This window comes from Euprymna scolopes, chromosome 20 (genome assembly GCF_053919585.1).
Source record: "Euprymna scolopes isolate OS-2025 chromosome 20, ASM5391958v1, whole genome shotgun sequence".
In the NCBI taxonomy this organism is placed as follows: Eukaryota; Metazoa; Mollusca; class Cephalopoda; order Sepiida; family Sepiolidae; genus Euprymna; species Euprymna scolopes.
Window position 1 is genome coordinate 21,057,582 of NC_136501.1, and position 72,089 is coordinate 21,129,670.

The following is a 72,089-nucleotide window of genomic DNA, read 5'->3' on the forward strand; positions in this document are numbered from 1 at the left end:
CACGAAAAGGGATCAACTGGAATGCTTCAAAGGAGGAAGTGTCAAGGAAATATTAAATTTACAAGTGGTCCCCAGTATATTCCGTTCAGTGGAGGTGACGATGTTAGCGTTTTGCAGTCTTTGCAGACAGGTGTCGACATCCTCTTTCATATGACGCCTAGTATTCGCAAATGGTCACCAATCTAGTACTCTGTGTTAACGTGATTATCCCGTATAATCTCATCTTATAAAACACACATGCACACACCCGCGCGCGCACACACACACACGCACATACACACGCGCGCACGCACACACACACACACACACACGCACACACACAATTCATTAATGTTTGAATATTCCGTTCTTCTACGAGTAAAATGCAACATTTTTGCAATATCTTTTTTGTTAATAAACGAAACTAAAGCAAGAATGACAAATCATAAATGATAGAGATTAAATGAAATCCAATAAACCTTGACAAAAGGCAATTTGAGAAAAAGGCATTTAATATTCCAAATAGTTTTTAAGTTAAAAAAAGAACCGAAAAAACAAAACAAAAAAAAAAACAATATTTTGTTTAAAAAATAAGCATTTTTTTTCATTTTATTTATTTTTTATTCCCAAACCAGAAGACTTATTTCCATGTGTGAGGTTTTATGTTTAAAGAAAAAAAATAAATTAATGCGAGGTCAAATGAGTGCATGACTAATGGGAAAACATTTATTGCTATCTTCCAAATCAATTCTACTGGATTCCACTCGACTTCGAACACTGCCAAATTTTTTTCTGGTTCCAAAGAAGGTAATATCTTCATACTTGAACCATTCCAACAAAAACTGTCCCAAAGATTACCACGAGTTAAAAGGAATGAAATATTGCCTTAACATTTCTAATGAAAGAGCGAAAAAGTAAAAGTTTACTTTTTTGGGGGGAAAAAAATCAGAATTCTGAATCATTTAAATGATTACGAACATTATTTTGTCTTGTTCTTCTGAATATTTTTTTTTATTTGGATTATCAACGCCAGATTGGCCAAAACCAGATTCGACAAAAATAATATCAAAATGAATCAAATTCTTGCCTTTGGTTAAAGTTACTGCTTCATTCCGAACAAAAAAAAAAGGCATTTTTTATGAATATTATGCAACAATGATCCAGTTTCAAAATTGAGATATACTTATTCTGCAATCGTAATTGACCGACAGACTGTTTACAATATTCTGCAGACAATAAAGAATTCTTAATAAAAGAAAACGAGAGAGACATTCAATGTTGTTCAAAATTGAACTGTTCACATCAAGCGATTTCATTTGAGCCAAGTTCAAAGCTTTGTTTCTATTACCTTATTAAAACTTGTTCAATTATCTGGATCAGTTAGGCTTCAAGAATTCCAGAAAAATCAATCTTTACCTATATTAATCTTCTGATAAAAGAGCATACAGCTCGGGTTTACTATCTGTTCGTATTCAAATACCATGTTCGTCTAAATCAACTTGTGTAGATCCAAAGTTGTCTATTTCATTTTTTCTTATTTTCTGGTGTCTTTGAAACCTAATTGATCCAATGATCTTTCGTATTATTTGGATTCATCGGACTACTGTTCTCATCTTGAGTGTCATTTTCACAAACGTTTCGGTCGATGTAACCTCCGACCTTCTTCAGATGTATCTTGTCGAACTTGGGAATGTTTCTGTCGAACTCGGGAATTTGGACAGAATTCCGACCGGAGCCCTATATTTATTTCACGAGAGTAGTATGTTCTTGTTCTGTCAGCCATGGCTGGATAGAGGTCATAAGTTTGCATTTTTCAATCGCCCACATTGAGAACCTTCAGGAGAATATCACCTTTACAATTATTTTTCTCCACTGCGCAACCTTACAATTGTTTCTCTAACCACTGCGCCACCTTGCGGCACGCGACACTTGAATTAAACCAATGATCTTTATATACTTATATATGTAATTCTCTTCCATTGCACTAACATTGACACAAAATTTACCCTAATCTTAAACATTGGAAACATTTTGCAAAGATGAGTTTAAAGATGCAGCGCTTTAAAAATATTAATGGTGCGTTTTTGAATACATGGCGAATTCATGTGAATTTTTCCGCTCAAGAGGTAACAAGATTACAATTAGGCTGAACAGCGGTTCTTAGTGTTTTACAATTTTTGTTGATTTTGGAGTTTTGAAACAATAGGGCAGTTTTACACGTTGAAATAATCATCGTTTACCATATTCAAGAGGCCATATGATTCTTCTGGCTTCGATGCAAAGAATTCAATTTTTATCAACTGGCGTAACTCATCTTAAAGGATTTTTTTTAATACATTGCATTTTTCTTTGGAGGAAACGCGTGATAGAATGTAGAGGTGGGATTGAGCAGAACCTCTTAACCAAAGTTCAGCATATTACATGTTTTTATCGGACTATTGTTCTCATCTTGAGTGTTATTTGTGCAACGTTTCGTCAGGCGTGTCGGTCATTATCTTGGAAAAGAAAGGAGAAAAGTTATTGGCTCATTAACCCTTATCCTCGAGTGGCCTGCGGGCCTTGATAAGTGGTGACTCCTTTGTAAAAAAATCATTAACTGAAAGATGCGTATCGGGTAAATGAATCTGATAATATATTGGTCATAACTATTCTAACTAAATGTTCGTCCGTTGGAGCGAAGAAGACCCTCTGATTACCCAAGAGATTATGGATTACACGCGTTGGAAGTTTATTTAAAGTGAAGTTGGTTTGTGCAGGGTAAGCCTTACTCTCTCGTTCCAACCAGTCTGATTAAGCGGCAGGGAAGGATCGGGACAGCTGAAGGTCAGATGGAATGCTGCAGCTGCTGAAATTGTCGACGTCCTCTATATACAGTGTCTGGTATTCTCAAATGGTTACCCAACTTGTACTGACCAGATTCAACGATGTTTAATTAGTGATCTAATGAGAACCAGTTTGCCGACGTTATTATGTCGTATATAAAGATTGGACATGTTTAGTATAAGAACGTGTTCAGAACTCAGAATCGGAAATGATCAAATTTAAACCATTTAAACAGACATGATAACCGAAGCAAAATTAGACACATTTCGAAGAGAGCAAACAACTATCAACAATGAAGATCAGTATTTAACAAGGGAATGATTAATTACTTCCATAAGCTACGGAAGAATGCAAAGTATGGATAATTCTTTAAAATAATATTGACTGAATTCCGTGTTTATGGTATTAAAAGTTGAGACTTAAAAAAATCAAAACTTACCGAACGGTGTGTTGAGAAAGAAAAACCGTAGGAAAAAAAAAAGAATCAAATGTAACGAAAAAATTAACAAAAAACAAAAATTTGAAGTACTTTAACAATTAAAAAATATATATATGTTGAAATAGGACTATGGAATTTTGTTCCCGTATTGTTTTGCACGTTATTTTTTATCGAGATAGCTATAAAGGCATAAAAATGTAAATCCATAAAAACGAAGAAAAATGACTTTGTCAAAAAAAAAAAAAAAAAAAAGGAAAGAAAGAAAGAAAAAAAGAGACGAGAATTTTATGGGTTTTTTTTTACGTTGTTTGAGCCGGAGTTTTGTCATCTCAGCACTAAATAATTAAACAAAAATCTACACGATTTTATTGTCTCCCAAAGTTTTATTTTTCATTTCTTCCGGACTTGTCTGATGAACAAAGGTCTCTTATGAGGCGGATATTTTGATTGCAAGGCACATTAAACACATTTTGGAAATACGTTTGGTTTTCTTTTTTTTTTCAGATGATGAACATTATTTGAAAGTGTGGTGTAGCCTGTTTATTCTCATGTGCTATTGTAATAGTTCATAACGATATCAATTAATACAATCGATTTATGAACAGAAATGTGTCGCATTTGAGTCAGAGTTTTCATTAATATTTTGCTATTAACAAATACACTTGATAATCAGAAAAAAATGAAACAATTAAAGTTCTGAATGTTTATATTATTTGCATTGATCGGATTATTCTTCTCATCTTGAATGTTATTTTTGCAATGTTTCTGTCGGATTGTCCTTCGGTCGTCTTAATAGATGTTGGTTGTTGTTTGGAAAAGAAACAAAATTACTGCCCGCGTAGATATTTTTGTATTCTGTGAGTTAGTATCTATTTTATGGTTTTAGTTTAGAATTTGTGAAAAAACTGGTTGACAAAGGGGATCTTTATTAGAGTTTCCTCCTCTTTGTCAACCAATTTTTTCACAAATTCGAAACTAAAACGATAAAATAGATACTAACTCACAGAATATGAAAATATTTACGGGGCCAGTAACTTTTCTCATTTTTTTTCCAAACAACAACAACCAACGTGCCTGAAGACGGCCGAAGGACAATCCGACCGAAACTTTGCAAGAATAATACTCAAGATGAGAAGAATAATTCGATCAATGCAAGTAATATATGAGAAATAATTATATATTATTTTTTAATTTTTATTTTATGTATTTATATTTTATTTTTGAATCCTTTGAGATACGGCTTCATAAGTTGTGTAGTCATTGTTTTGTGGATTGATATGATCATCTTTATAGTTGTTGTTGTTGTTTCACTACGTTTAGGCCAACTCATCCTCGGGCCTTCTTCAGGTAAAAAAGTAAATAAATAAATAATACTATTTGGTACAGGCCCGACAATGGAAGACCAGATAAGAATACAAAATTGGATTTATAAAACAAAAAATCCAACCTTGATCGCCCTTCGTGCCCGTGAATAGAGCTGTTGATTCTCTACAGTTCCAGGTGAGCATTGTCTGGCGATAGCGCTTTCAATCCTATACAAGCACGCCAGAGGATTAGTTGGTCAAAACGGGATGAGACAACAACAACTATGGAAGGCAGTAATTGCTGAGGATACAGTTATAAGACTCCAGTGGTTCTCAACCTTTTTTTTACTCAGTGAACCTCTTTTCACTTCTTTTTATCTTGATGGACCCCTTCATAACTATTGGTCATAAGACAAGCTTCTATTTTTCACTCATATAAATTTGGAGGTTTTAATAATCAAAGAAATATTATATAATTAAGCTTTATTTTTAAATGAAAACTGATTTAATGCAAATAAAGTATTCTACAACAACTATAATAATAATAATAATAATAATAATAATAATAATAATAATAATAATAATAATAATAATCTAAATTAAAGTGATAATAATTCTTTACCAATATCTTGTATTGTATTTTGTTATGTTTTGCCTGTGGACCCCCATAAATATGCTATGGACCCCTAGGATCCATGTGGACCTCAGTTGAGAACCCCTGAGTTAGACAAACTAACTAACTATCTATCTATCTATCTATCTATCTATCTATCTATCTATCTAACAATTTCGCTATGTTCCAAATTTAAAGGTTTTCTTTATCTTAACAATCATTCTTTCAACGCATCAAATTTTGGTACATTTTTTTGCAGGTCTGTTTCGTTTACGCGGAACAATCAATATATGTATTTAAACATCGAATTTTCCTTACGTATACTTATTAGAAAAATCAGAAATTTTCTTAGAAAGAAGGAAGCATGGACAAGTACTATTGAAAATGAAGCATATAGAACTCACATCGTGTGTTTATTTTAGGTCGCAATCTTTGTAAAATAAACAGACATAAACACATGTAATAGCATCCGGACGAACACTCATATCAGATAAATATAAAATAGGTAAACTGATTATACAAATGGCCATCCCATTACCCGACTACTACACACACAAAACACACACAGGCACGCAGTTACAGACACACAAACACACACACACACACACAAACACACACACATGCACGCACACACACTCTGATGTATATATGTGTATATAGATAAATAAAATTTACATTAGTCATGTTCTAAATCCGGATGTGCAATAGAACACCTTTTAAATAGCCTGGAATATGCCTCTAACTTTACTGTGGGTTATTTCTCTGCTTTGCATAATCCGACTCGAGTTATCACTTAAAATGTGGGAACAATATATCGATTTCCGTTGTGTAGACACAAGGAAATTCTTTAATATATATATATATATATATATATATATATATATATATATATATATATATATATATAAATAAGGGGGGTAGTCACCAACAATGTGTATTTTTTAGCATTATTTTATTATTCCGTGTCTTGGCTTTTCATTGAGAATTATGTTTGGATCATTGTAATAATGTTTTTAAATCATTGAAATCGTTTTTACGCGTTTCAGACGTTCTGTGAAGCGTCCTCGTCAGAAATTATTTTCAAATATGTTGAAGATGTAAAAATGGCATTTTCATAGTTAATTTGAAGTGTTTCCAAGGGGTGGAGGCGTGGAAGTGTCTATTATTCATTGGCATGTTCAATGTTTATTACTCTTTTATTGGGCTTGTCGGGTGGGGGCACCCGCTGACCTCGGCTGTAGTCACTCTCGTGTGGTGTTTCTCTCTCTCTCTCACTCTCTCTTTCTGCTTGTGTTTTTCCCCTTTTCCTTTAGGGTAGGGTGTGTGTGTGTGTTTTCTTTTATAGGTTTGAGAATGTGTGTAATGTTTTATAGTATTATGAGATTATTTTCTACCCACATGGGGAGACAAATAAATAGAAATATTAAAAATTCCCCTATACATATTTTTAAATACACCCCTCAATCTAAACAAACATAATATAAAGAACACCCGAAAAGACTGAAACGAAAAATCACAATACTAAAATCCAAGAATCCAAAAAATAAATATCAAAATAGAATGAAAGCACCCCTACCCTTATTTCAGAAGAGCTGGTCCCCCTTCCTCACACATACACATTAGTAACGACCTTGTATCACAGTCACCTTCCTAGGGAAGCAAATAATCTCATAATACTATAAAAAAGTACACACATTCTAAAACCAATAAAAGAAAACACACACACACACACACCCTACCCTAAAGGAAAAGGGGGAAAACACAAGCAGAAAGAGAGAGTGAGAGAGAGAGAAACACCACACGAAAGTGACTACAGCCGAGGTCAGCTGGGGGGGGGGCGACAAGCCCAATAAAAGGGTAATAAAAATTGAACATGTCAATGAATAATAGACACTTTCACGCCTCCACCCCTTGGAAACACTTCAAATTAACTATGAAAATGCCATTTTTACATCTCCAACACATTTGAAAATAATTTCTGGCGAGGACGCTTCACAGAACGTCTGAAACGCGTAAAAACGATTTCAATGATTTAAAAACATTATTACAATGATCCAAACATAATTCTCAATGAAAAACCAAGACACGGAATAATAAAATAATGTTAAAAAATACACATTGTTGGTGACTACCCCCTTATTTAAATATACACCTTTCTTTCGTTGGAATTTCTTAACCCATTTTATATATATACTAGCAAAGATACCTGTGCTTCGCACGGAGCTTTGTTGCGCACTCGGGTACCAAAATCTGTGGGCACCTTTCCAGTAAGTTGATGTTGTAAGAGCAACGATTGCATAAGGTGATTAACATTTTAACTACCTCTTGTAGTGACTGAAATTCAATCAGGAACTTTACAAAACATTTTCATCAAAAAGGAAGGTTACTTGATGTTACATAGTAAATTTTTCATTGAAGTAATTTTCAACTCTTGCTTAAATTTTATCTTGCACATTCAATACTAAAAACTTACCACAATCAGATCATGTCAGTTTTTCCTCATATCCATTTCTCGAACTTTTCACTGAAGAGCCTCAGGGTAAACTACATTTCTGCTGCTTTGATTTGGAGCCAGAATGTAGAGTTTTTCTGAACTTCCTGTCCGGCTGATGGAGACGTAGAACATACCGTGACTGAAGCAGTCTGATGTCAAGTCTACGCCAATGGTGTTAAATGTTTGACCTTGACTTTTGTTTATGCTCATTGCAAAACACACCTTCACAGGAAATTGGAGTCTCCGGAATTTAAATGGAAGTTCTGAGTCCGATGGAACTAAGGGGATCCTTGGCAGTAGAACGGTTTCGCCTTTGTAGGGACCACAGGAAATGATGGCCTCAAGTACATTGGTGTGCAATCTGGTGATAACACATCTGGTTCCGTTTGTTGTTTTTGGCGGTTCCAAGGATCGAAGAATCATGATTGGCGATCCAATTTTGAGATTTAAAATGTGTGGAGGCATTCCAGATATCTTCAAAGAGTTTTAAAACTCCACTGGGTAGTGAACAGCTTCATATTCATTAGTAGCCGAATCAACTGACTTGTATTGCTTTGTGTCTCCTGGAAATTCATCCATTATTGAATTGTTCAAATGATTCACATTGCTGTTTAATGGCGAAATAATAGCCCTCTCAGCAAGCCAATCCGGTGATTTTCCATTGTTTTTCAGGTCTGGGTACATTTGTCTTTCAGTTGCTTCTGATTACCGACACATTTACCAAGCGCAGTTGGAATCTTAATTGTGTCAGGTGAAGAAGTGATAGGAAACTGACCATTACCGATTTGGAGAAGCAATTTTGAGAAGTCTGCTGCAGCTGTGTTATCAGAGATATAGGCTCTCATATTAGTAGTCAGTCTCTTCACTATAACGTGCCTCCAGAGATAGGATTGTTTCAAACTTGCATTGACAATGTTAGCCCTTGTGCCATTTTTAACCACTGGGAGGATTTGACGGAAATCACCGCAAAATAAGGTTGGAATGCCACCCATGGGATTCTTGTTTCCTGTGATGTCTTGCAGTGTTCGGTCAATTGCTTCATAAGCACTCTTGTGCGTCATTGGGGCTTCGTCTACAATGATTGCAGAGGTGTCTCTAATTACATTTGCCAAGGCTGAGTTACCAGTAATTTTGCAAACTGGCTGATCCATTCGATGAGTATCCAAGGGTACTTTAAAAGTGCTGTGAAGAGTGCGGCCATCTTGTAGTAGAGTAGCAGCAATGCCACTGGATTCTGTTGCAAGCACAATCTTTCTCATGGATCTAATCTTTGCAAGGATCAAATTGATTACAAAAGTCTTGCCCGTACCACCTGGAGCATCAAGAAACATCATGTTTTTGTTCATTTCACCTTGTGCTTCCAACATTGCCATGAATGAATTGTAAACTTCTCTTTGAGAATCGGTCAGTTTTTCTTGCATATTTTCTGCTTGTAGGGAAAGTTCTTCAAGATTATAAGTAACTTCACGTTGATACTCTCTCGCGAGTCTTTCATCTCTCCCTTGCGTTGGTGCAGGTAATCCATAGCTTGCCAATGGTTGACCGCACATAAGGAGAACTTTTTCTTCAATTAGACAAAGAGTTTTATTGTAGATGTCCTCATTAAAATCTGCTTCTGGATTGTTAACTTCTTGCCTGTATCTGTGAAGAATGTCTTCAGATATTACATCACGATCTCAAGAGGATTGCTTGGCTCACAGGCTGTTAAAATTATCACAAATAGGCTTCGCAAATTTGAAGGTGATTGAGTGGCACTTGCCTCTCCTACTGCTTGATGCAAGTGATGGTCATTTTCTAGAAGGCCTCGAGCAAGGCACGCTGCTCTGTATGTTTCAAACACCTGACCATTGTATGCTCGCAAATCTTGAAATGAAGTTGGACCAGCAACCTCATTGAGCAACAGGCGTAAGAAATAACACTCCCCTGCTTTTGGACTAATCGTGTAGATTCTCCCAGTGCATGGTGCCTTCCATACATCATCATTTTCAGTACCTTCAACTTGTACCCCACGCATTCTTCTCATCCATTTCTTTGTCGATTTGTTCCAAGTGTAAAACTCAGGGACTTCTACGTATTTGAGACCCCTTGCAAAGTCATCCTCATGGCAGAGTTGAAAAAATGCTGTCAAAGTTGTGGCAGGCGGTGGACCTTGGGCTCGTTCCAGAGCAGTATCAGCTGAGAACATGACACGCTGCCCATTTTCAAGATGAACAGAAAGTTGTACAATTGGGGGGAAATGTTCATGGATGGGATGTTCCAATATCCTCCAGGCCGCCTCTGAACTGCCGACATACTTTGCATTCTGGAACTGCTGGATCTCATCCACAATGTGACTTTGTACTTGGCCTTGTTGGTTAGCTGCTCCATCAGTTCTTTGTAGTTCAAACACTGCTTGATCACATCCTTTATTCACGTATTTGAGGACATATTTGATGCTTTGGATCGAGCTGCAAATTTCTACGTTAATGTGAGCATTGAACTGCTGAAGGAGGACCTTGTTGTACGGAACAATCCACTGGTTTGTTATTTCTTGATTAACATACCGACCATTTCTCTTCATCCTTATTGTACCAGTCTGGCCTCCATCTTCTGGTTTTCTTCGCCTGTACTTGGGGTAAGAGTCTTGGCCTTGCTCGGTACACTGAAGAAATTATTTTGGGTATTTTTTGGAACATTTGTTGTCAATCATACATGGACAATTTGGATTAAATGGTCCACAAGGTCCATGCACCATATGTGCCATCACTTTAGCATGAAGATCAGGATCTTCCTCTTTGTCAGGGATCTCTGCAGATATGCAGAGATCCATTTTTTCTGGTAGAAGTTTGTCCTCTGGGGCCTGCCAGGTGAGGATGTGTGCATGCGGCAGTCCTCTTTTTTGATATTCAATACTGTACAGGAAAGCCCTCAACCTGCCAAATCCTCCCTTTTTAATAAATTCAAGTAACTTTTTTAGCTTCTGCCTGAAAACCCTGGCAACAATATCTGGACGATCCTGAGGGTCTTGCCCTTGAAGACAATTTTCTGTAATTTCTGTCCACTTTGGATTTGTTGTGAACGTGATGAAGAGGTCGGCTCGGCCCATTCGCCGAACATATGCCATGGCATCACTTTGACGCTCAAACATGTATCGAGGGCCTCCTGTATAAGTTGCCGGAAGTACAACTCGTTGACTAAACTGTTCTGGATTCCCATCCTCCCTAAGAATTGAATCTCTCAAGTTGCTATAATTGTCAGCTCTCAGGGTCTGTTGCTCACGCCTCAGGAACTGTAAACGTTCTGTTTCAATCTTGCAGTACACATCCACCAGCCATTGTTGAAATAGCCTTCGGTACCAGAGAAAATAGTTTCCAGGCCGAGTCATTAAATGGTACGAATAAAATTGCTGTTGGGTAACTTTTCGGCCATTGGATGCCTTCATGTAGATGTAAGATGGAGAACCATAGGGGTACATTAACGGGTACATTAAAGTATCGTAGAGGGGATGTAGTTCGGAGATCCGTTTTAATGTATCATTTCTAAAACGCAAGACAATATCCCGGTTAGCTGTTGGTTCATTCTCCATTAATATTCCAATCTCATACGTTGTTGTTGGAGCATTGAATCGCCGTGGATGCTCTTCTTGCGGCCTTCGGTCTTCCCTTATGACAACTTTATGTTCTACCAAGTGTTCTTCTTCAATCCTCTCCTTTGTTGTTTTCAGCTGACAAATGAAGCTGTTGTTCTCATGTAAAAATTCAGTCAGACTTCGGAGAATGTCTCTATTGAGTCTACTGTCACGTCCCCGATTATGTAGTTCCTCTTCCAGACTATCCAAGAAATAGACTTGAATAAACTTTGCTGTTTCATCTTCAGGTGGTAAAAGACTCCCAATCTGGTGGCAAACCTGGCCTCGAATTTTAAAAGAAGTATTCCACCCATGTACTGCCGCAATTTTGTGACCAAATGATGTCATTGCAAAACAATTGTTATAACTGCGTAGATTTTGCAGAAAATCTTTAGAGATGGGATGTTATGATTTAATTTGTTGTTAAGAGTTATCCCCCTTGGGATTGACATTCATAATAAAAGCGCCCTCTGTTTCATTTTCCCGCTCGATCCTTTCAAGAGCGTACGTGTATTTTACAGTTAATAAAACCTTTCTAAAAGGCAATTCTTTACTCTTTACTTACTGATACTATTCACTTCAATTTTATTAACTGTAAAAAAAAAAAAATAATAATAATGGATCGAATCTTACGTCCCGACAGATTCGAGGTGGAACCTACATGCCCTAATTCCGAAAAATCCTATAGGCATTGGAAATTAACCCTCCAGAATTATATCCGCTCACATAATAACGGATTAATCGAAAACACTTCAGATAATTTCTTTGCCTTGATCAATTGTATTTCAGCCTCTGTTTTCGATTTAATAAGCGATAAAACCGACTACGATAGTGCATTAAGAACATTGGACGCCGCTTATTTAAAACCTGAAAATATTGTTTATAATAGATATCGATTGATGACGACGAAGCAACAAACAACACAAAATATAGATGCCTTCATACTACAATTGGAAATGCTTGCCAAAACATGTAACTTCGAAGCGGTTTCTGCTGAAGAAAACAAAAATCAATACATTCGGGAAGCTTTCATCGGTGGAATTTCTTCTTCGTCCATCCGACAACGACTGTTAGAAAAACCCATCCTGACTTTACAAGACACATATGCCACGGCCAGATCTCTTGAACAAGCAGAAAAGCATTCGATAAGCTACGCAAATAACTTTACTGTAGCAGCTACAAATAATCCTTCGGGCTACAATCGTATAGCTGTGACTAAAGAAAATATGCATCCAAAAGGGGTTTGTTTTTTCTGTGGAAAATCACGTCATCCTCGATATTTATGTCCTGCACGAAACGCCGAATGTAAAAAATGCAAAAAAAATGGTCATTGGGCTAAAGTGTGTAAATCTTCTATTTCTAACACTCATACTGCTGTTCTTTATGACGACTCTGACTACCCCTTACCTTCTCTATCCTGACTAGGAACTAACTCCAAAGATGTCACATTCACTCAATGCCAAATTAACGGGCACTTCGTGAACGCTATGGTGGACTCCGGCAGTGTAAAAACATTCATTAATGAAAATACTGCTAAAAAAATTAAACTCTTCATAATACCTAAAAACAAAACTATAGCTCTGGCTGCTTCTGATCAACATGCTAAAATAACTGGCGAAGCTGTCGTGGATTTAATACTGAAAGATAAAACCCATTCTGGAATAACAATTGAAATCATTGAAAACCTTTTCATTGATTTAATAATCGGAAAAGATATTTTAAAAAAATATAAAAAAGTAACACTTAAATTCGACGGTCCTAGAGAAAAACTTATAATTGGAGCTATAAACACGAATAATTTTTTTCCTACCATAAACGTTCCACCCCCTCCTCTCTTTTCTAATCTTTCTCCTCATACTACTCCTATTGCGACAAAATCCCGACGTTACACTTTTGCCGCCAACAAATTCATAAAAGAAGAGACTGCTAGAATGTTGAAAGAAGGCATAATTGAACCTTCGATATCTCCGTGGCGAGCGCAAGTTCTTGTAACTTCGAATGAGAATCATAAGAAAAGAATGGTAGTCGACTACAGCGATACCATTAATAGATTCACGGAACTAGACGCTTACCCAATGCCTAATATCAATAAGATGGTAGACGACATCGCTCAATATAACATCTTCTCTACTCTCGACCTAAAATCTGCTTATCACCAAATACCCATAAATCATGCTGATCGTAAATTCACTGCGTTTGAAGTAAGTGGCAAACTTTTTCAATTTACTCGTCTTCCTTTTGGCGTCACCAATGGAGTAAGTGCTTTCCAGAGGAGCATAGACTATATTATAGAAAAAGAAAATCTAACCGATACCTTTGTGTATGTTGATAACGTAACTATATGTGGGAAAAATCAAGAAGAACACGATTACAATCTTCAAAAGTTCTACAAAATTGCTAAACAATATAACATCACTTTAAATGAAAATAAAAGCATAATTTCTTCTAGTTATATTACTCTACTCGGCTACACCATAGAAAATAATCAAATAGCTCCCGATTATCAAAGACTAAAACCATTACTCGAAATGCCACCTCCGCTGAATCTTAAATCTCAAAAAAGAATAGTTGGAATGTTTTCCTATTACTGCAAATTCATTAAAAAATTTTCTGATAAAATTTTATTACTAAATCAAAACAAAGAATTTCCACTACCTCCATCTGTATTAAAATCTTTTCAAACATTGAAAAATGATCTAAAAGACGCCACTTTAATAACGGTAGATCCAAATAAAGAATTTGAAGTAGAAACGGACGCTAGTAACTATTGCATTGCTGCAACACTAAATCAAGAAGGTCGTCCTATTGCATTTTTTTCAAGAACTCTCAATACTAACGAAATTAAGCACCATGCAGTAGAAAAAGAGGCAGCCGCTATTGTAGAAGCTCTCCGTAAGTGGCGACATTTTCTACTCGGCAGGCACTTTAAAGTCATCACAGATCAGAAGAGCATCAGCTTCATATTCGACAATAAAAGAAAATCAAAAATTAAGAATGACAAAATATGTCGTTGGCGTATAGAATTATCCCAATACAATTTCACTATAGTTTATCGACCTGGACCTGAAAATATTGCTGCTGACACATTCTCTCGCATCTCTGCTCTTACTTACAATCTACAAGATCTTCGTGATTTACATAAACAATTATGTCATCCTGGTGTTTCAAGACTAAGCCATTTTATAAGAACGAGGAACCTCCCTTTTACTTTGGATCAAATTAAGAATATTACTGACTCTTGCTCATCCTGTCAATTACTGAAACCCAAATTCGCCAATACCAATGGAGGGACTCTCATTCAAGCCATATTACCTTTTCAACGATTAAATCTTGATTTTAAAGGCCCTCTACCTACTTCTATACATGGCAACAAATATCTACTTACTCTAATTGATGAGTATTCCCGTTTTCCTTTCGCTTTTCCTTGCAGAGATATGACAAGCAAAACCATTATCCACTGTCTAAACAAACTCTTTTCAATTTTTGGTTTGCCTGACATGATACATACTGACCGTGCTTCTGATTTCTTAGCAAGAGAAATAAAGGATTTTTTACACAAAAAAGGAATTGCTACTTCTAAAACAATTAGGTATCATCCTGAAGGTAATGGACAGATTGAAAAACTCAACGGTACCTTATGGAAGGCCATTCAAACAACATTACATTCTAATCAAATGAAACTACCTTATTGGGAAGACATACTACCGGACGCACTTCATTCAATTAGATCATTACTTTGTACTGCCACTAATATGACTCCCCATGATAGACTATTTAAATATAGTCGTAAATCTGCTTCCGGAATTTCAATTCCTTCTTGGGTTAAACCAGGCCCAATATATATTAGAAACCACACTAAAACAAGTAAACATGACCCTCCTGTAACGCCTGCCACCCTAATAGATGTCAACCCCCACTACGCTTATGTTCAACTACCTTCTGGTACTGAAACCACTGTCAACGTTCGAGACTTAGCTCCAAACTCATCAAATGAAGAAAACTCTAATAATAATCCTACTACTTCAGAGACTTTATTTGAACCTTCTACTAATGAAAACATTGGTCATGAGGAAGACAAAAATCAATCGTCTGATCTTGAAGAAAATCAGATTTCACTAAAAAATAATACTGAAAATCAGCATTCCTGCCAATCTGTGCGGAGGTCGTCCCGAGTTCGACAATTCCCTAGTAAATATAAGGATTTTGTGACTAAATACTGAAAAAACTGCAGTTTGGGTTCATATGTTATTTGTAAATAAAATGATTCTTATGTGATTGTAAAAAAACAAAAACCCCTTACTTGAATACTTTAGGACGGGGAAAATGTTATGATTTAATTTGTTGTTAAGAGTTATCCCCCTTGGGATTGACATTCATAATAAAAGCGCCCTCTGTTTCATTTTCCCGCTCGATCCTTTCAAGAGCGTACGTGTATTTTACAGTTAATAAAACCTTTCTAAAAGGCAATTCTTTACTTACTGATACTATTCACTTCATGGGACCATTGCCGGAGAGCAAATCTTGAAGCAACTGAGGCAGTGGTGGAAAGCTATCAAGCACAACTTTGCCAGAAGAACAACAACAACCAGGGGTTTCTCCTTTAAATTTTACAGCTTAGCAATGTTGACATACTTTGTCCATTTTTCCTATATCAGCTGTAGTAAGAGAGTCATTTTTGTTGTAGAGCAATCCTTTTCTATTGCAGTGTTCTATTTCATGGTGTCTCAAAGCAGTCATTCGTTGTCTAGCTGCCTCGTTTTCTGTCAATTGCTGGGGCAAAGTCATACTCTCTCTTCATGCAGCCTCTCGTTGTTGCCCTTGGTATAGGCGAAAGCTTCGTTGGGTTTCCGATTCATTCTGATGTCGTTGAGCCACTCTCAACTGACCTTGTGTACGTCTACTTACCTCATATAATTCATTCGATCGTAATATTGCTTCTCTTTCCAGTGCATATCTTTGCCTTTCTTGAATTTCATCTTGTGATGAATTTAACCGCCTTACAGCATGTCTAGTTCTGTCAGCTTCACGTTGGGTTTCTCTTTCCAAATCTGACAGTCTTGCTCTCCTTTCTCTTTGACGTATCCTGTTAAGTTCTAGACGTCTTTCTCTATCTGAATTGTTTTCATTGGAGCGAATTGCAGCAACTCTTAGTCTATTAGCTTCCAATCTTTCCATTCTTTCTTCCTCACTTTCGTTTCTACTTCGTTTGGGTGGCATAATTTCGGTTTTAAACGGAATTGTTTTACGATATTAATGATTGTAAATTAATTAAACGTAAAGGAAATGTATACTAACTGAAATGGACGAACTATAAATAATATTTCTGAATAGTACAATTATAAACAATTATATTGTAGCAAAAATGAATAAAAGCGACCTACTTGTGACTCATTACTTCCGGGTGTAAACGTCACAGTCTAAAAGTAATAATTAAAAAAAAAGTAAATGTAAAATAAATGTAATACCAACTTAGGTTAACTAATATATGTAAACAGTACAATTAAAACACTTCTATTAAAATAAATAATTACTAAGATCTAGGTAATTGTTAGTCTCATTGTTATGGTTTTAAAGAAAAAAATGTGTAAAAAAAATTCTGCTTTTGTGAATACGTGTATTTCTTTTAAATTACATAACCTTTTTATTTTATTATTTATATCTCTTTTAAATTTATATATTTTGTTAGTAAACTGGAAGAAATTCAGTTGAATAAAACCTTGTTCGTGTTCTTTACGTTAAACTCATATTTTTATAAAAGGTTCATCCGGTTTAAAGAAAGCACTAAGTTTAAATAAGACTGGAAATAACTAATTCAATATATAAATAGAAAAATGAAATAAATATAAGCTTTAAGTCTTAAGATAGTAATAATCAAAATGTAATAAATTATTTGTAGTTCAAATCTATGATAAGACAGGCTTTCGAAATAGGCTCGACCAGAAAGATTAAATTGGAACGAAATTATAATCTCCGTGCCATTTTCAAAACAACCCCACAAAAGTAACGGTATCCTGCAGTTGGTTAAATGACAACGTTGGTTGTAAGAAAAATGTAAAAGAAAATGCGCTTATCTGTTTATTTTGAACTGTTTTATTTAATTAAAAAAAAATTGGCTATAACTGGAAGAGAGCGTTATGTTTTGGGGGTTGTTTAAAAAATAGAATGGAAATAAAGTTAGTTCCGTTTTAATTGTCTTTAATTGCGGCAAGCGCTAACAAAATCGAAAAATCACTGTTCACATTCGAAATGTTAACTTTTATAGGTTTACAGGTTTGCTGACAAGGCTGGGGGTGTTTATTTAGAAAGCCATACTTAACATGGGGAGGTTGGGATGTTTAATACAATTATTTTACTAAATTGATTTTTTTCATTTAAAAATAAAATTATTTCTTTTTTAATAAAGTTTTATTTTAAAATATTTGTTTTTGTTTATTTATATAAAATTACGATAGTTGAATTGTATTCTTTCAATTATATTGGCAAGTAAAATATAAAAGATTAAAACGGAACGAAATTGAAATTTCCATTACATTTTCAATACAATCCCAAAACATAAAGCTTTCCTCACCAAAAAATTGTTTTAGCAGTAGAAGAAATTGATAATTATGCACTGTAAGAACCAAGCTGTAATATGGGCATTAAAGTAAAATTTTATCCAACTTTTGTACTGGGAAAATAATAATATCTACGAAAGTATTCAGTTGCGAAGTGTTTGAATATCAGATTCGTTGTCGGCGATTCCGAAACCTTGTAAAAAAAATATTGGGGGGGGCGTAATTCTTGTAATATGATGTTTTAAATATATTTTTAGGTTAAATTAAGGTTTCACGATATTTTGTAAATAAGCAGATCATCTAAATAAACAATATGAAAACTATTTGAAATTTTAAACTATTTTCAAGAGTTAACAATTTTTATTTATTTTAAACATTATTTTTTTAGCTAAAATTGAAGTTTCACGATATAATTTTTTTTTAATTGTTAGTTGGAAGCACAAAATAAGTTACAAAACATCTTTGCCTTCATGCCTTTCAAAATAGTAACGTTAATATTTCAGAACGGTACCACAAATACCGAAGGAACTGAACTGTCTATATTATTGGTAAGTGGTAAATTTTCACAATATAAATTTATAGGAATATAAACAGAACAGTGATATAAAAAATAATTTTGAAAGAAATATTGTTCACAAACCTTTTTTAATATTAATTTCAATTTTTTAATGTTGTATTAACTTAAAATCCAGCAGTTGATAGAGCAAACGTAGATAGTCTGTAGGTTTGGTAGCGTGCGGAAAGAATACGTTATTATTTCGAAAGGCATTCGTAGTGTGAGGAGGGGGGTGGGAATTTAAATGAATATTGTGAAATTTCAAGTTTAGATAAAAAAAAATGTATTAATAAAGTTATGCTTAAAATAAATAAAAATTATTGTTTATTTTTGAAAATAGGTTAAAAAAAGTGTTCATATTGTTTATTAGAAAAGATATTTTAAAATAGCGCGGTAAAAGAAATGCGTAAGCACCAGAAGTTAAAATTATAAACATTTTCATATTGTTATTTTTTTAAAAAGGTAAATTTAATAATAAAAATAAGTGGAAAAAAAATCCAATAAAAAGAAAAATATCTATTACAGACAACATGTAATGACGTAAATCTCCGATTGCACAAACAGTAAACCTTTCAGATAATATACGTAAAGTGAAATAAATCGAATATAAAATTAAATGAAAATATATTAAATAATTAAATGTTAAATAGATTTTGTAAATAGTACAGTTGAAATGATTAGAATATTTCCAATATGTAATAAGGTCGAGGTAATTAGTTAAAGAGATTTAATATAATGTGATATGCAAATGAGCATAAGTCATTCGATATGGGGGTGGTTTGTAGAATAGTATATAAAGAAATTAGGCAAAGATTCTTATGTCTCCTATAACAGAAACATCCTAAAATGGGTTCTAATGTTTCTCTACCAGGAGAGATCTACCCTCTTACCTCCTTTATATTTCGTTGATGATGGAGAGCTGTACACACAGACAGAAACACACGAACCCTATTACTTTATATATATATATATATATATATATATATATATACTTCATTTACTCACATAAAATTAATATACGAACGTATAAATTTATGCGTAAACTTTAAGTATTTACTTCAAAAATGCTCAATACGTAGGTAGAGCTGGTTAGTAAGTTATAAAATATATATGGCGATTAAGCTACACTGAATATTCCGCGTTTCATCCACTCTAGGACTCTTCAGGCTTATGCGCGAATTTTGTGGTTGTCTGTCGTTTTTATATACGCACCTTCAAGAAACTAGATATGCAGGCTAAATAGAGCACACACAAAGGAACAGGTCAACCAGAGGTCAAATAGGCATTTGTCCGATAAGTGCATGTTCATTGGCTGATAGGAAGGGCGCAGTGTATACTAGAAAGCTGATTGGCTAACTAAAATCTCAATAGAAGGTGCGGATATAAAAACGACAGACAACCACAAAATTTGCGCATAAGCCTGAAGAGTCCTAGAGTGGATGAAACGCGGAATATTTAGTGTAGCTTAATCGCCACATATATTTTATTACTTAATATATATATTCTTCCTGAAAATACGCGCATAAATATCATTAGAGACAAATTAAACTTAGTCGAACCTTCCATAAAGTTTACCTATGAAACAGAAAACAATAACTCATTACCTTTTCTTGACATACTTATTATAAAATCCAATAATAAACTATCCTCCAAAGTTCGCCGCAAAACTACACACAAAAACGATTACATACATTTCTATTCACACCATAATAATAAAATAAAAACAGGGATGATAATTGGTTTCTTCTTACGCGCTTTCAGAATTTGCAGTCCTGAATATCTGGACGAAGATATCAAATACCTCACAAACATTTTGAAAACCTTGCAATATCCGACATATTTCCATATTGAATGCTAAGAGAAAAGCCACACAAATATTTTCCAGAATAAATAATGATAAAAAAATCATACATACCAGACCTTTCTCTCATAAACAGGCATCTTCTTTTACCTACACACACCAATAATACAACAATCTGTAACACACTAAACAACGTAAAAATTCAAATCGTACAAACCACATCACTAACCATAAGACATATATTAAAAACTACGAAACATCTCCATAACAAACCAGTTTCCAATGGAGGTATATACACTATTCCTTGCCATAATTGCCATCATAAATACGTTGGTGAAACTCAGCGTAAATTGGAAAAAAGGCTCAATGAACATAAAAGAGATATAAAAAATAGCAATTCTCTAAGTGCATTATTCTCTCATTCATTGCAACATAATCACACCTTTGATTTTAAACAATTAAAAGTCGTTAAATTTATTTCAAATAAACCGCGCCGGAGACTTCTTGAATCTGCGCTTATCGCAATTTCAAGCACTATTAAACAACGTGTAGGTTTCTATAACATAGCGCCATTAATAAGTAAACTTTTATTAAAAAAACATTATTTAACTGTAGACACAGGTGAACTTTCTCACACCATTCAAACACCCCCTGTAATAATTAACACATAATCTCAATCAATAAATTACATTAAAAAACACTCATTTCATTTCTGTTACAAACCTATATTTGAATTTCAACAGATATATCTTTTTTTTCAATAAGAATATTAACTGCGTTTCATAGTTTTAAAATTACATTAACGACTATATGACGTCACCAAAATTTCCTTCTCTTTAACAGCGCACGCCCTCCCCCCTCCTTTTTGAATTTCCAACGTCTTTTTCCGTTTCTCTGAAATAGAACTGCGTCACACTGTGCACGTGAAACATTTTCAAATATTTTGTACTAGTATTTTTTGTTTCTTAATCTCATTCATCCAGAGGAAGTCTCGAAATAAAGAGGAAACGTTGATGAACACAGAATACGGTTTGTTCCTTTTTATATTTCTCTGTTTTGTCTGAATACTATTTCCATTATTTTCATCATATATATATATATATATATATATATATATATATATATGAAACACTAGTGTCTGTAGGTATTTAATTATTATAGTAAAAAATAATTATGACAGCTCCTTTAAGAAATTCGTTTCTTATCGTTGAGCACTTTCAGTTGAATTACAGTAGGTCAATTTAGCTCTTATGCACAGATCATCGATTATAACGATTAGATCACTGTCTGACTGATGTAAAGAACATTTAAAATTAAAATGTTTAAAATTCAACGCTATTTCGCGCGGTTAATGGTAGCCGAATTGATACGGTCTTCGCTAATCGAGCCAGAGATATCTCGTGTTGCGGGGTTCAGATCGTTCGACTGGTGTTAATCGTGACATCCTGCACTGAAGATTCCTGAAAGGATGAAACACTAGTGTCTGTAGGTATTTTATTATTATAGTATATATATATATATATATATATATATATATATATATATATATATATATATATATTGTCACAAACAGCCACCTCGACATCAAGTATTGTTTTAGTATTCTGCTAGTAATATGTGGTAGATATTTGATTGGCATGTTCTGACTGAACGAGAATCCACCAAAACTCAGTATTAAAATCGGTCTGGAGAGATTCTCTTTCCTTGGCCGAGGACAGAGAGAGTGACATGTGACGGCGGAACAGTTACTACACCGCGATCCGATCTCGGAAGCTGAGGAAATAACCCACTACGGATTTCATCACCCACTGAGAGAGAGAGAGAGAGAGAGAGAGAGAGAGAGAGAGAGAAAGGAAGAGAGAGGGAGAGAGAAGAGAAACAGAGAACGAGGGGGTTGAAAAACGTTCGACCGACGTTAGCACCAAACACCTCCCATCCCCACCAATATGAAGGCAAGCGTCAATTCGATTTTTAGAATCGAGTGGCGAAAAAAAAAAGAAAGGAAATATAATAATTCCCCCGTGCGAGGAGTTGTGAAAAAAAGTTTGACCGCTAAAAACGTGTTCTGGACAACCAAAGCGATGTCACATTTCCGAAGTTGGCAAAGACGAAAAAAAAAAGATATCTGAATTAATTCCTCGATCAAGCTATTTTGGATAACCCAAAACGGATGCCGACAGGCATGTTTAAAAGAAAAGAATTGAACTGGTAGTGAAAAAAAAAGACAAAACAAATTTTACTTTCTTTCTCTGTCGAGCTGGAGATCGGACTTTTTCTTGTGTGGACTTGTTGCTGTCGTTTACCTTTGGTCTTTCTGTTCTAGGATTCTCTTTCAGTTAGCATGTTAAAATATTCCCCAGTCCCATTAGCTTTCAATATATTTGTTTTCTTAAATCTTTCTTTTCCCATATCATTAATAAATTTAGTTTTATATGATTTGAAAGTGTTTGTTTCGTTATCTCTTGCAAATCCTATTATTCGTTTAATGATTAATGTTAAATTCTGTAAACCATATACACACGCATGCGCGCTCATATAGTCGTAAGATTTGCTGCCTCCCCTACTGGCATTTGATAACCTGTTTACCTTCAAAATTCCAAAAAGTCCTCAAAATATTTATTTTCATGAAACTACAATTACTGCTATCAGTCCTAGACTTTCATTTCTTTATACAGTACTCCTATTAAACCCAAAAATTTTCAGAACAAAAACGTATTATTCAAATTATTTAAAAAAATATTGGTTAAATTAAATTATCTGACTAGTTAAACAAGTAAATAAAGACTAGATATGCAAACAAAGGAAACCGAATATTTTCCCAGACAAAATGCATGATTCAAATTATAAAAAGATGTAAAGTTTAATTAATTGATTACTCAAGTAAATAAAATAATAAATTTCAATGAGAACAATTGAAATTTATTATTTTATTTACTTGAAAATGTTATGAAATGATGAAATAATTTTATTTAATTTCTTTTTTTTTGTTGTTGTTAAAGTCCGAATTTTCGCCCAAAACAGCTTCATCAAGGAGAGGATAGTCCGATGTAGTTTTCTTTTCTTTTTCTTCATAATGTTGTTATTAAGAGGTCGAGCCTCCCGAAGAGAAAAAAGTCCTGTTTAGGTGCTGTTTTAAATCCACGTGTCTAATCGCTCGGTTTAAGCGCGAAATTTAAGAAATGGAGAGTAACACATTTTAGACAATATTTTTTCTTATAAATTTAAATGAAAACATTTGAAAACTTGAAAATCTTATGAAATGATAAAATCATTTTTATTTACTTTTTTTTGTTGTTTATAATGTTTGAACCCCTTTAAAGATACTTTTAAAAATGGGTAAATAAATTTATTTATAAATTGCAAATAATGATATAAATTTATTTTTGTGAGAAAATTACCATGGCATCAAGTCTGTTGAAAATTTACAAACAGGCTTTTCACGCTTTTTTTTCGACAAAGTAATCAATAACTCTATTAAAATGCATCGACAAGTTGACTCTCTATTGAGAACATTTCCAAGTCTTTACTGACTCATTGTTGATCGAAGGTAGTTCTTTATAGGCTTCAGTTTCGAGATAGAGCACTCACAGCTGGCAACGCTAATAGATCGGGTAAGGAAAATTCGCATCAAAATCACAATATTAGAGACGAAATCCCCAAGGTGGTATGTTTGTATGAAGTTCAAAAGTTCTAGAGGTCCATTGATTTTGTCTTTTCCTGTAATCTCCTCCTTTCGGCAAAGAATTCCTCTTTTTCTATATATCCGTCAACTTCAATAAGTTGATAATCATAATTATCATCAAGCAGATTTGACAGTGTAAGAAAAGCGTATTTACTTGACAGATCGTGAACTTGTTGAAATATGCAAGCTATTTCTTCAGTCAACCTGTCTATGACAGACAACATTTCCCATCTCAACTCAGTATCAAACCCCAGCCCTGCATCAGTTTATCCTTCACGACCCATTCGTTTCTTTTTAGCGGACACGGCGTTCCATGCTTAGCCCCATTTCAGAGCAGTTTTTTTCTTTTTACTCGTCTATTGCAGTGTCCACCATTTTTTCTCTATTCTTAAGAAGGTAATCCCTCAACGCTGTCAGCCTGTAAGAACGTTGATGCAGATCCAGACCTTTTGTTTAAAGACACTTCTGGGCATCATTAATTTCTGGGAGAACAGTTTCCCAAAGGCTCAGAAATAAAAGAAACAGAAACGACAGTACCGAGTTGAAAATTAAAGATGCATCTGATCTTGTTGCATTTTCTCCTTCTTCCGTGAGCTGTTCCAAGGCAATGACGACTTCCAAAAATTTTTTAATCACAACATTTACAGCGTCTGCTCGACTACTCGATCTAGTTTCCATAGCCTGCTTGATACTTAGACAAGTCAACTGAATAAAGATGTCTCAGCAATGTGTAGATGCAGAAAAGAACGAGAATAACCGGTCCAGTATGCGAAAAAAATGTCACCGAATGAACCGCTACAAAAGCTGCATATACACTAACCAAATTTAGTGAATGGTTTGTGCATGGCATAAATAGAGCTTTGGGGTCGATTTCGAAGATGCGTTTCTGCACATCCGATCGGTAGCATGCCATAACAGTGACATTGTCAAATACCTGGCTAATACAGTCACCAGTCTGAATTCTATCGTACTCCAGTTCTCTCGAAATCAGTTCAGAAATTTCCTTCGCGCTTTTACCCTTTGTCTCGATGAAGGAGAGAAACGACTCTTTCATCTTCTCTTCATTTTCGTCAATTTTCTTTTCGTAATGCAACACCCCACTCATCTGGTCCTTGTGAGATACATCAGGTTGGTTGGTTGGTTTTGTTTTACGGCATATCAACCCTTTTCAGGTTATTTAATGCCGAATCTAAAGATTTTGAAGAAAAAATTTTTAATAGAATATATTTGTTGTTTTCAAATCAGTTTCTATTTAACCCATAGTTGGGACCCTAACAGGTAATACCACTCCGGGTCAGAGTGGACCTGGGAGCAATGGTAATTAAAGGGTGGCTCCACACTCCCCAAAGCCCGCAAGCTGGGGCCTCACCACTGGATATAGTTTAAGGTCATATCCAGAACCATAGATACATCAGGAGTGCTATTGAAAATTATGTAAAAATACTTGCTTTCCTTTATCTGATCGATAATTTTCTTTCTCACATGTTTTGCCAAAATGCTAACAAATTCATTTGGAATTTCTCGTGACGGATGAAAAGTAGCAATTTTCTTTCCTAGGTTAACTTTCACCAAATGTTCACGGAGCACAGGGTCATACTTGACCAATGAATTTACCAATTCTAAAAAATTATCATTGTTTTCTTTGACATCTTTCATCATCATGGATGTCTTTCCGGTGACCTCCTAGTGCCAGATTTTGCTTGCCGAAGGAGAATACACCACCATGTTCGCAAACTTTTCTCACCGTTCCGCAAAATTCGATAGAACCAGTTTTTGTTAGTTTTCTAACGTCGCCTTTTTTTTTTTTCGTTCCTGGTCGCGGTACTACCTTGAATTCATGATCGATGTGCTGCACAGTAACAGATCCCTGTCGAACAAGCATAGCGCGAATTTCATTGGTTAATCGCAACAACACATAGACCAACATTTGCAAAATCGGTTGCAGTGTATGTTTTCGCGACAACTAGTGATTGTCTTTCCAATTCTTTAACTTCACACGCTTCATCATCATTAACAGTTTTTGATGCATCAACGCTGTCAATATCGACTTCCAAAGTAACAGTGTCAACGTTAGCAATAAACTTTATCTTCGGTCTCAGCATGATTTTCGCCTTTCGTTTCTGTCATTTCGGCCGTAGAAGTCTTTTCGATGGATTTCAACAGTGCACCTTCATTCGTTTTTGCTTCCTCTTCTGTTGTTTTTTCGCTTTTTATGGAATTCCGTAATGCGCTCCTTCAGACTCTTCATTATGGTATCTTCTTTGAAAATTCACGCAAATATTCTGAAAAAAATAAAAATGCTATTTAAAAAAATAAATAAATAGCCCGGTATTTGTCTGCATAAGCTCATTCTTGTGTTGTTCCGTACTAGTACCACAAAAGGTGAGATATCCACCCCTAAAAATCAGTTTTCTGAGATACCTATCCCTAAAAATATATATATACATAGAGAGAGGCTCGTCATTTAACTCCCCCCCTCACCAAAAAAGAAAACTTACGGGGAACGAATCTTTCATTTTATTTTCTATTTTATTTTAAATGTTATATATTTGTTTTTGACCACTTTTCCATTCTGTTGAGTATTTTATTTTCTATTTTTGCGCGATTCAGTCTTCAACAATGCGCGCGAAAACAAATCTGAAAACGAGGCTTCTCGCTCTTTCCTCACAAAAAAGAAGAAGGGGACATTTTTCGCCATCTTGAATCCTTACGACTCGTAAAAAGTTAATATTTGAGATGAAATAAAGAGTGTTTAAAACTACTTTAAAACACCAATAAATGATTCAGGTAGGTTGCAAAGTAACTTTTATAGCCAATGGTAATACTTATTTGTTGTATATTTTATTTTTTTACAACTTTTTCGAATCTCTGTGCATTGTAAAACAAATCCCCAAAATAATTAAAATTATAATTAAATACTTTTTAAAGTATTTCCTTATTTAACAAAATATTATAAAAAATACAAGGAATGGGCAATCTTGACTAAGGTCGAACGCAAGATGGTGGTTGTGAATGGATGTAGAAAATGGAACAGAACGCAAATTTTAGCGTGACGAGATTAGCAAATCGACTGTATAGCCTAGCAAGAAAAACAACAACAACAACAACAACAACAACAACAGCAGCAACAACAACAGCAGCAACAACACCTCATCTGCAGATAACAACAACTAATAATAAGCGTGTTTGGATTTTTATCTACTCTGTGCTTGTTATGAATATGTTAATAATGAAATAAAATAACTAAGAATTTTTTTTTGTTTCAACTAGACTGCAGTTTCACATAACATTTTAATAAACAAAAAATACCGTAAAAATTGAATTCCATCCTTTCTCTGCATAATTACCAAAACAACACAAAATAAAATGAAAAAAACGTTTTGTTTTTCGTTTTCTTTTTCTAAATAGGACTGTAGTTTCACAAACATTATTATTATTATTATTATTATTATAGTTTCACACAACAATTTCATAAACAAAAGATACCGTAAAAGTTGAATTTCATGGTCTTTTCTATGCATAATTACCACAAAACAATGAAATGAAATAACTAAAATATAATGTAATCTTTCAGAATAGCAAACAAAGCAATTTTAATGTCTTTTTTTTAGTTAAGAATAAAAGCAGTGTAAAAAAAGCGTGAATAAATAAATTAAAACACAAAAAACTTTGGTAAAAAAAAAAGTAACTTAGCTTGCCTTTGGTAATATTTATTTTTTGTTTATTTATTGTTTCATCCATTTTGAAAACAAAAACGAAAAAAAAATAGTTTCTTAGTGTTTTTCATTTCATTGTTTTGTTTTAGTATTCATGCAGAGAAAGAACGATGAAATTTAATTTTTACGGTATTTTTTGTTTATTAAAATACTATGTGAAACTACACTTTAGTTGAAACAAAAATAAAAAAACATTTCTTAGTTATTTCATTTCATTATAAACATATTCATAACAAGTACAGAGTAGTTAAAAATTAAAACACGCTTATTATTAGTTGTTGTTATTAGCAGTCGAGTTGTTGATTTTTTTTTGTTTTTTTTTCTTGCTTTGCTGTACAGTCGACTCGCTTATTTTGTTTCCCTAAAAATTACGCTCCGTTCCATTTTTACATCCGTTCGCAGACGCCATCTTGCGTACATCTTTGGTCAAAATTGCCCAAGGAATGAATAGCTTAAGAGTTTTTTTTAGGAAAAAAAATCATATGCTTTTATAAAGGACAAATTCCCCCACCTCCCACAAATTTGAGATTCATGTAGAATAAAAAATCGAATGGTAAAACTTTTTATTATATTTTCTTCAAATCTAGTACAATTTGTATTGTGGCCACTGAAGTTTTCAATTTTAAAAATGAATTTTAATTTACGGGAGGGGGAGTAAAACTTTTCCATAGAAAAATGTTAAAAAATGCTTAAAGAAAATCACTTTTGCTTAACTGCCCTAAAACGCTAGAGTAGCTCGAATATGGAGGTTTATTTTGCATTAAATTTAGATGGGAAAATGATTGCCATTCTAAATTCTTAAATTTATTCTTTTGTTTATTTTTTCTCGCCTGGTGGATAATTTTCCAGACTATCTAAGAAAGCAAAACAGTGGAGAAAAATAAATACAAAACGACTAAATGTTACCAAAGGCAAGATAATAAGTAACTCTTCTACCTAGTAAAAGAACGTATTTAACTTTTACAAAGGAAACAATTCGAACTTTCGCATTACATTAAAATAAAAGTTTAAACATGAAACAAAAATAAAAAAAATATGTCAGTAATTAAATTTTCAATTCATGAAGCAAATTTTGAATGTCTTTAAAATAGGTTTAAAAAATACACTTACATTTTATATTGGCAAATTTTCAATGCCTTTTGTGTGTCCTCTTAGCGTATGGGAAACTTGAAAACTAAATTGCTGAGCAGAATCAAAAATATTATTTACCAAAAATAATTTCTATTAGAAGCCTGAGATTTTATTGCTTTATATTACCATCCAAATCCGTCTTCTTTCCTTCAGAAATTTTGTTTTAGTAGAAATATAAACGGAAATCAAATAAGAAATTAGCCAACACGTATTTTCTCGTATAGGTGTGAAAAGTTTTGAATCTACTAATCCTGTTAATGTCCAATTTATCTGAACAAATGCAGACATATAAACCGAAATCAAAGAAGGAATGAACCAACACATGTTGTCGCATATAGATATAGGAGAGAACTTGAATGCCTACTAGATACTGTCCTTGAGTGTCTAAGGTCTCTCTGTACAGGGGTTTGCCAGAACAATCTGGCATGAGGATACTTTTCTATAGAAGTAAATCCTGACCAAATATTCAAAATCACATAGTATTCGTAGCCCAAATAAGATCTCCTCACTACGGCTACTCCACAGCTTTTCCGAGGAATGGTGCACCTTCTCTAAGTGATATTACCTCAAGTAATAGCACGAAGCTGGATACTCCACCAGACTCGATAAATTCTTGTGCTGGAATCCAGTAAGACCAAGAGACCAACATAAAAGATATATTACAACATATAAAAATGGTTAATTGGGGAGAGGAAAATTATGTTCTCAATTTCTTTACTAACTCAGTGCTTGAGAGATAAAGAACTTTAATGGAATTTTTGAATATCTATGTATCTCATATAGACTTCAAGTGTTAGCCCCAAGTTGTGGTCCCCTTGATTTCTGAGAACTTCGACTGAAGTAAAATAAAACAAAAAAAAAATGCGAAAGTTTTAAACTTATTAATTTTATTGCTGTCCAATTTATCTGAGGCTAAGAAAAAGTTTCAAAAGTTTGTTTTTGTAAGCACACTTTTTAATAACTCCTTACCAATGCTAGCTAGGGTACCGGACAAAAGCACAACGGACAGAAGGACACCGGACAAAAGGACAACATCTAATTAAAACAAAACAAAAACAGATAAAATCCCAAATTAATCAAAAACATTAAAAAATAACTTTTTATATTTTAATTTAATTTAGGAAAATTAGACACCGAATAACTAATTTAGGCAAGGTATGAAAATTAAACATCTATGGAAAAAATGTCAATTGAAGATAGATTTTAAGACCATTCTTGAGAAGGATATAATTTTAAATAGGATTCAAGTGCATATTTTTAAATATTTACTCTTGTTTGAAAGCAAATAAATCGATTTCTCTAAGTCAGGTGCGCGTTCTAAGGACACGTTCTTGTAAAAGAGGGTTGTCTTTTTTTATTGGGGGGGGGGGCGAAGGCCAAGATTTGTTTTTATTTTTATTGTTTTTCCACCTTAAATTGTACATTTTGATTGGCAATAAACTATATATACAAGATCAAAGTGTAATATCTGTTCTGAAGCTGCAGTACACGTTTTTGGTCGTTAATGGAGGAGAAATCCTTCATGACTGATACATTTTTTTAAATTTTTTTACTAACCAGAATGCCCCACATTAAAAACTGGTCTTGTGTCAAACTCTGCCCTCCTGGGGAGTCAAGTAAACAAAAAAAAATATAATAAATTAAAATCCTATTACGAGATTTAATTCATCAAAATACATTTTAGTTTACGACAGCGATTATAAAATTTTGTTAATAGTTTGAAAAAAAAAATTCAATTACTCCATTGATGCGCGAAAGGAATTCGGCAGTATTTAAACTATTTAATAGAAAGCAACTTAAATACTATTTGAGGTAGCGCTTAGTTCCTATTTCAAATTATATCCCCTGATAGGTCGATTATAAAATCTGTTTTCAGTCGATTTTTATTCCGTAGTTGCTTAATGTGTCTGCAATTCTAAAATTACGTAATTTTCTGTTGCTAATTTTCCAGTGTTCAATTTTCCGTTGCATCGTTTAATTATTAGTGATGTTTGAAAGTATTTTTCTTGACAAAAATGTTTTGTAAATCAACTGTTTTCTTTGAAAGGTTACCTAGAGAATTTATGCAATTTTAATTTTATTTTATTTATTTATTTGTTTTACAAGTAAAATTAATTTACATCATATTTTAATCTTATTATCATTTTAGTTTTAGTGATAATTTTAAAACAATAAATATTTCACAACAGTACCAATAATGAAAAATTAAGTAAAAAAAGTTAAAAGAATAAGTTTTGGAATCGGAAAATAGGGGCACATTTTTCCGATTCCGATACCTCCAAAAGTTGCGATTTTTACAACCTTGAAAGACTCATTTTGGTATAAAATTACAGATTTTATTTGTTTTTCTATTTCCTATTTTTACCCTAGCAAAATGCCGCTCCTTATTACGTGCCGCCTGGCGCGGAACGCTCCTGCCTTCCTTGCTACGCCACTCATCATCACGCAGTCTGTCAGCCTTAACGATGACTAGTCGGGGCCTCAGTGCTTTATCCTTCGGTACAGGACTTTCAACCTTGGCCCCTAACTTGCTTGTGCAGTTTAAGTGTAGTATCTGTTGCGCATCAGATAAACACCGTCTGTACCTCCAATGCTCATTTTCAGTGAAGAGAACCCGCGACGACTGGTAGCAGAGGAGGCCGCAGCTTCGAGACGAAAGTAATCTCAGTGAGGTAGACAGTCGCCCTATTATGTCCGCTACTATGCCTTTTTTTCTGGGTGAGGTTTCATAGCGTTTTAAGGGAAACTGCAAATCAGCAGTAGGATTTTAAGTCAGAGTTCCCATCTCCTGCCTTTTGCTGTGATAAGGCCCACAAGGCAGTGATGTTTGATTTGGGGTTGGTTCGCCCAGTCTTGGCCCAACCAAGGGCACCCACAAGACAGTGAGATAGGGGTTGATAGTGTGCCAAGGCGTGTCCACACATCGGTGGGCCATAACGCACTACCTCTGGGGTCCCATACTACTCCTACAGGTTTAGTCTGGAGCCGCAAGGGACCGTGTGTGGCCAACGTGGAGGCACTGTAGGAGTCTTAATGATGGAGAGGCTATGTACTGGCAGGGAAGACTTATGCATAGCTGCTCCCTTTTCATCGTGAGGTTAGCCAGCGGTGTTAGCTGGAAGCCAGAAGGCATGCAAGCATGAACTTATACCTAACACACTAGACGAACACATCTCCTGTCGAATTAAGAATCCAAACACACACACACACACACACACACACACACACACACACACACACACACACATATATATATATATATATATATATATATATATATATATATATATATAGTAAGTTATAAAATGTATATGGCGATTAAGCTACACTGAATATTCCGCGTTTCATCCACTCAAGGATTCTTCAGGCTTATGCGCGAATTCTGTGGTTGTTTGTCGTTTTTATATGCGCATCTTCTATTGAAATTTTAGTTAGCCAATCAGCTTTCTAGTATCCATCGCGCCCTTCCTATCAGCCAATGAGCATGCATTTATCGGACAACGGCCTATTTGACCTCTGGTTGACCTGTTCCTTTGTTTGTGCTCTATTTAGCCTGGATATTTAGTTCCTTGGTCTGTTTTAAATCTAGGTTAGTGTTTTGTTTTTTTTAAATGTTAGTTTATATATAAATATATATATGTGTGTACACACATATATGCACATATATATATACATATATATACATACATATATGTGTGATCGCTTATGTATATTCATGTTTATTTAATTTATTTATTTGTTTATTTTCTATTGTTTTTGTTAGTTTTAAAACTATTTTGTATCGCTATCATAGAGTAAATTTTATCTTGTGAACACGGTTGTTTGCTATTTCTCTTCTACAGTTTAATACATGTTGGGGTTCTTTAAAGTACAGGATAGCAAATTTTTCATGAAGGCATAATCCGCATGGGTCGTCTAGCTCCCTACACGTGGTAGCTTGTCTTATTATTTTCCATTCGACTACCGGCGAATGTCCGCTTTCCTTGAGTTCCCAGTATTTATTCGCTAGTATTGTTTTCATACGGCGTTTTTTATTGTTGAATGTACTTTTGTGGTCATAATATCGAGTTTTGAAATCTAAGGAAGTCATACCTACGTAATATTTCTTGTTATTCGGGGTTTCTTTCGCAAATATTGTGGCCTGGTAAACTACGCTTTTAGTTAGACATTTATTTTGAAGTGGGCAAAATGTGCGGTGTCTACAGTTGCATTTATCTTGTTCGTTATTAGTATTTTTATTTATAGTATTGTTGTTCTTGTCCGGGGTTGGTTTATTATTATTATTATTATTATTATTATTATTATTATTATTATTATTATTATTATTATTATTATTATTATTATTATTATTATTATTTCTGCTAGTGTTAGTTTTATTTTTGTCATGGTGTCTACTATTTTTATTGTTTATTTTGTTGTTGTTTACATTGTTTTTATTTAATATTTTGTTATTATGTGCTTTAGTTATCATCTCTAAATTTTCGCAACAACTGCAGGATAACTTTAAGGTATTTTTATTGAAAATTTTGTGTAAGGGGTTGGTTGCATGAAAGTGTTTTTCAATAAGATCTAGAAATTTCTTGCCAAGTTTTGTTTTTAACATTTGATTGATTATAGTTCCTTTTCTTCTATTTTTAATTTTATTATAGTTATTGGTGTTTTGTTGCTTATATTTGATATCGATAATTTTGTATCCATTATTTTTTAGGGCTGTTTCGTAGATATTGGTTGACCTGTTAAATGCATTTTCATCGCTTGAGTTATTACTGAGCCTACTTATGATCGAGTTAGGAATCTGTTTTATAATTGATGGTGGGTGATTGGACTTAGGGTTTACGTATATTGGAGGAGCGTTATCTTTTAAGTAGGGTTCATATGTGTTTTTATCTAAATTTAACGTGACGTCCCGGAAGTTTGTTATTTTTATGTTAGCTAGTACGTCTATTTTTAGGCCTAATTTTTTCATTTCCTTGTGTATGATTTTCTTAAAGTTATCTCCCTTGACTTTGTTGGAGTTTTTTTTTATTATAGCTAGTCCGTCATCTCTATATAGGCCGATTTCCATAGTATCAAATATGCTTGTGAGAGTATATAGAATGAATAATCTCACAAGATCTGATGCCTCTGCAGAGTCCCTGGCACCCATCGCCAAATCAAAGTAATTTGTCATTTTAGTTTTTATCCATTGGTTATTGTTATTTATTAGAACTGATTTTCTACATCTTTTTTCTTCCGCAGATGTATCAGTGTATGTCTCGGCAAATTCTAGGGCAATGTTAAAAAGTTCTTCGGATATCGAGGGATAAAAGTCTATGATGTCGAACTGTATAAACGTACATTTATTTTTGTTTTCTATATTTTTAAACCAAATGATTGCTTCGGCAGTATTTGCCCACTTGGTTTAATTCTAGGTCTTGTTTGATTTGTTTGTTTACTCTAGAAAATATTGTTTTGCTAATTCTACCTATTTCTGGTTTAGTTGGGTTTATCAAGCGGGTGCTGGGATTATTATTAAAGTCCCATTTGTGGTCTTTAAGCAGAATGTATGCCTGTCTAGGTTTCAATTTGCCAACTTTATCGCTAATTTTTAATTTATCGTTAATTTGTTTACTTTCAGTATTTATTATATCTATGTAGTCACATTCGTTTGTGTCTATTTTTTTTTGTAGTTTTTTTGTAATGTTTTCTGTGATTAGTTTGTCATATTATTGTTTATCTATTTTATAAAAGTTTTAGTTTTATTAGCTTTTTACAAAGATTTTATTAGAGTTGTTTATGTTTCTAACGATTTTGTATATAAATATATATATATATATATATATATATTTATATACATACATATATATATATATATATATATATATATATATATATATATAAGAACAAAGAATTAATAAGACATATTAAAAACGCTTTTAGAAGAGTTAAAAGCATATTTAATTTTCAAAAAGGAAACACAAATAAAGTGGATTGTCCTTAATCCGTGGAGTTTCGAAAAAAATACTTTCCTTTTCATTTGAGGGTAGGAATTAGCAAAATGCGGAATCGGATTTTGCTTGCAAAATATTTAATGAAAGAAGAAAGCCATAGAGCTTGGTAAAAGTTAAAAATTAAAAAAAATACTGAAGCAGGGGGAATGGGGGAAAAAAGAAAAATGATTTCACATGAATAGATGGTCGGGGGAAGAGTAGAATATCCAATAACGGTAAAATCCAAGAAAAGATGGTTAAAGTTCGGTATCCAGGAATCGCGTTACTGGAAGATATTTCGATGTAATCTAAAAGGCTGAATTCTATGAAATAATTCACAAATGGGTACAAGGAAAAAGAGTGAGTTCAAAATATTATCATTAAAAGAAAGATAAATTGTGCGTTGAATGAAGAAATGGAGAGATTTTAATTTATATATGTATATATATATATATATATACATACATATATGTATATATATATATACATATATATATGTATATATATATATATACATACATATATATATACACACACACACACACACACACACACACACACACACACACACACACACATATATATATATATATATATATATATATATATATACATAATGGTTATACAGATTTAGTTTTATAGATGTAAATCCACTTAAAACATTGTGGTTATTAAAGAATGCTCGATGAATGAACAGAACTTGTCTATAATATGTTTGTTAATGCAAACATTATTAGCTACATATGTGCATACATATTTCTGTAGTCATCTCTAGTTGAAGGTCCTACATTATTAGGCTAGTTGGACGAAAGTACTCTCGTCCTACTAGGGTGATGACGTAGGATCTCCAACTAGCGATCACTACAGAAACATGTATGCATGTATGTAGCTAATAATATTTGTATAAATAAGCATACTTATACATATATATAAACGCACACACACACACACACACACACACACACACACACACACACACACACACATACATATATATATATATATATATATATATTATATATAAGAGGTTGCCAAAAGAGCACTTTCAGCTAGTTGGCGCAATTACCTCGGATTTGGCGCAATTACCCCAAAGTACTATATATATATATATATATATATATATATATATATATATATGGTAAGTTATAAAATATATATGGCGATTAAGCTACACTGAAGCCTGAAGAGTCCTAGAGTGAATGAAACGCGGAATATTCAATGTAGCTTAATCGCCATATATATTTTATAACTTACTAACTAGCTCTACCTACGTATTGAGCACTTTTGAAGTAAATACTTAAAGTTTACGCACAAATTTATACTTTCGTATATTAATTTTATGTTAGTAAATTAGGTAGTTATATATATATATATATATATATATATATATATATTTATATATATATACATACATACATACATACATACATACATACATAGAGTTGTCGAAATAAAATGACTCAAAAGTTCAGTCGGACATAATAATCTATTTCATTTCCAAATATAATCTTCAGATCAAGAGCAAAAAAAGATATTCACATTCGGAGGACGGGGTTGTGCTTTAGATGGTAAGGTAGGGATTTCATACTTATTTAGATCCAATGATAAGTACGTCAATGGAGGGGGGAGGTTTAGAGGATGATATGAACCCAGCCTCTTAATGAAACACAGTGCCACTGGCTATAAACTCCCATTCGATCTAAAAGGCAGAAATCCATACCCTCATCAGGAAATGAAACTCCCCCCCCCCGCCGCCCTAAGGTGAACATAATCTTTTTCTCTAGGGCCTTGTTGCTAAACCGACCATTTTCGGTCTGAACATCGTACGTTGTAATCATTAGCAAAAAATATATAGAAATTTGCCATAACTTACTCGTTAGTGTTTTCAATTTGGAATATATATATATATATATATAGTCATCCACATACAGTACTGTTTCGCTGTTTCACAGCTCATCAGTGCGGCTAGACAGGCAACTACCTCAAGCTAGGATTGAAACCCGTCCGTTTATATATATATATATATATATATATATATATATATATATATATATATATATATATAGTGTATCACAAAAGTGAGTACACCCATCACATTTCTTCGAATATTTAAGTATATCTCTTCATGGGACAACACTGAAAAATGATTTTTCGACACAATAATAGTAGTCTGTCTGCAGCATATATAACATATAACAGGGTTAATTTATTTTCCCTTCAAAATAATTCAAAATATTTAAAATTATAAAATATTTAAAAATTAAAAGCTAAATCCCTGGCAACAAAAGTAAGTACACACGTAACGAAAAGTTATCAATATAAACATACAACATATCAACTCTCAATATTTTGTGTCGCCACCATCATTATCCAAAAATGCCTTTACTCTCCTGGGCATGGGGTTTACCAGAGCTTCACATGTAGCCATTGGAATGCCCTTCCACTCATCAATTACGACGTCGTGGAACTGGCGGATATTTGAGACTTTGCACACCTTCACCTTCTGCTTAAGGATGCCCCAAAGATGTTCTATTGGGTTCATGTCTGGAGACATGCTTGGCCAGTGTATCACCTTTACCCTCAGCCTCTTCAGTAAAGCAGTGGTTGTCTTGGATGTGTGTTTTGGGTCATTGTCATGCTGGAACACTGCTCTGCAAACCAGTTTCTGGAGGGAGGGGATCATGCTCTGCTGCAGTATTGGACAGTACATGTTGGAGTTCATGTCTCCCTCAATGAAATGTAACTCCAATATCTGCAACACTCATGCATCCCTAGGCCATGGTATTCCCACGACCAGGCATGACACACTTATATTTGTACTCCTCACCTGGTCGCTGCTACACATGCTTAAGGCCATCAGAACCAAACAACTTAAATTTCGTCTCAGCAGAACATAGGACATGATTCCAGTAATCTATAGGTTTTGTTGATATGTCTTCAGCAAACTGTTTGTGGGCTTTCTAGTGAATTGCCTTCCAAAGAGGCTTCCTCCTGGGGTGAGAACCATACACATCAGTTTGAGGAGTATAAATAAGTATGCCATGCCTACAGTCAAGCATGGTGGTGGGAATGTCATGGTCTGGGATGGCATGAGTGCTGCAGACACTGGAGAGTTACATTTCATTGAGGAAAACATGAACTTCTACATGTACTGCAGCAGAGCATGCTCCCTTCCTTCAAGAAACTGGGTTGCAGAGTATTGTTCCAGCGTTACAATGACCCAAAACACACATCACACATATATATATGTGAGTGCGCGCGCGTGTGTGAAAAGATAAGGAGATAAGGATTAAAGTTACATAAGAATTTCATAGCATTATCGTGTCAATAAAGATAAAAATTATTAAATTAAGGGAGAAAAGCAGGGAGGGGAACCTCTTTAAGCTATGGCATTTTATCTTTCTCTTTCTCTCTCTTTCTTTCTTTCTTTCTTTCTCTCTCTCTCTCTCTTTCTTTCTTTCTCTCCCTTTCTCTCTCTCTATAGACTGCTTCACTATATCACAGTCCTTTAATGCGGCTAGATTGACACCCATCTCTAATCAGATGAATCGAACCCATAAGCATGTGGCCAATAGCCGGCAGCTCTGAAAACGAAAACACTGAATGGGCACTGTTGGTAAATGATACAATGTTTTACATGAACATCGATTGTTACATGACAGTGCTCCATTCGTTTATTTACTTATCCCTTTTTTGCATTATGTAAGAATGCACTTGACAAGACCGAACGTTTTTGCTCACTTTGCTGTTGCCTTCCGGACATATTAAAATATAGGATATAATTCTACTTAATCTCTTTTCTGTCATAAATTTTGTACTCCAAACAAACTCTTCTATTAATCTTATATCTGTAATCCTTACTACAAATCAATCGCATAATTTCATTACTTGTTTTTGATCGGACTATTGTTCTCATCTTGAGTATTATTTTTGCAACGTTTCGGTTGGTGTAGCCTCCTATTTTCGTCAGGCATGTTGGTCGCCATTTTGGAAAAGAAAGGAGAACAGTTACTGGCTCCGTAGATGGTTTTGTATTCTTGGGGGGCGTTGTTTTTTTTTGTTTATTCCGCTGTGGTTTCATATATGTGAAAAAAAAAATTGGTTGACTAAGGGGAGTAACTTTAATAAAGTTTAATAGGGGATTATCGGAAGCGAGATCGTAATAGGCACGAAAGTCTGGATCTATCAAGCATTTGTTGTGATGGTCCTTCTCTGTGGCTGCAAAACCCGGCCAATGAGAGCTGCAGATCTCAAAAGGCTGGTAGTGTTTCACTTATATTACCTACATGTCTGTTGGCACCATTTTGTCTCAAATAGTCAAATCTGGATTAATTGCAGGATTATTCCCCTCAATTAATCTCTTTGAAGAGAAGACTTTACTGGTTCAACCACACTGCATGCCACAACCTAGGAAACTTTACCCAAAAGCAATAGCTCAGCAATCACTCCAAAGACATTGCGAAGGCTGCTGCAAAAAGGTGTGTTTCCTCTATTAAGCTAGAAGACTACTCACACCTAAGGGTATCCTGTACCTCTACAAGGCCACCATTTGCCTAGGCATGGAGTACTGTTGCCACATCTGGGCTGGTGCAACTATTACTAGCCTCTCCCTCTTGGATAGGGTCCAAAAAAGAGTTTTCGATCTAATCGGTCCCACTTTGTCAACTAAGCTCCAACCCCTATCCCATCGCCACAATGTTGCATCCCTGTGTTTGTTTTATAAATATTTTAATGGAATGTGCAGTGATGAATTCGTTGCACTTGTGCCTCCTCGATGTACGTATTCCCAACAAACCTGTTTAGCAACAAAATATCACCCCTTCACTGTTGAAGTCCCAAAATGCCGGAAACCTTTCTATTTTAATAGTTTTTTAACATAGGCATTTATCAAGGCCCAGACACCACTCGAGGATAAGGGTTAAGAGTGTAAAGTAGTCAATTGGATAATATAGTAATCATTAGCAATGGAAATTCGGTAAATTTGTTAATTTCAGTAGAACGGCTCATCAAGAACTTGTTTATGTTGGACTTGAAGACAACAATATTGTAGTCAGCTGGAAAGCAGGAAAACAGAAGACAATTCCACAGGTGTGCAGTTCTAAGAAAGAAGCTTTGTTTATGGAATCTACGTTAAGGTTTAGGAACAGATTTTCAGCTAGATAAGTGTTTCTTGTGAAAGTTTGGCGAAGGGGGACCATAGATTGAAGCTCCACTGACCACTTGCCATGAAAATAATGATAAAGCAGAGACAAACTCGCAACACCTTTTCTGTGAGATAGAGGTTGCAGGGAAGAGAAAAGGACATCTCCTATGGGGCTACGAAGTCTATTTTGAACTCTATCAAGGCAGGTCCTTTCTAGCAACTCCTGCCCAAATGTGGTAACAGTACTCCAACCATTGGACATACCTGGCTCTTATATAGATAGAGAATTGCATCAGCAGTTAGATATCTACTGGATCGATAGAAAGATCCCACCATTTTTCCAGCGGCAACAGATTTGATGTACGTGTTCCATTTAAAATCAGGAGTAACGGTCAAGCCCAGAAGCTTGTCAAAACATGAGGCCTCCCCAAGAGGAGAGCCATTCATTTCAATTGATGCCAGATGAGCATCAGAACGTAAATGTAAAGAGAGAAGCTTGGTTTTAGATGCATTAAAAGTAACCAGCCACTCTTTTCCCCATTGTACGTGCTCAAGATCAGACGAGAGAGAATCGGAGAAAACTTGGTCGTATACGGTCTTAGATGTGCTACCATAGATGGTAGTGTCATCAGCATAGATGTCTACAAATGATGTAAGGATGTGATTTGGAAGATCATTAATGTAGATCAGGAAAAGAGTTGGGCCCAGGATGGACCCCTGAGGGCCTCCAGTATTAATACTGTGAGCTTCTGATTTTTGCTCATCAACTACTACTCTTATGAACCTATCAGAGAGAAATGATTTAATAATTGAGAAGACATTTCCAGCTATACCATAGCTGGAGATCTTGTGAAGTAAACGTTTCTGCCATACCCTATCAAAGGCCTTAGATATGTCAAGAGCAATTGCCCTAGAAAGGTTGCCGCCATCGAGAGATTTGCTAATCCTATGAGATATAACTGTAAGCACATCTGCTGTAGATCTTGCAGAATGGAAACCATATTGTGTGTCACTAAGAAGGTTATTTTTGCTGAGATGGTTGATTGCTTCTCTATTTAACATGGATTCAAGCAACTTACTCATGACGCACAGGAGACTTATTGGCCTGTACTGAGAGGGGGATGAGCGATCATCTGAATTCTTAAATACAGGGCATACTGATGAGATTTTCCAGGGTGATGGGAAGCAATTCTCCTTAAGACAACGTTTAAACAGTTTTGTAAGTATTGGCGCTTGTTCTGGTTGAAGTTTTTTGAGTACTATAATTGGAATACCGTCAGGGCCGGTTGCTTTACTGGAATCAAGGTTTTTGAATAGCTTGGCAACATCACATACATATATTTGTATATCACATAGCATGTTTTCTGATACAGGAGGAAATATTGGGGATTGGTGGTCTTGGTTGCAAAGGTTAGAATTAGCTTCTTCCCTCGAATAGTTAAAGCTTTGCTGGCTGTATTGATATGTAGAATTTTTTTTTTTTTTTTTCCTGTACAAGTTTTTTTTTAAATTTTTTTTTTACACAGTGATCACACCTTATCAAGGCCCGGAAACCACTCAGGGATAAGGGTTATTGCAAGTACATTACGTAAGTGTGGAGATTTGATGAAGTGTTTACTTAAGGGGGCGGTTCATTACAAATTTGTTAACGTTGGACTTGAAGACATCCAAGTTGTAGTCCGGTGGGAAGCAGGCAGACGGAACAGAGTTCCACAGGCGTGCAGTTCTAAGAAAGAAGCTTTGTTCATGGAATCCACGTTTTGATTTAGGCACAGATATAGAGTGGGGAAAATTTTTCACAGTGGATTCAGCTAGACGGGTGTTTTTGTGAAAGATTGGCGAGGGGGGACCAGAGATTGGAGTTCAGACGATCACCTGCCATGGAAATAACGATAAAACAAGGATAGGCTCGCAACGTCTCTTCTGTGGGAGAGAGGTTGCAGGGTAGAGAAAAGGGCATCCCCCACTAAGCTACGAAGTCTATTTTGTACTCTGTCAAGGCAAGATAGGCTGTTTTTAGCAGCTCCTGCCCAGATATGGCAACAGTATTCCATCCTTGGACGTACTTGGCTTTTATATAGATAGAGAATTGCATCAGTAGTGAGATATCTTCTGGAGCGGTAGAAGGATCCCACCATCTTTCCAGCGACCTTGGCAACAGACTTGATGTACGTGTTCCATTTCAGATCAGGAGTAAAGGTAAAACCCAGAAGCTTGTCAAAACACGGGGCCTCACCCAGACAAGAGCCATCCATCACAATTGGTGCAAGATGGGGATCAGAGCATTGATGATGTAAGGATAGGAGTTTGGTTTTGGATGCATTAAAGGTAACCAGCCACGTCTTCCCCCACTGAATCACGCGCTCAAGATCAGAGGAGAGAGAATCAGAGAGAACTTTGTCATTTACAGCCTTTGATGTGTTGCCGTAGATGGTCGTGTCATCAGCAAAGATGTCAACGAATGATTTAAGTATGTGTTTAGGGAGGTCATTGATGTAGATCAGGAAGAGAGTTGGGCCCAGGATTGACCCCTGAGGAACTCCAGCATTTATATTGCAGGTCTCCGATTTTTGTCCATCTAAGTGTTTAATATAAACATTCTTGAAGTCCGCGCAACATTGCCTATCTTCCATATCTCCATAAATAAAACAGTCAATAAATTTAAGAGGTCTTAAGAAGAAATGGTAATGGTATAACCGTATAATAATATAATAGTAACGGTAATAATACGAGGGTAGTTCCTAATATAAAGCCTCATAATTTTTAACTAAATGTTGAAGAGCTACGAAGACGGGAGCAGTGCCATTAAAACGAGCAATCTCTCGTGCTCCAGAACTTATTTTTCTATATAATCATCACCATTCTCGATACACTTTTGTCAACAATGAACAATGGCTGTGCATGGGCGTCCGGAGCATGTTTTGTCTTACGAAGATAGTTCCAAAATAAAGCCTTCTATTTTTTTAATGCAAAAAAGTTGAAAAGCTACAAAGACGGGAGCGGTATCATTAAAATCAACGATCTTCTGTGCCCCAGAATTTATTCTCTACATAGTCGCCACCATTTTGAATGCACATTTGCCAGGAATTCAATGACGCATTTCTGCTTCTGACACACGTCCATGACAGGGGTAACTTTCTTAGAATCTTACACCATCAATATGTGCAACATAGAGATACAACTTTCAGGTCATGAATGCATAAGTTCAGTCATCATAACAATGCAATTCACAATCTTCTTTGATCCATTCGAGTGGGATAAAAATTAGGAGGCATTACTTTGTAAACACCCCGCATATAATGGTAATAGTATAATATTATTAATAGTTTAATCAACTCATATTCTTATTTATTATTATTATTATTATTATTATTATTATTATTATTATTATTATTATTATTGACTTACAAGGAGCTTTCACACAGGTCATCAAAGATCTCTCCTTGAAAACAGCCTGTAGTGTGCCCTGGTAGCTGAGTGACAATAAGTCTCCCCAGGTTTCCATTACTCGCCACCTCTTTCGATAACATTTGCAAATAAATTTGCATTATCGCAACAGCTGCTTGCCATTGATTTCTCGTTTGAAGTGGCTATTGGTCTCCACTGGAATTTGAGTGCCAATAAGCCTCCCAAGTTCCCAGTTCTCTTCGCACTTATCCAGTGGAGGTCTGATCAGTTCTTCTGTCTTTCCTTCCTCCTTGACTCTACTTGGTTATTTGATCGCACTCTTTTTTTTTTGGGGGGGGAGGGCGCAGTGATGTGATAATGGGAGGATGGGGGTGGAATTAGAAAACTTATATATATGCGGTTTCGGTGTTCTTGGTCCCATGTACCGCTTATTATTATTATTATTATTATTATTATTATTATTATTATTAATTTTATTATTATTATTATTATTATTATTATTATTATAGTTATCATAATTATTATAATTATTATAATTATTAATATAATAATAATTATTATTATTATTAATTTTATTATTATTACTAATTTTATTATTATTATTATTATTATTATTATTGTTATTATTATAGTTATTATAATTATTATAATTATTATTATTATAGATTTTATTATTATTACTATTATTATTATTAATTTTATTATTATTATTAATAATTTTATTATTATTATTATTATTAATTTTATTATTAGTTTTATTATTATTATTAATTTTATTATTAGTTTTATTATTATTATTAATTTTATTATTATTATTATTAATATTATTATTAATTTATTATTATTATTATTATTATTATTATTAATTTTATTATTATTATTATTAATTTTATTATTATTATTATTGGTAATGTTATCATTATCATTAATTTTATTATTATTATTAGTAGTATTATTATTAATTTATTATTATTATTAATAATAATAATTATTATACTAATAAAAATAATTATTATAATAATAATTATTATTTTATTATTATTATTATTATTATTATTTTAATAATAATAATAATAATAATAATAATAATAATAATAATAATAATAATAATAATAATTATAATAATAATAATAATATAACTTAATATACTGCATAATCACGTTGACACACCGATTCCCGCCAGATCATCAAAATTAAGCAATGATGAGCCTGGCTAATACTAGATGGATGACAATTTGGGAATACTAGGCGCTATATAGGGTGGCGAGACAGCGCTGCTGTCAAAGGAAAAGTTAGTTCCTTCTCTCTGCTAGTCTGTGGGATACCTCTGGTTAAAATTGAGAACTCACTTCAGCCCCCCCCCCCAATGGTTTTGAATCTCGTTGTGTTGGGTAGAGGATCCTCTGGATATAATTGTCAAAGCAATCGCCCAGTATGGGTACTTCTCGGACAGAAAGAAACACCAACCTACTGTCTGTACAAGTGCAAAGAAAGCTGTGGCAATTCATCAAAAACATTTTTGAGAAAGCAGCATGAATGGGATATTGAATGGTGAGCAACAATGAATTCATGAATGCCCCGAGAGAGATAGATAGATGGAGAATCATAGCCGTCAATGGCTGAATCAGGCAGGACACCACTTGTATGAATTAACTCAACCTTAGTATAATAATAGAATAAAAAACTGTAAAATCACCGTTCATTTCTATCAACCAGAGCGAATACTTCCACAGCTTGAACTAATTCGGTCACATAATATACGCGTCCATAACTTGCACGAATACAATATTACGAAACTCTTGATTTAGCATTTTAAATACGTAAGCCCATAAACAGACAATTGGTTCACTTTCGTGGTATTTATATTCAGACTTCTGACGCACACTTTTGAAATGCCAACTGAGACAAACTGCAAATAATTATTATATTATGTTCCAAAATGAAACCAAATTAAACTTGATAAATAAAAAATCTTTAGAAAATTGTTTACCGTTTATTGGGGTGGGGGGGGCGTCGTTTACAAATGTCAAATGACGCATACGACATTAACTACTGTTAATGTCGTATGTGTGGTGTCAATTTGATCTCTATCTAATAGGTTGTGAATTCACTCTTAAATAAATGTCACCTTTTTGTCTTTTTTACAAGTAGGAGTCACGCTTATCAAGGTTCGAGACCCACTCGAGGATAAGGGTTAATGAATGTTGGGTGATCGGTGAGACAACACTGTGATTATCGGTAATTCTTGAACTTGGGTAGTGTTCGTTTATTTAAGACTAGCATAGGTGTCCGGTGTTGCCCGTGTGTTTAGATGTGTGCTGAGCAAAAAAAAAAAAAAAAAAAAAAAAAAAAAAGAAACAAGTGGTAGTAAGCAAGCAGGTTGAACCTGTCCCGCAAAGGAGGAAAAGTACGTGGAAAAAAACGTGACGTCTTTGCTGTTGCGCCCATCGCCAAACCGGACGTGATGAATGGTTAAATTAAGGCTAGTCAATCGAAAAACGGGGATGACTTTCGAAAATATCGGCTAAAAAAGGGACCCCTACCTGTAGAAAGTGCCCAGTTGAGGGTGAATGTTGTTAGCCAATCTTTCGATATTTGTCGTCCGAAGGGTCGAGCTTCAACATGATATCAATCTTGTGAAAATCCGTAGCCACTATCGAAAGTTTTTGGCAGTTATACATACATACATACATACATACATACATACATACATACATTTAAACAGACAGGTGAGATTTATATTATAGAAGACGGCTCAACAAGAACTTGTTCACGCTAGACATGATGTTTTGTGTTCCACAGAGAGGCAGGAAAGAAAATTTTGCTCATGAAATTCACGCTTAGTTTTAGACACAGATAGATAAGGAAAATTATTAGCAGTTGTTTTACTTAGATGAGCTTCTGCCATGAATAGTCTACAGGGTGGGGGCACCATATGACGCGTTTGGTGGAAGAACAACGTAAGCGCCATTTGATACTTTTCGCAAAAAAAGAGGTTAAATGTTTAGAGCATAATAGTACTCATTTGAGCCTTTAAATGGGATTTGATAATCTGTAATGGAAGAAATTTATTAACTATTTAATTCCAAGAACATGCTTCGCCAAGCCTGCGTTTTCCTGCAAGGCATTTTGAAGAACTACTTCTCCACTATTTCGCTTCCGTTTCGCTGTTTCTCTTTCTTACTGGTCAACTTTTCTTGTTCCTTTTTTTCCAGTCATATTTGAAAAAAAATAAAACAAACAAACAAAAAAAAAAAAACAATTTACAAAATTACTTTTTTTAGATGTTCAACTTTAATGAACAACAATGATGTTAGTGCTCATTGATTTTCAAGTCTGGAAAAGTCAAAACAAACAGAACATAATTAGGTAGATAATTTAAAGAAAATCTATGGTCTTAAGTATCCACATTTCAACAGACGTATACCAAATATTCAAACACTTATTTTCATATGAATGTTTTGAATTCAGCAATGATTTTTTTTTGTGATTAGATTCTCTTTGATATTTTACGCGTTTTGCGACAAAAAATCTTCAAATTTCATCTTTTGGTGCTTATTTCTTTCTTCCATCGAACGCGTCATATATGGAAGCTCATTTGAGCAGCTGCCATGAAAATAACGATAGAGCAGAGATAGATTAGCAACGTCTTTTGTGTGAGAAAGAGAGGAAATAAGGTGGAGAACAGTGCTTTTCCCACTAGATTTCGAAGCCAGTTTTTGAACTCGTTCAAGGCATGGAAGGACACTGAGCAGCTCCTACCCAGATGTGTCAACAGTACTCCATCTTAGGGCGTATTTGGCTCTTATACAGATAGAAGATTGTGCCAGGCACGAGATACCACCTGGACGAATAGAATGACACAACCATTTTATTGACGACAATGGCAACGCATCTGGTGTAAGTCTTCTATTAAAGTTTCTCCGAAACGAGAGCTATCATCTCAATTGGGACCAGTTGGGGATCAGAGTGCTGGTGGTGAAAAGATAGAAGCTTGAGTTTGAATGCATTAAAGGAGACAAGAGATTTTTTTCTTCGTTGTACCACACGATAAAGGTTGGAAGAGAGCGGATCAGAATGATCTTGGTCGTTACCGATCTTTGAGTTGCTGTCATAGATGGTAGTGTCGCCTGCATAAATAAATATCTATGAATGATCTGAGAATATGATTTGGGAGATCGTTGAGAAGAAGATTTGATCTCAAGATAAATCCTTGAAGCACACTATCGTTAATATGCTTTCTATGTCATTTCGATATTAATATCCGTCTTTATGCGATAGTATCTAGATGTAGGTGTAAAACATATAGTTAGAATGAGAAATTTCCACACTAGTTTAGAATTAAGTAAAGCGAAATTTCCCATCAGAAATAAAGTGTCTCAGCAGTTACGTCACAAATAAGAAGTCACTAGTGTAACGTGGCGAATGAACAGAAATCCTTTTCACTGAATCAGCAGAGAGAGAAAAAGAGCGATTGAGTTTTTTTAATAGCTGCTTTTTGGATAAATGGGATTTTATATCAATTATCGCTTTAAAGGGCCGAGACAAAACAAGACAACAAGGAGGTAGAGTTAACAAAAACATGTATTTACATAAATAAAGAAGTAATGCGTTGCTAGAGATGGCTTCAAGCTTGATCGTAGCGAGTCTATTGGTTATCACCATTTTCACTTTTCGTAAAGAGTCCATGATAATATGGACCTTTTCCCTCTAAAATGGTGTTAATGGAAATAAAAAAGGCAAAAACATAAAAAACAAAAGCAGGAAATAGTTAACAAGCAGAATAAGTGAGGTTAGTAGAAAGATAACGGTAGGGGGCAGGAAGTAGTTTACTAAGGCACACAAAAGCCGTCCAAAATAGGATTGTTAATCAAGATGTGACATTGATTCGAACAAAGGACCGAACATAGAAGTCAATATGTTTAGAGTTAATTTACAGACAGTTTTAGGTGTAGAAGTGAGTTTTGCAATAGTTTACAACAGTTTACAGTTTACAGAAAGTCATAAGTTTTGCGATCGTTTAACGGACAGGCTTGAGTTTGGGACAGTGGAAGACAGTTGGCGACTCAGAAGTCTCCTGAAAATAGATCGGGCTGAGAAAAAAAATTGCTGGAGACCGACGCGACCAAACAGCTAGCGACGGACAACGTTTGAGAGTTCCTTTTCTATATTATGTGAGAGAATCACACACACACACACACACACACACACACACACACACACACACACACACTGAGTTATATCAAGTACTCTTCTTCTTCGCAACCACGAAAGTGATCATTGGATCATAATAACAGCGTAGTGTATATCACCACAACATTATGTGAATATATGCATACCGTCAAGATAAATCAAAACCAAAGAGAAGTTAGTCAAACCCAAGTGAATTTCGTATTATTCGGACGACTATTCTCATCTTGAGTGTTATTTTCACAATGCTTCAGTTGATGTAACCTCCTAGCTTTTTCAAGTTTATGTTGTTGAACTCGGGAATCTTTGTGCCGAACTTGAGACTCCGTGGCATAGTGGATACAATACTTATTAAAATTCTGTTGTAAGTTACACTCTTCTGGAGGTCGAAGATACAATCCTGAAGTCGGGCCACACAGATACAATTATGAATTACTTAGGATTTCTACCCAGTCGTAGATGATGAAACGAAAATATGTAACCTCCGATCTTCTTCAGATGTATTTTGTTGAACTTTGAAATCTTTCTGTTGAATTTGGGAATTTTTCTATCAAACTTGTAAATCTGCACAGAATTTCAAACAGAACACGTTATTTAATCCACGAGTTCGATTCAGGATTGGATTTTGACTTTTTTACAAAGTACTTTATCCACTACGACAGGAGTCCTTGCCTAGCGAATAAAGTACTTGGTAAAATTCAGTTATAAAGTTATACTCTTCTGGAGGTTGAAGGTAAAATCCTCAGTGCAGGCAGCACAAATACGATTACTTAAGAATTCTACTCAGTCACAGATGATGAAACGAAGTAATAAAGGGTTTCATTCGAAATTCTGTGCAGATTCCTGAGTTCGACACAAAGATTCCTGAGGTCGACAAGATACACCTGAAGAACGTCGGAGGTTACATCAACTGATACGTTGGGTAAATAACACTCAAGATGAGAACAGTAATCTGAAGAATTCAAAATTTTACGAATAATCAATCCTCAATTAAAAAATGAGAAATAAAGTGGATTTGTGATTTTTTAATAACATTTACAAGAGTTATTAATACAAAGAAGAATACGTCTACAATGATATTGAAGAGAATGATATGTAATCTATCTCAGGTTACGCCAGCAAGTTGAAAATTGTGATTTTGCTGTGAAGTTTGGTTAGTACAAAAAGAGTTAAAGGGTTAAAAGGCTGACGTATGTCAAACTCTGTAGCTGGGGTCGACGATAGCACCCGAAATAAGGCATTTGGGTTTGTGCGAAAGAAAACGTGGAAAGAAAGAAAGAGAGAGAGAGAGAGAGCATGAGAAAGGAGAAGATATATTATCTCTTGGATGCAAGTCAGTTTGGTTTCCGATTTTGGACGGAACAGGCACATTGAGATTGGCGCAAAAATGCGCTGGAGAAAGAAACGCAAAAAAAGTTAAGAACGGCCGACAAGAAAGAATGTTGAACCGACAAGACTGAGAACAAAATAAACCAAACATTAATTAATTAAAGGAAGTGTCCGACTTATTATTTCGTGCATGCAGTTCCCTTTTGCAACTTCGATCGAAAAAACCAAGATGATGGAAAAAAGGTATGGTGAACTATATCGCATATATATATATATATATATATATATATATATATATATATATATATATATATATATATATTTAGTAATGTGATTGATAATTTAAAAATCAAATTATAATTAAATTAAAAATCCGTTTCATAAGAAGGAACAACAATAAAATCAATTATTTGTACGATCGTACAAATAATTGATTTGTTGTTCATTTCTTCTTATGAAACGGATTTTTAATTTAATCATAATCTGATTTTTAAATTATCAATCACATTACTAAATATTAAATTAGCTCTAGGATATTTACCTATCGAGCTTATTATATATCTAAATTACAACGAGCACTTTTTCTTTCCTGTATTTTAATTGAACTAGTAATTTCACTATTACATTAAAATACACTCTGCTCTTTAGACTATTGTTCTAATCTCCTTTAAATTATTTATATATACATATATATATATATATATATATATATATATATATGCACACACACTAGATGTATCACGATTACATACATACAAAGAAACACGCATAATGAGATATACACATTGCAACAGACAAAACCCCTCTCGAAATTTACGAGGGGAGTAAATTGTTTATTATTGCAGCGTGTTGTCTACCAACAAGATCCATGCTGTCTACATGATGAGCTGATGTTGTTCAGATAATCTGTATAAGATCAAAGAAGTTGTCGCCATAGTGTAACAACTGCACCTTTCTTGTGATTTAAGTTGCTTAAAGCAGACAAACGCTGATGAATAAATCAATTCATTATTATGTTTTTGATTACTTTTGAATAAGGATCGATAATTTGTATAATTTGGATTACTCAGACTGCTGTTCTCAACTTGAGTTATGTGCACAATGTTTCAGCTGATGTAACCTTCAGCCTTCTTCAGGTGTATCATATAGATCTCAGGAATCTTTCTGACAAACTCGGCAACCGTTCTTAGATGTTCTTGTCGAAAGATCAGATATGAGTTTTTGTACCAACGTATACAAGAAACCTACTTTTACAGATCATTACATTAGCTGGGATGCTTTTTCCCCTGAAAATCAGAAAAATCAATCTGTTCAAAACCATAGTACATCGGGATTTGTTGACTTGCTCTAGTACTAAACTATATGCTGACCTTTAAAGCATAACTGAAATATTTTTGGCCAATGAAAAATGTATAAAGGATAAAATCCTTGAACCCTTAAAATGGCCTGTATATGTGAAGCTCCAATGGATTGGTGTTAAAAGGCAGGAGTTTTCACACAACGTTTTCGCGTTTTGTGTTGTTTCTTTATGACTAAGGTTCGAACGGTATTTGGGACAAGAAACGCCTTCCCCTCTTTTCAGAAGGATGGTATCTTCTTCACTCGATACAATATGCTAGTTTATTACTTTAATGGTCAGAGCGAGGCTGAATACATGGGCATACCATTCAATGTTTTGGGGTTAGTATTTCTCAACATATCTATTATATGAAAGGGCAAACTCTGTACGTATGTGTGTTTGTATGTTCAGCTAAACTCTAAAACTACAAAAGCACACATCTACAAAATTTGTATTTTTTTGATCGGCCTTGCCCCGGATAAATAATACCTAAAGTTTAGAAAAAAAAATCATTCTCTGAGGATCAATTTTCCCGGGTTTCGTCTGTGTGTCCATCTTGAGAGGAATGGTTTGGGTTGAAGAGATAGAAGGGTTTGATGAGAGGAGTTTTTAAAACGGGAGAGGGGAAAGAGTGAAAGATAGAGAGAGGCAGAGAGATAGAAGTTTAAATATAAATATGTTAAACTTTTGTCCCAAGCAACGCCAGGTAGGTAGCCCTGTTAGTTTGGATTGAAATTTCATATTAAACATAATATTTTAAATAAAAAAATATTATTAATTACAAAATACTTCCTTCTTTGACATTTATACTGATGACACGACCATCTATGGCAACACATCAAAGGCCATAAATGATGATGTTCTCTCTGATTCTCTCTCCTCAGATCTTGAGCACGTGGTACAGTGGGGAAAGAGGTGGCTGGTTACCTTTAATGCATCTAAGACCAAGCTCCTATCTCTACATCATCAACGCTCTTATCCCCATCTGGCATCAATTGGAATCGATGGCTCTCGTCTAGGGGAGGCTGCATGTTTTGATAAGCTTCTGGGTTTGACCTTTACTCCTGATCTTAAATGGAACACATATATCAAGTCTGTGGCCAAGGTCGCTGGAAAGATGGTGGGATCCTTCTATCGCTCCAGAAAATATCTCACTACTGATGCAATTCTCTATCTATATAAAAGCCAAGTATGTCCAAGGATGGAATACTGCTGCCATATCTGGGCAGGAGCTGCTAAAAACAGCCTATCCTGCCTTGACAGAGTACAAAATAGACTTCGTGGCTTAGTAAGGGATGCCCTTCTCTCTTCCCTGCAACCTCTTTCCCACAGAAGAGACGTAGCGAGCATGTCTTTGTTCTATCGTTATTTCCATGGCAAGTGCTCGTCTGAGCTCCATTCTCTGGTCCCCCCTCGCCAATCTTTTTCAAAAAACACCCGACTAGCTGAAACCACCGTCAATAATTTTCCCCACTCCTTATCTGTGCCTAAATCAAAATGTAGATTCCACGAACAAAGCTTCTTTCTTACAACTGCACGCCTGTGGAACTCTGTTCCGCTTGCCTGTTTCCCTCCCGACTTCAATGTGGATGTCTTCAAGTCCAACACAAACAAATTCCTGATGAACCGCCCCCCTAAGTAATGACACCTTATCAATTCTCCAATACTATTGCTACACTATCCCATTGAGTACTGTACACACAATTACTCTTATCCCCGAGTGGCCATTGGGCCTTGATAAGTGGTGAACTCCATGTAAAAGAAAAAAAAAGAAAAATACTTTACATCTATAGCTTTGTTTCTTAAATTTTGTCTGACTTCATCGTGGTTTCTTACTTTTAAAATTGTTCCGCTGAGAAAAAAAATCATGGTACCGCGCCCTTAAGAAAGGCTGAAGAAATTTAGTTTACAATAAAGAAAACTCATGCAGGAATGACGTGGAAAATTTGTTGGAAGGGTAAATTTATTAAACACAAAAAAAAGAGACCAAATTATGATTCAGAATAATTTAGCAATAGTTGGAAATGTCACGAAGGCATTAAAATCGAGCATAATTGTATGTGGACATTTACCATCGTACTTATTTACTTTGGTTCAATTTGATGTCGTAAGCATTTAGCAAAGTTTGATCAAATGTTTTATTCAGTGATGTTGGTCGTTTAAAAGGTTAGTGGTTTTAATACAAAGGAGCGAAAAAAACTGCAGTATTTAAAATGCCTTTGCAATTCAGTTTTGATTGCAAAAAATCTCGCTCTAATATATATCGCTACTATTATATAAAAAGCTATTTGTCTGTGATATATATATATATATATATATATATATATATATATATATAATTATTATAATTATATATATCATATATATATTATAATTATATATTAATATATGTATATATTATATATATATATATTATTTTTAAAATATAATTATCAACTGACACATGTTTCGTCGTCTACGACTCATTAGAGTGGCTGAATCGGAGACGACGAAACACGTGTCAGTGGATAATAATATTTTACAAACAATATATATGCCGCTGCCTATTTAGGGGGTACGAAATTGGTCAAAGGGAAAATTATTCCCAACTCGCATTTAGGTAAAAATGCACTTTCGTATAAATAATTGAATTCATTCCAAAGGTATCACTAACAACAAACAGTTCCGTATGGTCTTAGAAACGGTTAGGTCGATTTTCTTTTTTTAATTTCACACAAATGTACGTAATGTATCTGAAAGTGTTCTTATTTGGTTCTTGTATCAGAATCCATCAGATAGGTATCAACAATCGATAATCGAACAAATCTTGGAAAGAAGAAATTCCAATTTTGTTCCAAGTGAACACATTTATACAGCTTAACATCACAAATGCATTTAATCACTCCACGAGAAAAATAGTCCAGCGTATAAAATCAACGGTAGGTTCTTTGATAAGACAGTGGTGCATTCTAAATAAATGCTTCTCTATAGAACACAATTGAACCATGATACTTCTCTTGCAATTTAAGCTTTAATTAAAACCATTATTTCTACTGTAATATAAAACAAAAATATTGTTATTGAAAATTTATTCCAATTAAAAAAAAAAAAACTTATAAACCGATAAGGAAGATATACAAAATTTTGATTATTCGACAAGGAGTACAAATAAACAAGAAAAACCTTCTTCCATGGAGTTTCGAAGAATGCAATTCTTCTCATAAGAGGTAAGAAGTTTGCAAAATATACAATAAATTTTTCAGGTTAATGCATTAAAGTAAAGAAACAATATGAAATTTATCACAATTGCACCAAAAAGGTTATTTAACAGTTAGTGACAGTTTATAGGGATTCAATGAGATTAAGAAAGCAAGAAACGGGAAAGGGGGAAAAAAGCATATGGTAAAAATCTAATAAGAAAGAGGGTAACATCCAGAACAGGAAAAATCCGAAATGGGTCCCTTGAAAATCCATTGGTAATCCATAAGAAAACGAAATGATAAATACAACTTCCAGAAAAAAAACAAAAAAACAATCAGATCATGGAGAAGTGAAGTTTCGATTTTTCATATAAAACTTTTATTTTTTAAATAACAGATAAGGCAAATGGAGGAAAAATGAAAAATAGAGATAAGAACAGAGAAGAGGAGGAAAGAATATTAAGAAGTGGAAAAGAGAGGGGAGAAAGAGAGATAGACATAGTTAAGAGACAGGAGAGTACGAAAGAGAAATAAGGCAGATAGAGAATCATCTGGTTCTTGGTACTATTCAAAGACGTTTTCGTCATCCAAAATGGCCTCTGCCAAAGCCAGGGACGATGCCATAAGAATAGTACCACTGCAACAATCAATATCAGAGAGTTGAATGCTTCTGTATTGCTTGCAATGGGAGAATGCTTCTGTATTGTTTGCAATTGTGGATGATCTATATTAATTTGTATTTTTGGTGTGCAAATAATATGAATAATGTTGCACACACTCCCTCCATATATATATATATATATATATATATATATATATATATATATATATATATATATATATATATATATATATATATATAATTATTTTTTTACTATAATAATTAAATACCTACAGACACTAGTGTTTCATCATTTCGGGAATCTTCAGTGCAGGGTGTCACGATTAACACCAGTCGAACGATTCGAACTCGGCAACACGAGACATTTCTGGCTCGATTAGCAAAGACCGGATCCATTCGGTTACCATTAACCACGTGAAATAACGTTGAATTTAAACATTTTAATTTTAAATGTTATTTACGTCAGTCAGACAGTGATCTAATCGTTATACGATGATCTATGCATGAGCTAAATTGACCGACTTTAATTCAACTGAAAGTGCTCAACGATAAGAAACGAATTCCTTAAAGGGGCTGTCATAATTATTTTTTACTATAATAATTAAATACCTACATACACTAGTGTTTCATCATTTCGGGAATATATATATATATATATATATATATATATATATATATATTATAATAAAGTCGTATTCCTGTCTGTTTGTTTGATTAATATGTACAGAAGGTTCATTGATTCACAAATAAATTTTCATATTGAAAACGGATGTTCACAATGATTTCTATAGATACTATTAATCCAAAGGAAATCTACATTCAAGAAGTAACTCCATTTGCATATTACATTGAATGACTAATTCCATGTTATTAATGGTTTTTAGTAATATAATTGTCTTAATTGTTCTATTTAGAAACTAGCTGGACGCCCGACATTGCTCTGTCGTAAAATATGCTTAAACATGATATTTTAATTTATGCAGATTGCGTATGTATTATTATAGAATCAATCTTTTATTGATTATTATATATCATGAGGAATAATTTGCCCGGTGGACTAATTTGCAAAAAATAAATAAATAGACGAATAAAAAAAATAATAATGATAATGTCTTTCATCAAATTCCATCTACGTTTGTTTACTTTATCACATCAGCTGATATTCGGGCTTGACGATTTTCAGCATAGTCTTTCTTCTCTTATAGATAAAAAGAATTTTTCAAGGAGAATATTTTACGTTACACCGGTGTAACCTTGGCCGGTGTAACGTAAAATATTCCCCCTTAAAAATTATTTTTTATCTATAAGAGAAGAAAGACTATTTTTTAGATCGGGTTTTATCGATTTTGGATACTTATAGGATGAATTTCTGTACAAAACATATCTAAGAACACTGTCAGACATATAAATTACTTTTGTGTGAAGTTTGCAAAAGACAGGCTCAGTCGTTTCAGAACCTATAACGAATGAACTCATACACACACACACACACACACACACAAAGTGACTTTTATATATAGTATAGATAATAAAGTCGTATTCCGGTTTGTTTGTTCACAATTTGATTAATATGCACAAAAAGTTTATTGTTTCAAAAATTAATTTTCATATTGAAAACGGGCGTTCACACACATCCATGATTTCTATATATATTATGCATTCAAAGGAAATCTATGTTCAAGAAGTAACCCCATTTGCATATTGCATTAAAGAAAATCTATCTTAATGATTAACTCCATGTTATTAATAGTTTTTAGTAATATAATTGCTTGAATTGTTCTATTTAGAAATATTATTTAAAGATGATTCATTCAATCCATTTTTAATCTAATTTATATATAATATATTTCCAATTATTATTAGTCGACACCAACTGCCTTTAAAAATGCAAGTTTATCTATTTAAGCTGTTAGTGCGATTTCACCTTTAAGCTATGAGCGTTATTTCTTGCTTAATTTTCATATACAAAACTAGACGTGTTATACGCTTCCATAAATGAGACGTGGTCCCACTTTCAGGAAAATCGTCAGTAATTAGCATGTTCAGTATATCTTAAATAATATTTGACTAAACCTTCTTTCTGCTAATATGTTTGAATCTGCTAATGTTGAGTATATACAGCTAGTATATATAGAGAGAGATGTCTCGTGTCGCGGGGTTTGAATCGTTCGACTGGTAGTAATCGTGACACCCTGCACTGAAGAATCCCGAAAGGATGAAACACTAGCGTCTGTAGGTATTTAATTATTATAGTAAAAAAAAAAATTATGACAGCCCCTTTAAGAAATTCGTTTCTTATCGTTGAGCACTTTCAGTTGAATTAAAAGTCGGTCAATTTAGCTCTTATGCGTAGATCATCGTATAACGATTTGATCACTGTCTGTCTGACGTAATGAACATTTAAATTAAAATGTTTAAAATTCAACGCTATTTCACACGGTTAATCGAGCCAGAGATGTCGCGGGTGTTCGAATCGTTCGACTGGTAGTAATCGTGACACCCTGCACTGAAGAATCCCGAAAGGATGAAACACTAGTGTCTGTAGGTATTTAATTATTATAGTAAAAAAATAATTATATATATATATATATATATATATATATATATATATATATATATATATATATATATATATAGTAAGTTATAAAATATATATGGCAAAGTAAATACTTAAAGTTTACGCATAAATTTATACTGTCGTATATTAATTTTATGTGAGTAAATGAAGTTGTTATAATAAAATATTCCCTCTGCTTCACTTTTTGTTATCAAGTAAGATCTTTGACTTACTTGCAGTTACATCAAATACTTTTGTAGGCAAAATCCGATCCTGCATTTTGCTAATTCCTACCCTCTGATGAGAAGGAAAGTATTTCTTCAAAACTCCGCGGATTAACGTCTATCCACTTATTAAGTGTTTCCTTTCAGATTACATATGTTTTTAACTCTTTTTCAAAGTGTTTTTTAACATGTCTTATTAACTATTTGCTCTTAACGATTAGATCACGCTCTGACTGACGTAAATGGACATTTAAAATTAAAATGTTTAAATTCGACGTGATTTCACGCGGTTAATGGTAGCCGAATGGATTAGGTCTTCGCTAATGGAGCCAGAGATGTCTCGTGATGCGGGGTTCGAATCGTTCGACTGGTATTAATCGTGACACCCTGCACTGAACATTCCCGAAAGGATGAAACACTAGTGTATGTAGGTATTTAATTATTATAGTAAAAAAATAATTATTATATATATATATATATATATATATATATATATATATATCGTGCCTTTATGTCTCCATGTGTTATATAATGGTGTACCCAAAAAAGGCACCAAAACAGTGTATGTTGAATAATCGTCTAAATGTTGATATGTGTACTTGAGACGAATGGTTCATCCTATTGTGTATACGTGTCATTAAATATCTGTCGTTGCCTTTTCACTATTTGAACCCTAAAATTGTTGCTGCTGTCTATTCATGTCATATTCATATATAATTGTTCATATGCGGGTGTGTGATACATATATTTTGGACATACCTAAACTTCATGCATCGTTGATCTTGTCCACTTGGAATTCATCTTGTTCTGTGGAGGGGAGGCTGGAACCTGTTTGGACGAAATACATGACTCCAAGACGATAATTGGTTTCATATAGTTTTTATTCATTTTCCAGGTGTCAATCGCAGAGGAATGGAAAGTGAATATTTTTGCTTCTGTGGTTTGCTTCTAGGTCTCTATTTTCACACACGTCAGCTTCCTCCTCAGTGAAAGGTTGGGACGATCTTTTAAACCGTCCGCTCTGCTCAACGTCCAAATTCCAAATCTCAAATATCCAGCTAACCTGATCACGTGACTCACACGCAGATCTGATAAGCTGACCAGACCTGCCGGTACACGTGTCTATGATGTGATTTTACCATATTTTGACCGATTTTATAAATATTCTTCATATTGATTTTCTGTCCATCTCTCCAGTTATATAGATAGATAAACCGAGATGGATAGGTACAGAAATAGATAACTAAATAGATAGATCGACACTTTCTTATGTTCGACCTATTACATAACACACGTATGAATTGTTGTTTTATTTTATTTCATCTCAACATTTTTCGGGATTTATAATGTTGAATCCATAAATTTTGAAAAAAAGATTTTTACGCATTAAGCTGTTTGTATTATCAAATATTTGTTTGAGGTGTTTAGCTTAGTTGTCTTGCAGAGGAAAATTGTTTTTGTTTGGATTTTGTTGAACATGATTGCGTTTTCTAAAAGGGAAGAATAAAAACAATAATATCAATGTTTGGTGCGTTTCAGGCCAGGAAGCCAGTATCTTCACACAGCTTGATCTGGTTGCACCAGAAAATATAACTAAAAAAAGGCATCAATTTATAATTTAAGTATTCATTTATACATGATGCTTATTAAGCTATGAACATTTCTTTATTTAAATATCAAACACAACTCATCGACCAGACTTGACTTGCATCTTGCCGGACAAAATTAGAGCCTCCCCTCCCGGGATCAATTTCAAGAAAAGTAGGAAGAAAAAAATACAAAACGTCTCGCTCTGAAGAAGTTATTTTTATAGATCTAAGGTTTCAGCTTATAAAACAGGAAAAAATAATAACAAGAAAATTTTTATTAATTTTAAAACTGCATTAGTCTAGTTTTTAATTTCTCTTTATATATATATATATATATATATATATCTGCACACATATACACATATTTATATATATACACACATATATGGTAGCTTCCTTCAGTCTTGACAGACTATGGATACCCATCATAGGGGTGCCCGTGCATGAAATTTTTGTGGCAAGAGTTGCGCAATCTCGAACCTCACCCCTTTGGTACTAGCCAGGCTCAATGTTGCTTAAGCTTACGGCATAATCCCGTTGACACACTGGTTCACATGGTTATATATATATATATATATATATATATATATTTAATTATTTTTTTTACTATAATAATTAAATACCTACAGACACTAGTGTTTCATCCTTTCGGGATTCTTCAGTGCAGGGTGTCACGATTACTACCAGTCGAACGATTCGAACCCCGCGACACGAGACATCTCTGGCTCGATTAGCGGAGGCCGTATCCATTCGGCTACCATTAATCATGTGAAAATAGCGTTGAATTTTAAACATTTTAATTTAAATGTTCATTACGTCAGACAGACAGTGATATATATATATATATATATATATATTGCGAAGTAGTCACCACTTATTAAGACCCAGATGCCATTCGAGGATAACAGTTAATGAGTGTACAGTAGTCAATGAGATAATATTGTAGTAATCGTTAGTAGTGGAATTTTGGTAAATTGGATTCCTTAAGGGGACGGCTCATCAAGAACTTGTTTACATTGGACTTGAAGCCGCCCATATTGTAGTCAGCTGGAAAGCAAGAAAATGGAAAAGAGTTCCACAGGTGTGCAGTTCTTTGAAAGAAGCTTTGTTCATGAAATCTACATTTAGGCTTAGGCACCGATAAAGGATGGGTGAAATTATTGATAGTGGCTTCAGTTAGACAGGTGTTTTTTGTGAAAGTTTGGCGATGAGAGACCATAGATTGGAGTGCAGACGAGCACTTGCTGTGAAAAAAAAATGATAAAGCAGATACAGCCTTGCAATGTCTTTTTTGTGGGAAAGAGGTTGCAGGGAAGAGAAAAGAACATCCCCCACTAGGCTATAAAGTCTACTTTTAACTCTATTAAGGCAGGATAAGTACTTCTAGCAACTCATGCCCAGATGTGCCAACAGTACTCCATCCTTGGACGTACTTAGCTCTTATATAGGTAGAGAATTGCATCAGCAGTAAGATATCTACTGGAGCGGTAGAAGTATCCCACCATTTTTCCAGTGACTATGGCAACAGATTTGATGTACGTGTTCCATTTCAGATCAGGAGTAAAGGTCAAACCCAGAAGCTTGTCAAAACATGGAGCCTCCTCAGAATCAGGAAAATTTCAGATTATATATCGTTTATTTTAAAACTATTTTGGGTGGACCAATTTTGAAGATGACGCCATAATGAACACAAATAAAAGTCAAGACTTGAGATTGAAAAACAGAAAGATCACTTTTCCTGCGCAAAGGACAGACGTTATAAAATGTCAAATTGAGGCAAAAAGTCAATTGGATTCGTTTGAATGAAAGCATTCTATTTGTGGGTTACCAGGTTTTACCCGGGTGATATTTACAATAAATAACCAAATTCCGAATAATTTATTTGGATGACAAATAGCAGAACTTTTCATATTTTTTGACTACTGTTCTCATCTTGACTGTTATAATCCCAGCTTTCGGTCTCTGTAACCTGCATCCTTCTTCAGGTGTATAATGTCAAATTCAGCAATTTTTATGTCAAACTCAGGAATATGCATGGAATTCCGAATGGTACCTTTTATTTTATCAACAGAGGTAACATGCTCTTGTCCCATCAGCTATGTCTAGGTAGAAGTCCTAAGTAATAAGCAATTGTATTTTTGAGTAACATTTTTCTTTCCCAACTTTGAACAACTCATAATAAGACACACAATTTCTTATGTAAAATTTGCTGTATCCGTGCTGTGATGATGTCTCTGGAAGTGCACTTAGGTGCTAGCATATCAACCAGGTGTGAAGTACAATAATATGATAGGCACACACCCTTTAGATCAAGGGTTGATATGACGTCTGTTATATCTGCTTAATGGGTCTTTTCTTTGGGGTTTCTGTCGAGTTCTTGATGTTATTAGTTGTAGAGTGCATCAGCTGCAAAGTTCTGTATGAAATGAGTAACAGACACATTTTCTGCTGCTGTTTTTAATAAATTTTTTAACATTTGAAGAAGCATTTTAAAAACTCAAGAGTTGAGCTGGTTAAAATGTGTCCGCCACCAGCGGATCACACTTCCAAATTTTCTGATCCAACTCATAAGCTTCAACTGAATATCTCTTTCTTTTGTGATGATGAAAACAAGAAAGAAAAGAGTTGACAATTGAAATGGAGGGCTCTCGTCTAGGGGAGGCTTCATGTTTTGACAAGCTTCTGGGATTGACCTTTACTCCTGACCTGAAATGGAACACGTACATCAAGTCTGTTGCCAAGGTCGCTGGAAAAATGGTAGGATCCTTCTATCGCTCCAGAAGATATCTCACTACTGATGCAATTCTCTATCTATATAAAAGCCAAGTACGTCCAAGGATGGAGTATTGCTGCTACATCTGGGCAGGAGCTGCTAAAAACAGCCTATCCTGCCTTGAGAGAGAGTACAAAATAGACTTTGTGGCTTTCTTTTCTCTTCCCTGCAACCTCTCTCCCACAGAAGAGACCTTGCGAGCCTGTCTTTGTTTTATCATTATTTCCATGGACAGTGCTCGTCTGAGCTCCAATCTCTGGTCCCCCTTCACCAATCTTTCACAAAAAACACCCTTCTAGCTGAAACCATTGTCAATAATTTTCCCCATTCTTTATCTGTGCCTAAATCAAAACGTAGATTCCAGATTAGGGAAGAGAAAATGGCATCCCCTACTAAGTCACAAAGTCTATTTTGTACTCTGTTAAGGCAGGATAGGCTGTTTTTAGCAGCTCCTGTCCAGATGTGGCAGCAGTACTTCATCTTTGAACATACTTGGCTTTTATATAGATAGAGAACTGCATCAGCAGTGAGATATCTTCTGGAGCGGTAGAAGGATCCCACCATTTTCTCAGTGATCTTGGCAACAGACTTGATGTACGTGATCCATTTTAGATCAGGAGTAAAGGTCAAACCCAGAAGCTTGTCAAAACATGGAGGCTCCCCAAGATGAGAACTATCCATTTCAATTGATGCCAGATGCCGATCAGAGCGTTGATGATGTAAAGATAGGATCTTGGTTTTAGATGCATTAGAAGTAACCAGCCACCTCTTCCCCCACTGTACAACATGCTCAAAATTCAGAGGAGAGAGAACCAGAGAGAACTTTGTCATTTACGGCCTTTGATGGTTACCATAGATGGTCAGGTCATCAGCATAGATGTCAACAAATGATTTAAGTATGTGTTTTGGGAGATCATTGATGTAGATCAGGAAGAGAGTTGGGCCCAGTATGGACCCCTGAGGGACTCCAGCATTAATACTGAAGGCCTCTGATTTCTGTCCATCAACCACTACTCTTATGAGCCTATCAGAGAGAAATGATTTAATAATTGAGAAAACAGTTCCAGTTATACCGTAGCTGGAAATCTTGTGAAGTAGGCCTTTATGCCATACTTTATATTCTTTTGTGTATTTTTTCTTAAACCATTTCGGCAATTACTGGACTTGTTTCATTTTTACTTTGTTATTTTACTTATTTCATTTCCGTAAACTGCTTCGGCAATTTCTGGGATTAACTTCATTTGACTCCTGGGGAGACTATTGTGTACTGCTTCAGCAATCACTAATTTCATTTGGTGCTTGTGGAGAAGAGTTTTATTTATTTATTTTTTTTTTAATTGTTTCATTGTTCACTGGATTTTTTCTGCATCCTAAATTGTCTCTTGCAAAAATATGTTTCTTTTTGCTTAGCCGGTGCTAGTTATCTCCCTTAGATAATCGGCTCCATTGCCATAAGCATCTCAGTTTTATGTCTTTTTATGAAGATTAAAATCAAGATATAATGATAGTAAACCCTATGAAGTGAATCATTCCAAATTTGATAAAAATCCATGATACAATTTGGAGTCGAGAAAATATTTAATGATTTATTTTAAAGGAAAAAGAAAATCTTTTTTGGTTTTCTTACATTTCTCATATTCCAAATTCTAAACTATATCCCAAAAGGGTCAATATTATTCCATTAACCACATAAGCCAGATATTGTACAAGAAAAGACAGACTATTTGCAATCAATACCTTGATGGACTTCCATCCTTACAAGATTTTATGGAGCACATAAAATCCGTTGCCAAGGTCATTGGAAAAATGATTGCATCATTCTCCAGTAGATATCTTACTGCCGATGCAATTCTCTACCTTTATAAGATCCAAGGATGAAATACTGTTACTACATCTGAGCAGGAATTGCTAGAAGCCACTTATCTTGCCTTGACAGAGTTCAAAATAAACGTTGTAGTATAGTAGGTGATGCTCTTTTCTCTTCTCTGCAATCTCTTTCCCACAGAAAAGGCATTGCCGGCATGTCTTTGCTCTATCGCTATTTTCATGACATGTGCTTGACTGAGCTCCAATCTAATGTCCCTCCTTACCAATCTTTCACAAAAACCACTTGTCTTGTCAAAATCACACTCTATAAATTCCCTCACTCTCTATCAATGCCTAAACCTAAACATGGATTCCATGAACAAAACTTCTTTCCTAAAAATGCTTGCCTGTGGAACTCTATTCCACTGGTCTGCTTTCCAGCTGACTACAATATGGTCGTCTTCAAGTCCAACATAAACAAATTCTTATTGAACTGTCTTCATAAATAATCTAATTATACCAAATTTCCACAACAAATAATTACTACGCAACTGTCCCAATGACTACAATACACACACACACATTTAACCTTATCCTCGAGTGGCCTCTGGGCCTTGATATGTGGTAACACCTTTGGGGAAAAAAGACTTTATATGGTTGAAAGTTTACTCATTTCTTTAAAGTAAATAAATACATTTAAAAAAAAAAGACAACAAAAAATATATTTGTTTTCTTAAATTTCTAAAAATATTTTAAATTTAAGGCTTAAATTTTAAAGGTTGTTAAGAAGAAATTGAAATTCAGGGAATTTTACTTCATTCGTGTCTTAATGACTATGGATCAAATTTAATGCAAATCTGAAATATTTGAATTTTCGAATCGGAAGTTATGCACATATTATGCATCCTAAAATATTTGTCAAATACTAAAAAGAAAAAAAGTAAAATTCACAGAATATTTAATAATTTATGCCTAATCTTATATATAAATAATCTTATGTATAAATAATCTTATATATAAATAATCTTATATATAAATAATCTTATGTATAAATAATCTTATGTATAAATAATCTTATGTATAAATAATCTTATGTATAAATAATCTTATATATAAATAATCTTATGTATAAATAATCTTATGTATAAATAATCTTATATATAAATAATCTTATGTATAAATAATCTTATGTATAAATAATCTTATATATAAATAATCTTATGTATAAATAATCTTATGTATAAATAATCTTATGTATAAATAATCTTATGTATAAATAATCTTATATATAAATAATCTTATGTATAAATAATCTTATATATAAATAATCTTATGTATAAATAATCTTATATATAAATAATCTTATGTATAAATAATCTTATGTATAAATAATCTTATGTATAAATAATCTTATATATAAATAATCTTATGTATAAATAATCTTATATATAAATAATCTTATATATAAATAATCTTATGTATAAATAATCTTATATATAAATAATCTTATGTATAAATAATCTTATGTATAAATAATCTTATATATAAATAATCTTATATATAAATAATCTTATATATAAATAATCTTATATATAAATAATCTTATATATAAATAATCTTATATATAAATAATCTTATGTATAAATAATCTTATGTATAAATAATCTTATGTATAAATAATCTTATGTATAAATAATCTTATATATAAATAATCTAATATATAAATACTCTTATGTATAAATAATCTTATATATAAAAAATCTTATATATAAACAATCTTATATATAAATAATCTTATGTATAAATAATCTTATATATAAACAATCTTATATATAAATAATCTTATATATAAATAATCTTATGTATAAATAATCTTATATATAAACAATCTTATATATAAATAATCTTATATATAAATAATCTTATATATAAATAATCTTATATATAAATAATCTTATATATAAATAATCTTATATATAAATAATCTTATTTATAAATAATATTATGTATAAATAATCTTATATATAAATAATCTTATATATAATCTTATGTATAAATAATCTTATATATAAATAATCTTATGTATAAATAATCTTATGTATAAATAATCTTATGTATAAATAATCTTATGTATAAATAATCTTATGTATAAATAATCTTATATATAATCTTATATATAAATAATCTTATGTATAAATAATATTATGTATAAATAATCTTATGTATAAATAATCTGATATATAATCTTATGTATAAATAATCTTATATATAATCTTATGTATAAATAATCTTATATATAAATAATCTTATGTATAAATAATCTAATGTATAAATAATCTTATACATAAATAATTTTATATATAAATAATCTTATGTATAAATAATCTTATATATAAATAATCTTATATATAAATAATCTTATGTATAAATAATCTTATATATAAATAATCTTATATATAAATAATCTTATGTATAAATAATCTTATATATAAATAATCTTATGTATAAATAATCTTATGTATAAATAATCTAATGTATAAATAATCTTATACATAAATAATTTTATATATAAATAATCTTATGTATAAATAATCTTATATATAAATAATCTTATATATAAATAATCTTATGTATAAATAATCTAATGTATAAATAATCTTATACATAAATAATTTTATGTATAAATAATCTAATGTATAAATAATCTTATACATAAATAATTTTATATATAAATAATCTTATGTATAAATAATCTTATATATAAATAATCTTATATATAAATAATCTTATGTATAAATAATCTTATATATAAATAATCTTATATATAAATAATCTTATGTATAAATAATCTTATATATAAATAATTTTATATATAAATAATCTTATGTATAAATAATCTTATATATAAATAATCTTATGTATAAATAATCTTATGTATAAATAATCTTATACATAAATAATTTTATATATAAATAATCTTATGTATAAATAATCTTATGTATAAATAATCTAATGTATAAATAATCTTATACATAAATAATTTTATACATAAATAATCTTATGTATAAATAATCTTATATATAAATAATCTTATGTATAAATAATCTTATACATAAATAATTTTATATATAAATAATCTTATGTATAAATAATCTTATATATAAATAATCTTATGTATAAATAATCTTATACATAAATAATTTTATACATAAATAATCTTATGTATAAATAATCTTATATATAAATAATCTTATGTATAAATAATCTTATGTATAAATAATCTTATATATAAATAATCTTATGTATAAATAATCTTATATATAAATAATCTTATGTATAAATAATCTTATACATAAATAATCTTATGTATAAATAATCTTATATATAAATAATCTTATACATAAATAATCTTATACATAAATAATCTTATATATAAATAATCTTATACATAAATAATCTTATACATAAATAATATTATATATAAACTAGCAAAGATACCCGTGCTTCGCACGGAGCTTTGTTGCGCACTCGGGTACCAAAATCTGTGGGCACCTTTCCAGTAAGTTGATGTTGTAAGAGCAACGATTGCATAAGGTGATTAACATTTTAACTACCTCTTGTAGTGACTGAAATTCAATCAGGAACTTCACAAAACATTTTCATCAAAAAGGAAGGTTACTTGATGTTACATAGTAAATTTTTCATTGAAGTAATTTTCAACTCTTGCTTAAATTTTATCTTGCACATTCAATACTAAAAACTTACCACAATCAGATCATGTCAGTTTTTCCTCATATCCATTTCTCGAACTTTTCACTGAAGAGCCTCAGGGTAAACTACATTTCTGCTGCTTTGATTTGGAGCCAGAATGTAGAGTTTTTCTGAACTTCCTGTCCGGCTGATGGAGACGTAGAACATACCGTGACTGAAGCAGTCTGATGTCAAGTCTACGCCAATGGTGTTAAATGTCTGACCTTGACTTTTGTTTATGCTCATTGCAAAACACACCTTCACAGGAAATTGGAGTCTCCGGAATTTAAATGGAAGTTCTGAGTCCGATGGAACTAAGGGGATCCTTGGCAGTAGAACGGTTTCGCCTTTGTAGGGACCACAGGAAATGGTGGCCTCAAGTACATTGGTGTGCAATCTGGTGATAACACATCTGGTTCCGTTTGTTGTTTTTGGCGGTTCCAAGGATCGAAGAATCATGATTGGCGATCCAATTTTGAGATTTAAAATGTGTGGAGGCATTCCAGATATCTCCAAAGAGTTTAAAAACTCCACAGGGTAGTGAACAGCTTCATATTCATTAGTAGCCGAATCAACTGACTTGTATTGCTTTGTGTCTCCTGGAAATTCATCCATTATTGAATTGTTCAAATGATTCACATTGCTGTTTAATGGCGAAATAATAGCCCTCTCAGCAAGCCAATCCGGTGATTTTCCATTGTTTTGCAGGTCTGGGTACACTTTGTCTTTCAGTTGCTTCTGATTACCGACACATTTACCAAGCGCAGTTGGAATCTTAATTGTGTCAGGTGAAGAAGTGATAGGAAACTGACCATTACCGATTTGGAGAAGCAATTTTGAGAAGTCTGCTGCAGCTGTGTTATCAGAGATATAGGCTCTCATATTAGTAGTCAGTCTCTTCACTATAACGTGCCTCCAGAGATAGGATTGTTTCAAACTTGCATTGACAATGTTAGCCCTTGTGCCATTTTTAACCACTGGGAGGATTTGACGGAAATCACCGCAAAATAAGGTTGGAATGCCACCCATGGGATTCTTGTTTCCTGTGATGTCTTGCAGTGTTCGGTCAATTGCTTCATAAGCACTCTTGTGCGTCATTGGGGCTTCGTCTACAATGATTGCAGAGGTGTCTCTAATTACATTTGCCATGGCTGAGTTACCAGTAATTTTGCAAACTGGCTGATCCATTCGATGAGTATCCAAGGGTACTTTAAAAGTGCTGTGAAGAGTGCGGCCACCTTGTAGTAGAGTAGCAGCAATGCCACTGGATGCTGTTGCAAGCACAATCTTTCTCATGGATCTAATCTTTGCAAGGATCAAATTGATTACAAAAGTCTTGCCCGTACCACCTGGAGCATCAAGAAACATCATGTTTTTGTTCATTTCACCTTGTGCTTCCAACATTGCCATGAATGAATTGTAAACTTCTCTTTGAGAATCGGTCAGTTTTTCGTGCATATTTTCTGCTTGTAGGGAAAGTTCTTCAAGATTATAAGTAACTTCACGTTGATACTCTCTCGCGAGTCTTTCATCTCTCCCTTGCGTTGGTGCAGGTAATCCATAGCTTGCCAATGGTTGACCGCACATAAGGAGAACTTTTTCTTCAATTAGACAAAGAGTTTTATTGTAGATGTCCTCATTAAAATCTGCTTCTGGATTGTTAACTTCTTGCCTGTATCTGTGAAGAATGTCTTCAGATATTACATCACGAAAAGCCATCCAGATCTCAAGAGGATTGCTTGGCTCACAGGCTGTTAAAATTATCGCAAATAGGCTTCGCAAATTTGAAGGTGATTGAGTGGCACTTGCCTCTCCTACTGCTTGATGCAAGTGATGGTCATTTTCTAGAAGGCCTCGAGCAAGGCACGCTGCTCTGTATGTTTCAAACACCTGACCATTGTATGCTCGCAAATCTTGAAATGAAGTTGGACCAGCAACCTCATTGAGCAATAGGCGTAAGAAATAACACTCCCCTGCTTTTGGACTAATCGTGTAGATTCTCCCAATGCATGGTGCCTTCCATACATTTTCAGTACCTTCAACTTGTACCCCACGCATTCTTCTCATCCATTTCTTTGTCGATTTGTTCCAAGTGTAAAACTCAGGGACTTCTACGTATTTGAGACCCCTTGCAAAGTCATCCTCATGGCAGAGTTGAAAAAATGCTGTCAAAGTTGTGGCAGGCGGTGGACCTTGGGCTCGTTCCAGAGCAGTATCAGCTGAGAACATGACACGCTGCCCATTTTCAAGATGAACAGAAAGTTGTACAATTGGGGGGAAATGTTCATGGATGGGATGTTCCAATATCCTCCAGGCCGCCTCTGAACTGCCGACATACCTTGCATTCTGGAACTGCTGGATCTCATCCACAATGTGACTTTGTACTTGGCCTTGTTGGTTAGCTGCTCCATCAGTTCTTTGTAGTTCAAACACTGCTTGATCACATCCTTTATTCACGTATTTGAGGACATATTTGATGCTTTGGATCGAGCTGCAAATTTCTACGTTAATGTGAGCGTTGAACTGCTGAAGGAGGACCTTGTTGTACGGAACAATCCACTGGTTTGTTATTTCTTGATTAACATACCGACCATTTCTCTTCATCCTTATTGTACCAGTCTGGCCTCCATCTTCTGGTTTTCTTCGCCTGTACTTGGGGTAAGAGTCTTGGCCTTGCTCGGTACACTGAAGAAATTCTTTTGGGTATTTTTTGGAACATTTGTTGTCAATCATACATGGACAATTTGGATTAAATGGTCCACAAGTTCCATGCACCATATGTGCCATCACTTTAGCATGAAGATCAGGATCTTCCTCTTTGTCAGGGATCTCTGCATATCTGCAGAGATCCATTTTTTCTGGTAGAAGTTTGTCCTCTGGGGCCTGCCAGGTGAGGATGTGTGCATGCGGCAGTCCTCTTTTTTGATATTCAATACTGTACAGGAAAGCCCTCAACCTGCCAAATCCTCCCTTTTTAATAAATTCAAGTAACTTTTTTAGCTTCTGCCTGAAAACCCTGGCAATAATATCTGGACGATCCTGAGGGTCTTGCCCTTGAAGACAATTTTCTGTAATTTCTGTCCACTTTGGATTTGTTGTGAACGTGATGAAGAGGTCGGCTCGGCCCATTCGCCGAACATATGCCATGGCATCACTTTGACGCTCAAACATGTATCGAGGGCCTCCTGTATAAGTTGCCGGAAGTACAACTCGTTGACCAAACTGTTCTAGATTCCCATCCTCCCTAAGAATTGAATCTCTCAAGTTGCTATAATTGTCAGCTCTCAGGGTCTGTTGCTCACGCCTCAGGAACTGTAAACGTTCTGTTTCAATCTTGCAGTACACATCCACCAGCCATTGTTGAAATAGCCTTCGGTACCAGAGAAAATAGTTTCCAGGCCGAGTCATTAAATGGTACGAATAAAATTGCTGTTGGGTAACTTTTCGCCCATTGGATGCCTTCATGTAGATGTTGTAAGATGGAGAACCATAGGGGTACATTAACGGGTACATTAAAGTATCGTAGAGGGGATGTAGTTCGGAGATCCGTTTTAATGCATCATTTCTAAAACGCAAGACAATATCCCGGTTAGCTGTTGGTTCATTCTCCATTAATATTCCAATCTCATACGTTGTTGTTGGAGCATTGAATCGCCGTGGATGCTCTTCTTGCGGCCTTCGGTCTTCCCTTATGACAACTTTATGTTCTACCAAGTGTTCTTCTTCAATCCTCTCCTTTGTTGTTTTCAGCTGACAAATGAAGCTGTTGTTCTCATGTAAAAATTCAGTCAGACTTCGGAGAATGTCTCTATTGAGTCTACTGTCACGTCCCCGATTATGTAGTTCCTCTTCCAGACTATCCAAGAAGTAGACTTGAATAAACTTTGCTGTTTCATCTTCAGGTGGTAAAAGACTCCCAATCTGGTGGCAAACCTGGCCTCGAATTCTAAAAGAAGGATTCCACCCATGTACTGCCGCAATTTTGTGACCAAATGATGTCATTGCAAAACAATTATTATAACTGCGTAGATTTTGCAGAAAATCTTTAGAGATGGGACCATTGCCGGAGAGCAAATCTTGAAGCAACTGAGGCAGTGGTGGAAAGCTATCAAGCACAACTTTGCCAGAAGAACAACAACAACCAGGGGTTTCTCCTTTAAATTTTACAGCTGAGCAATGTTGACATACTTTGTCCATTTTTCCTATATCAGCTGTAGTGAGAGAGCCATTTTTGTTGTAGAGCAATCCTTTTCTATTGCAGTGTTCTATTTCATGGTGTCTCAAAGCAGTCATTCGTTGTCTAGCTGCCTCGTTTTCTGTCAATTGCTGGGGCAAAGTCATACTCTCTCTCCATGCAGCCTCTCGTTGTTGCCCTTGGTATAGGCGAAAGCTTCGTTGGGTTTCCGATTCATTCTGATGTCGTTGAGCCACTCTCAACTGACCTTGTGTACGTCTACTTACCTCATATAATTCATTCGATCGTAATATTGCTTCTCTTTCCAGTGCATATCT